The 64409-nt window shown below is 35.4% G+C and overlaps 1 protein-coding gene and 2 long non-coding RNA genes across 7 annotated transcripts in view; 1 reads left to right on the forward strand and 2 right to left on the reverse strand.

The window, feature by feature from the left end:
• The first annotated feature begins 7914 nt into the window (after positions 1 to 7914).
• On the forward strand, positions 7915 to 19518 carry hic1 (hypermethylated in cancer 1). 3 transcript variants are annotated; one of them, NM_001002314.2, is given in 2 exon segments: positions 7915 to 8099; positions 14793 to 19481. In NM_001002314.2, a coding segment is annotated over 1 exon segment (2214 nt). In that variant the 5' UTR covers positions 7915 to 8099; positions 14793 to 14809; the 3' UTR covers positions 17024 to 19481.
• A 591-nt stretch (positions 19519 to 20109) lies between these two features.
• Positions 20110 to 30019, reverse strand: LOC147840653 (uncharacterized). Its single transcript, XR_015509521.1, has 3 exons — positions 28527 to 30019; positions 23373 to 27580; positions 20110 to 23292 (listed from the first exon to the last, which is right to left on the reverse strand). It is a non-coding gene; the product is annotated as an uncharacterized LOC147840653 (long non-coding RNA).
• Positions 30020 to 36688: 6669 nt separating this feature from the next.
• The window catches only part of LOC147840654 (uncharacterized), a 52160-nt gene continuing 24439 nt past the window's right edge, over positions 36689 to 64409 (reverse strand). The window contains exons 3-6 of one of the 3 annotated variants that reach the window (XR_015509517.1): positions 51343 to 51419; positions 49649 to 49790; positions 46225 to 46317; positions 36689 to 36881 (exon numbers count right to left, since the gene is read on the reverse strand). This is a non-coding gene — a long non-coding RNA (uncharacterized LOC147840654). Of the gene's footprint in view, positions 36882 to 46224; positions 46318 to 49648; positions 49791 to 51342; positions 51420 to 57521; positions 59829 to 60179; positions 60265 to 64409 lie in introns of those variants that run through there. The other 2 variants (XR_015509515.1, XR_015509516.1) reach the window with 2 other exon arrangements.

The following is a 64409-nucleotide window of genomic DNA, read 5'->3' on the forward strand; positions in this document are numbered from 1 at the left end:
GTGAAGGAAAAAAACAACGAGAAAAACCAGGCTCAGTTGAGGAAAACCATTTCTCCTTTGACCAAACTTCTCGTGCAGAGCTGCAGTCTAGGCACTGGAGAATAATGTATTGCTTTTATAATATTTTGCATATTATGATTTAATTGTATATAATTAATGATAATTTATTGTTACAGAATATTATATTTCAACAACTGCAACAACAGGGGGCCTCCATCGACCTCCATGGAGCATCTTTAACCGCAGACCTTATGCTTGTGTTATAGTAAGTGGAATTCAATTAGTCATGCCCTGTGCATACTTAAACGTGATGCTTTGCTCCCAAGTCAGTTGTTCTTCAGACGATTCTCAGCTCTCAGCCCCTCAGACTGATATCACTCATGCACACGGCCAATAAAGTTTAACACACAGCACATAAACATCCCACTTGTTAAAACAAAATTGGTTCAGCTCTCTTGCACACTCCATCTCTTACACACACACATGCGCGCACTCACAAACAATAGGTGTGTTATTTAGGAGGTGAGGACTGATTGTGAAAGTCAATGCTTGTGTAAAAGTGCTCTGTGGTTCAGTGGCAGGTCTGGTTAATGTTAGCGCAGCTTTCATTCACTTCATCACCGTAAACACCAGCAACTTTCACCTGTTGTTGACTCATTAGAAACTCACACGATTGAGGATAAAGAGTGTCTTCAACAATTATTTATAGCATTGTATTAATTGATTATATTTGAATAATTCATATTTCACATAGGCAGCACGGTGGCTAAGTGGTTAGCACTCTTGCCTCACAGCAAAAGGTTTCTAGTTTGAGTCCCGGGCTGGAACAGGAGGCATTTCTGTGTGGAGTTTGCATGTTCTCCCTGTGTTCCCCAACAATCTATAGACATGCATTATAGGTGAATTGGGTAAACTTGGCCATAGTGTTTAAGTGTGAATGTGTATGGGTGTTTTCAGTACTGGAAGGGCATCTGTTGCGTGAAACATATGCTGGGATAGTTGGAGGTTCATTCCGCTGTGGCGACTCTGATAAATTTGGGACTAAGCTGAAAGAAAATGAATGAATGAATGAATGAATAAATAAATATTTTCACTACTAAATATTTCCTACAGCATGCCTGAGATGATTCTGATTCTTTATCAAAATATAGGGACATTCCAAACTCTTTAGCGTAACTTAATGTACCTAAACATCAACCTGAAAAACACAAATTTCTGTCAAACTTTACTTGTAATTAACAGTAACTACTTAATGTACCAAATTTCTATCAAATTTCGATCATGACAATGACAAATGGCACCAACTACTATCAAAGAACAAGCTTTGAAACAAACAATACTATGTTGAGCGGTATTATGCTTCCATTTTATTCCATTAAATTCATTAAAACACAGGGTATCTGAGGGGTCTTAAAAAGTCTTGAGAATCAAAAATTTAGTCCTTAAAAAGTCTTAAATTCACTGAAATATTGTGTTGTAGGTCTTAAATCTTTTTAAACAGGTCTTAAATGTCCTTCGTCCGTGTAAAGCTACTCAATCGGGCTAACACCCATCTTATCACTATCATTCTATCTCAATAAAAGTTAACAGAAGGTTATTTATTAACTCTTATTTATGAATTTTATTTACGAACTCTATTTATATTACTGTTTATAAATATATGGTTGAATTATCTTCCTTACAATAACATTTGATTTTAATGGCTTTTCAACGTTTAACCTTGTGTAATTCTGAAATTTCATTCATAATGGGCTAAAAAAGGTCTTAAAAAGTCTTAAATTTGACTTGATGAAACCTATAGAAACCCTGTAACAGCATAATGTGGTTTAACAACTTCGCAAAAACCAAAGGCAACCAAATGACTTTTAAAATATACTTATGATAAACACTTTTGGCTGTCAAAAGAACAAGCTCTTATTTTAGTGTATACAGTAAAGTGAACAATATCACTTTATGCATTCTCCCTATAGAAATCCAATATAAGGAAACGGCTTAACATGGCTTAACACCGACCAGGGGAAACCATTTATTTTACCAGGGGAAACTTTACTTGTGATTAACACTAACTATTATCAAAAGAACAGGCCCTATAATTCCCTAAATATTATCAAAAGATCAAGAACAGCTCATATAATTCCATCAATATCATGTTAAGCGATATTGAAAGAGCTTCATGTCACTTAACAAAAATGGGAAAAATAAATTTCCTAACAACATAGGGGAGAACGCCTACATTGTTCACTTTAGCTGTGGAATCAGGACTCATTCTTTTGATGGCAGTCAGTGCTAATTACAAGTCAATTTTTAGAGAAGTTTGGTTTTCCCCGCCTTGTTGTTAAGGTACATTAAGCCACGTTAAGCTGTTTCATTTTAATGGGAAAGAAAATGTCTAATCCGCTATTGTTCACATTATCGATGGACTTAGGGGTTGTCCTTTTTTCAGTAGTTACTGATAATAACCAGTAAAATTTGACAGAAATTTGGGTTTGGATGTTTAGTCAAGCCATGTCAAGCGTTTTTCACTTTTTTTTTTTTATCTTTTAGAATATCACGAAATATTGTTTGTTACATTTTATAGTAAGGCTTCATTTGTTATCATTAGTCAATTAACCCTCAAGCATATCATACACTGCAGTGCTTACTCTTTCTCCTGTGGACATTTTTAGGCAGGGTTAAGGTTTGGTTGCTCTTAGATTGGGTGTCTGTAGCTTAGAGATGCATTGAATAGATGTTTAACGGTCATCGCTGAGTGGGATGTGCTTTTCAGTCATTGCAAGGCAAAAAAATGCAGCGCCCAACAGTGTGACTTTTGAGCTAGCTGTAAAGTCCAGTCGTGGGACTATACAATGCAACTGTCAACACCAAAACAGCTTGTAAGGGCTACCATCTGAAATTAACAGCTTTTTAAAAAAAGCTCCAGTGGACATGTAGACTTAGCACAGCTTTCAAAACAGTCAGACCTGGTTATGAAAGCAATAGTTTAATGATTATTTTGACTATTAGAGATAAACTGATTACTTGCTAGATTGAAACTAGGCTAGCACAGCAATGTTATTATCATTTATCAAAGAGAAAAGTCCATTGGTGTCATTGGTAAAATTGACTATTGACTAAAATTGGAACTATTGACTTAACTTTATTTTTATAAATATGCACAAAATTTGTTTAATAAATAATTATAAGTTAATTTTTGTTAAAAAATAAAGTAACCTAATCGCGAAGTGTAGAATCATGCGGGTGAAAATGCATTTCAATATGATGGGGTAATTTAATGTCAAATAAAAGCCTGAACTGAAAGATTGAAATGACGTTATAGATGCACTCGGAAAATGTGTTATTTTTGAAACCCTACTTTGGGTCAAGTATAGACAAACACAACAATTGGGTTAAAGATTTAATTCAAAATATGTATTGGATATGTACATTGGATTCAAATTTAATCCAAGGGTTGGGGTTGCCTATATTACAACCCGACAGACAGACGGATACAAATTCTAGATGAAATTATAGTCCACACAATATACATGCACAAAAAAACAAATAAATAAATAAAACTTTTTAATTTTGTTTTAAACATTTTTGGTCTGTTTACTATATATGCAAATGATTACTTAATATTAAAAGAAAACAAAAAAAGAAAGAAAGCACATGTATTGTGGCCATTTCATAAATCATATATCAAATATATAATCAAAATTGATATTTAAATAGTATTTTTGACCACTGCACTATAAATCGTCACTGGTTTTCATTTCAGAATCTGGTCAAATTATAAAATATACTCATATGAAAAGTAAAATTTTGCTTGTGTAACCACTGACCTTTATTCGTGAAACTGGAGTAGAATAAATCTGCATGTAATTTGTTTGTTTAATCTTTCTTATATGAATTGAACATGACAATTTACGTAAGAATGTTTAAGCGAACAATTACAAATCAGTTCCGCTCACGTTGCATGAATGAGGCTCTCGATGTGTCCTCCAGAAAGTGAAAGAGCTGACTTTGGCAAATCTAAAGAAGCAGTAAACAAAACAATAAACATAACCGAGCCAAATGAGTCTGCTGTGACACGAGGCAAGGTCAGAGAGTCACAGGGGTCAAATGAAGCAATTATATTTAACAACCGAGCTATTTTCAGCGACTAATACCCATTGTGTTTTTCTCCGACATATGGGCAGTGAATTTTATACCAAAGCGTAACAGTGACCTGAAAAAACATCCAGGTGCTGTTTGGGCTCTGATCTGTCCTTTGTCTATCAGTGTTTTTGGAGGTTATCATTAGTTCATCAAGAGAAACTGGAAGTGAAAGACAATACGTTCTTCTCGGTAAAGTTGGACTGTTGTGACTTTGCCTATTCTAATTAAAAAGCATGTGTTAAACTGCAGTCATTTCAGGTGAAACAGATGTCAGTCAGCTGTTGGAGTAATCTGACCGTCTGGAGGGCAGGTTTAGGCATGAAAAGGCTTCTGTCAGGTAAATGTCCGGCTTAAAAAAAACAACAAAAAACACTTTGCATTTCAAAACAAAAGGGACGCCACAAAGTGATAGCAGAAATGACAAAACATGACACCTTGGGAATATCTGGAAAGCAGGATTGACAGTGTTACTTTTAAGAAAATTATGATCTATGAATGAAGGCCTTATAAAGCATGCCTTAATTAAGAGATGTCCAAACTAGGCCAAAATTGGCCCATGGTAACCTTTTACAGTTGAAGTCTGAATTATTAGCCCCCATTTGCATTTTATTTTCTTTTTTAAATATTTTCCAAATGATGTTTAACAGATTCAGGAAATTTTCACAGTATGTCTGATAATATTTTTTCTTCTAGAGAAAGTCTTACTTGTTTTATTTTGGTTAACATAAAAGCAGTTTTTAATAAAAAAAAAACAAAAACATTTTAAGGTCAAAGTTATTAGCCCCTTTAAGATACATTTTTCCAATAGTCTACAAAACAAACCATCGTTATACAATAACTTGTCTAATTACCCTAACCTGCCTAGTAAGCCTAATTAGCCTAGTTAAGCCTTTAACTGTCACTTCAAGCTGTATAGAAGTGTCTTGATAAATATCTAGTAAAATGTTATTTACTGTCATCATGGCAAAGATAAAATAAATCAGTTATTAGATATGAGTTAATAAAACTATTATGTTTAGAAATGTGTTGAAAAAAAATCTCTCTGTTAAACATGAATTAAAATAAACAGGGGGGCTAATAATTTAGGGGTTTAATCATTCTGACTTCAACTGTATTTGGCCTGCCACCTGAAAAGAAAGAGAGAGAATGATGGGGAATGCTGGGGTAAATGCCTTCAACAGAGATCGTCAATTCTAATTTAACATGAATTTAATTGTTGAGCAACAAAAAAAATGAAATTAAATGTTTCAGTTAAATGTTGTGAATGGATCAGTTTTTAAATGTTAAAACATAAATACTGTTAATAGATGGATACACGGACATTGCACAAGACATTGGCATTGAACAACATTGTGTTTTAAATGGGATTAGGTTTTCATTTTTCATTGTAAAATGTAAAAAAAAAAAAAAAATAAATAAATATATATATATATACACACACACACACACACACACACACACACACACACACACACACACACACACACACACACACACACACACACATACAGTGGAAGTCAGAATGATTAGCCCCCCTTTAAATTTTTTTTTTTTTAAATATTTCCCAAATGGTTTAACAGAGCAAGGAAATTTTTACAGTATGTCTGATAATATTTTTTCTTCTGGAGAAAGTCTTATTTGTTTCAGTCTGGCTAAAATGAAAGCAGTTTTTTTAATTTTTAAACACTGTTTTAGGGACAAATATATTAGCCCCTTTAAGCTTTTTTTTTTCAGATATTCTACAGAACAAACCATCGTTATACAATAACTTGCATCATTACACCAACTTGCCTAGTTAACCTATTTAACCTAGTTATGCCTTGTCACTTTAAGCTGAATAAAAGTGTCTTAAAGAATATCTAGTCTAATATTATTTACTGTCATCATGGCAAAGATAAAATAAATCAGTTATTAGAAATGAGTTATTAAAACTGTTATGTTTAGAAATATGTGGAAGAAATATGCTCTCCGTTAAATAGAAATTGCAGAAAAAATTAAACAGGAGGGCTAATAATTCTGACTTCAACTGTATATATATATATATATATATATATATATATATATATATATATATATATATATATATATATATATATATATATATATATTAATATATATAATTACATATTTAATTATAATAAAACTTTATATAAATAAAATAATATAACTATAAATAATTATTAATTATAACATTTAAAACCTATTAATAAATTAGGAATTTACCTTGCAACTTTAATGTAATACAGTTTTGGTTTATTTACCTTTGGCCCAACACTCTCAATCAAGTTTGGTTTTTGGCCCTTCATAAGAAAAAGTTTGGGCACTACTGCTTTAATAAGTGGAGTTTCAAAAGGTGAAGAGTAAATAGAGAGATAGAGAGAAAAAAGAAATCGATTGTAACTTTCATAAAACTATTTATTTGGTTTCAGTAATCAGAAAAATCACAAAAATTAATAAAACCGGTACTTTATACAAATTTAAAACATTATTGAAATACTAAAAGAACAAATATTTCAATCACACAATCTTATAAGAGTAAAATATGAACTTATTTACAGTAATTGAATAATTGTACCTTAGTAAAGATCTTTTTTAAAAAGTTACTTTTGCTGCTTTCAAGCTACATATTTAAAATGAATATAAACAACACAATTCTAAAGTTTTTTGGAGGACAACTTAACTGTTTTATGTTCAATCCACTCAAATTTGTAAAAACCATTAAGTTAACTTGACTGATTTGTATTGGGACAGCATAAAGGAATTTTGTTGAACCCTTTATTTTTTAGTGTACTTGATGAAAATAGTTAAAAAACACAAAAACTCACATATAATCCAAACAATTAAAATAATACATAATTGTCATTAAAAAGGATATCACAATTTTCCCTTCATAAAACAACAACTGGTCCAATTATTCATGTCTCATTAATCACAGGATGAGGAGATTCCCCAATGAGTAAATTGTGCTTTGAATGTAAAACGCTATAAATGTAAGGAATTATTATTAGTAAAAGAAAGAAAAAAAGGAAAGAAATATAAAAAGAAATAATGATTGGATTGTAAACTACAAAAAAATGTACATTACAAAAACTTCTATTTATGAATGAAGAACAGGTGATTTTTTTTGGTTTTCATCATATAATCACACCATAGCCTATACCTAAAAGTAAAGAAAACTTTACAAAAATAATTAAAATTGAAGACTAATGAAATAAGAATGGTCAATTAATACACAAATAAAGGAATAAATAAAAAGAGATAAAAGAAAAGAAAGATTAACAAAACAAAAACGAAATGATCTGTGGTTAAAAGAAAATGAAAGCAAATGAGTCCATCAAACAAACAGCTTGTATACTTAAAAACAAATCGTTGTATCTACTAAATTTCTTTTAAGGTAAATGGTTGCAAACTATTTATATGGATTGAATTTAAACAAATAAAATGTAATAATGTTACTTGATTTATTTAAATTCAGACAAAATTTGTTTACAACCATTTAAAAAAAAATAGAAATCCAATGAATCATTTTTTTCAGTCACATGCGAATTTGACCTTAGCTGTGCACTGAACTCTGCCACGATTAGTCACACCCATGAACAAATAATTTCTGCTGAACGTATGTCCTTCACCGGTGTGCCTCGCGATTATTCCCGAGCCTGTCCCCACCGTGAGCTCGTCTAATCAAAGCCGGTAGGTGTCGCTGCGCGCGCAGCCTGCAGGACTCCAGGAGCCGAACGCCAATCAGAGCCATCCAGATTCTCAAGTGTCCGATCCACTCAAACACGAGCAGAGCGGGACACAAGCGGAGAAGGCTAAAGGACAAGGGACAACGCGGAAGAAGCTGGAAACACCGGGGAAAGTTTACGTTTTAAAAAGGGATTTGGACGACTGGGGATTCTGGGACGGGGAAATCCCGTAAGGGGAAAGTCGAGATCGGCAGGAGCATCAGACATGAATCCGAGGTGAGTTTGTGTTAATGCGTGTGTGCGCGCTGTGAGATTTACCTGCGGCGCGTTCAGGTGTGCACGGCGAGCGCGTGCCAACATACTTACCTGATGGATGATGATGATGATGGTGATGATGATGACGACTAACGCTCGTGCTGCAGGCGTGTCAGGACAGCGGGAGATATAACTTTTTGTGCTTCCATGTGGTTTTTAAATAGCACTTATAATGTATTTGAAAATAAACAAACCATTTTGAAAATGTTGCATAACAGCAAACTTAAATAAAGGCATGTCAGATTGTCAGCGGCCAGAATGCATTATTTATTTAGGCTGCCTATTTCATTTGGTCTGCGTGATTAATCAAAACTGATTAATAGGCTATATGTTCCTAAATTGACAGTGCAAACTGGGATTTTTTTCTTTCGCCTTTTAAATGAGTTTAATTGTTCTTCGGAGATTAAAACAGACTAGTTTTCGATGTAAAATGATGGATTGGTGTTAATCGGTGTTTTGGTTTCTGTGTTTTGAAGTATCAGTGTAGAGACTCTAAAGAACTAGAAAGACAAACAGACGATTATAAAATCGCTAGTATCTATTTATTTGTTAAACGTGTGAAACTGCATGACACAGCGTATAAAGGGCCATGACTTTTGACAATTACTCAATATGTTCGAGTCTTCATTTTTAGAATAATCACTTAATTAAATAATATTGACACTTAGGCATTATTACTAAAGATAAATCATTATTAAAACTCTCACAAATTTCCAGTAGTAGAATTATGTCGTATGTATATCAGTTGAAGGAAAACGCATCGGTTTTCTGTCTAAATAATGCATATTTGTGTGAAAGATTGTGAGACTTATTTTTAATCGATAAAAGATAATACTGATGCTACAGATAAACAAATTAAATAATTTCTCCAGACAACTGTTACACTTAAAACTTCTCAAATAGGCTATAGTGTGGATTGCAAGTATTTGATAGAAAAAAATATATATAAATACAAACATCCTTTGAAAAGAAGTGATTTGATGTATAACATGGCATTTTTTTTTAAATAATGGCCTAACAGACCATTGTGGATTTGTAAAACTCATGTTAACACCATGATCCTTTTTTGAAGGGTCGTGCAACTAATTGTATTAATTTATTAAGATTTTAACTAAAATATGAGTTGATAAAACATTTTTTGTGCAGCTAATTATATTAAATGATTAATGTTTAAAAATAAACTATAAGTACGCAAATGCTCATCAGTGTTTGTGTGTAAACATTGACAGGTAGCCTACAATCTTGCGCAGAATCATATTTACTTTCCTGAACAATATTATTATGAACTCTACGCAAAAGTTACGTCCACCGTCAATCATGTTAACGTTCACAGCCATAACAACAACATAAAATATGCTGTGATATACAATGAAACGCCTGTCTCTTTAAGACGAAGCCTCGACGTGTTGAAAAGTTCAAGTTGGGGTCACTGTAAGTTCCTGCCCTCGATTTTACCTTTTAGTTTTACTCTAGACTGACATCACGAGAGGCGCTAAAACACACTTGCGACCCAGCAGCCCATTATCATCTCTAGTCGCATTATTACATCCATGCAAAAATAGCCAAGAAAATTGCCAAACACACAAAAAACGAGGAAAAGTGATGCAGGAGTACGCACGTATTTTTATAGGAGGAGTGAGTGAGCGAGAGAGATAGAGAGAGAGAGAGGGAGGAGGGAGAGAGAGAGCAAGAGGGAGGGCGAGCAACACGAAATTCATTGCAATTAATAATAAAAAAGAGTTGGCAGTCGTGCTCGGAAAACTGGCATGGTTTTTGGGAGGCTGGCAGTTCAAAGTTGAAACGTCAGAAATGACTCCAAAAGACTGTTGAGATGATCATTAAGGGAGACTTAGATCGGATGGCAGAAGAGATCGGGCATCCAGGTAACGTTCAATGCTCTTTATATTTTTACTAGCTACAGCTTCTTTATCAGCACTTTATTGGTGTATTTATACACAGTAAACTGTGTATTCTCTGTTTAATCTTTATTTGCGTTTAGATTTAAGTTCACAAATTGAGACGATTGTTTATCATACAGTTTTTACTCCACTTTTCTGTCTGATACCAACTGATGGATACTGTTTTCAAGGTGAACACTCTTATATTTCAGAGAGATTAAGAGTTAAAACAATATTTAGGGACGTTTTTTATGTATTTAACTTGAGAAGGCGAACAAAGGAACCCGATCAGAAATAGGCAAGTTTATAACCGCATTATGAGTAAAGTGTTGTCAGTACCCAGTGGTGTGATTTCGTATGGCGGTGTGCTAATCACTGTGCCGGGGCTTTCAGCTCATCCTTAATTGAGAATTCATGGTGCTTCACATGCGACTGATTTGACTTTAAAGAGAGTGATTTGATTCTAAACACATCCGCGTGGTGTTTTGCATGCAAATATACAGACAGAGTGTAAATTAGGAATTTAAATTCAGCATGTTTAGCCAGCCTTAGGTGGTTGGTGTCACTAATAGTATGTGGACAAAACATTTACGGTCGAGATAAGTTCACAAAAAACTAAAATGTTTAACAGACTGAGGGAATAGTTAGAATGCTTTCATTGTCAAGCTTACATTTCTAAACATCATGCACAGTTTGCTTGCAATAATATTGATAAGTTGTAATATATGTTTTCATTTCCACTCTAAATAATAAATTTTAATTTAACATGCAGTCACATAGTTGTTCTTCTAATCTCTCTATATACTCAATACAGCAGTTTCTTATAAGCTTATAAAACTGATCGATGATGTGAGATGTGGCTAGAATAATTTCATATAATCTCTGACCATGGAGGCCACATATAGGGATGGCGAACTATCCTCCCAGTTGCATTTATGAATGAATATCCAGAGCTGCGTGAGCTGATGGAGGGCGCGAGAGAGACTGATCGCAATATAAGAAGAGCTGTGGAAGAGAAAGCCATTCAGTAGCGCATGGTATGATATGCTCTTTTCCCAGCTCTTACCTTCTAAATACATGAAAAAAAATGCTCGATAAACCTCATGTGTTTTGTTTTAAACCACTTAAACAGGCACGATCCAAGACAAATGCTCGTTTCTTGGCGCCAAGGTTTTGCGCTTGCAGGTTTTACCTACCATTTACAGAAACTTGTGTTAGGAATTAGTAAAACTTTTAAATTAAGTTTTGAGAAACTCTGTTAAAGCACCTAAAACTGACACAAATGTAAAAAAATATATATGATAATTATTAAATAAATAAATGTCTCACACATGCAGCTAACTGCCCGAATTACAACTTTATTCTGCAATCGAATTAAAGGGCCGGCATTTATTAATTATAGCCTTGCCTAATTTGCTTACATTTGTTTATTGTATTACGTGGCATTCCATGCTCTCACAAACTAAATCAAACACAATATCTGAATATTTCTTGTTTACAACGCCAAAGTTATTTTAAAAGATATGCATATGACCGATTGACTGTTTATTCCTTAAAGGTACGTTAGACTCATTGTAAGGGATAAATCTTTAGGGAGGACGATTGCGGTAAAAAAAAAGGGATGACAGACCGAGGGCGGAGAGAGAGAGAGAGAGAGAGAGAGGAAGTCTTAAGAACACAAGCAGACCCTTGCCTCACCCCTAAACCAGCAAAATGACAACAGAGACAAAACACAGGGCTAATGAATACCAAAGCACTTAAAATATGACCTGCACTGTCTTTAATCCAATCTTGTATACCATACCAAATATAGCAAATAGACCAAGATGTCGCATGTATCGCACGCACAACTCAACTGATATATTTTTTATAGCTGCTCATTTAATCAAATTAATTTTCTGTGTATCTTTTGTAAAACATTTTTTGAAATAACATAATAAGCTGTCAAAGTTTTCAAAAGGTCGGAATCAAAACTCTTGATTGAGAAGTGATTAATTAAAATGAGATCTGAATATCAAATGAGATTAAATTCAGTAATATTGCATAAGTGCGTTTGTTAGACGCAATAAAGCTGACATTGTTGAGAGGATGCAAGTGTTTATGCTCAAAGTTCAAACAGTCGTTTTAAAACATGAGTTATATCTCTCGTCACTTCCTTTTTAGTTTTAATGCGTTGAACGTTTCAATCGTCTCACTCTGTTTTTGTATTTAGTTTGTTGTTAAATTAGAGCCGATTTCTTCTTAAAAACTTTCACATGAAGCTCTTACCACAGTCCTTACTTTCAGGCCTTTTTTCTTTATTGTTTACTCTTTCCTTCGATTTTGTCATCTTAATAGACGTTCCTGAAAGCAGCAGGTTTAGGACAGAACGGTGCGATAAATCATGCGCTGCTTTCTAAAACTCACACGGCTAATGGAAAGACTGTGAGCCAAAAATGGCTCATCACCTTAAAATACACCTGTCAGTGATGAGACGTGTCCGTGGGCAGCAGGGGAGGAGAAGACACAGCTTTAGAGCTTTTATTAAGACTAGGCGCTGAGGAGAGGTGCGGACTGAGAGGAAATGTTGCGGCTGATGTTTGTTTGGTTGAGCTGCTCCATTGTTAAGGTAACTTGGCCTGCAGCAGGCAATTAATAGCATGTCATATTTTTGTTTCTATGTGTTAAGATAGTGTACCTCCTTATATAATTACAAGCTAATCAATTATCGTTTAAAATATGTTAATTAAATGGCGCGCGCGCTTGGAAAGAAAACTGAACTGATGATTCATAAATTGGAATAAATTGTAAGCAAATGTTCAGACTTAATGACATAGGCCTAATAAAGGTACAGGTGCACTGCACACCACAAATGGCATGTCGGCATTTTCACACAAAAAAGTAAATGTTCAGGAATCATTTAAAACATTTGCTTCGCTTCTGAATTTAGTCGTCTGGATCTGTGTTGAAAAAAAAATATTTTCCCCACACAGATATGTAAATGTTTTAGCACTTGTCTAATTGGAACGTTAAGACACAAATATGTATACAGATAATTGTTTTATAAATCTATGTATACAGTCAATTGTTTATGTACTTAAAATCTGGCCATGTATGGTTTCTCTGCCTCACCATCTAACGGAGAAGCGCGCCTTCAAGTTTGTTCAGTGCGGCTATTCCTCTTCATTCAAGAGAGACAAATAGGCTGCAGTTTTTTATGTGCATCACTTTTTTTTACTGAATCAGGAATAGAAACCCGAACGTCATGTTTAAAGTGTTTAACCAAGGTGCAGACTATTAGCAGTATTGGTAGATCCGACCTGTCAAAATAAATTACAAGCAACATTTGTTTGTTTTTGTGCATTTAGGCCTACGTTTTAATAGTTTATTTACGGTTAGTCTGATAAAGTTACCATAGCAACAGGTCTCGTGCATTCTGTTATGATCATTTTCGGACGGTTCATCCAACAAAACAATAGTAGGTTAACACACACACAAAGACAGCCAGCCTTAACTGCTTTGTGCAGCAAAAAGTTACAGGTTTACTGCATTTTGTTAGCCTATTCATCTGTTCATCATATAAATCCGGAGGGAAGCAAGTTTGTGTTATAGGCTGCAGGATTAATTATAAACTAGAAAAATAGCTGACAGACTTTTTTCTTTCCAAACCTCTGAACGATATAAAATATTTCACATACTGTATATAATGTTTTATGGCAAATGTTTTTTTTTTTTTTTAATTTATGTTAGTAGCCGTGGTTGGTTTATGGGGTTGACTTGAATTGCTGGACTTAAGCGCTAATTAAATGGGAGCTTGTAACTACAAACTACAGTATTCATCTTAGAGGTTTATTTTATACAATGAAATAAACAATGAGAGGAGGAACTGATGTTGGGATGACTGTATTTATTTAGCTTCTTGTTTCCCATCAGTGAAACCAGCCCCTGAGGGACCCCAACTATCTGTTTTATCTCATATACAGAGTATTCTCATGTAGCAGCGTTTAAACAATATTTTCTGGTAAATTTGTAATGTTTATTTTGTTTGCATGAAAGGAATTGTTCTACTCAGCTTAGACTTTAAACTTGGCATTGTTGGTTTAATGTTTATATGTAGTAATTTGTAGGAAACCTCTGACAAGTGATCTTTTAAAAATGATTTGATTTGTAAGTCACACTTCTAGTATACCACAGCAGTGTGTCCTGTCATGAATTTGCTGCATTTTTTGTCCCTGCTGGTTTATGCCTGCTGTTCATCACACTTGCAAAACCTTCAGTCTGACTTTGTTTAAAACTCCACACACCACCTCTGGAATTCTTTATCAGGAAGACAGCAATATGAAAACATGTTTATACTGGCATTTTTCCTGTCTTTTTTTTTTGTTAACGGCACTTCACTAAGTTTAAAACATGTGGCTTTGTATCTTGATAATGACAAAACCATTGCAGTCTCACTTGGTCAACTATAGCTCACTTTTATGGAGTCGTTCTGATGCTTGTTATATTAAAGGGAAAGCTGAATTATTTGCCCTCAGTACCCTATACCTAAACATCTACAAAGATGTCAAAGAGTAAATGAAGAAGCATTTTAATGGGTATAAATATGCTGTCAATGGGTCTTATATTTTATAAACACCGAGACAGACATGTCCTCTTTTATCAGAGTACTCAAAATAAATAAGCAAAATTCAGCCGATTTATGCTTGTAAAAGTGGTAGTTATTGTCTGCAATACATTCTGGCTTCTGCTGAACTGCTTCATTTCTCTTCTGTTTCAGGTATTGGTCTGAACTCGATGCTGGATGCCATGGAAGTTCCAAGTCATGCTAGGCACCTCCTCTTGCAATTGAACACACAACGAACCAAAGGTTTCTTGTGTGATGTTATTATCGTGGTGCAGAATGCACTGTTCCGTGCTCACAAGAACATCCTGGCAGCCAGTAGCCTCTACCTTAAGTCTCTTGTTGTTCATGACAACCTTATCAATCTGGACCATGAGATGGTCAGTCCAGGTGTGTTTCGAGTCATTCTTGACTATATCTACACAGGACGTTTAAGTGAATGTGACCCCACCTCTCCAAATGAGCCAAATATAGGGGCAGTGTTGGCAGCTGCAAGTTACCTGCAACTTCTGGATCTGGTCACCCTATGCAAAAAGAAGCTGAAAAAGAATAGGAAGTACCATTTAAGTCATAACCCTACATTTTTATCGTACAAATTAAGCCTCAGTGGTGTGGGGGGAGGACCGTTTCCAATATCTACCCCTGTCATCCACCCTTGCCACACTGTAGTGACCACCCCACGACCTACAACATTAGAGGACCTGCCCTCCATCCCACTGCCCCCCCATGCGGGAGAAATTTATGCACCAGCTCCCATCAAGGGTCCACCACCTTACCCCCCAACAAAGGCATCCCTGTCACCACAGTCCAGTCTTTGCTTGCCTCCCAATGAAAGGAATTGTTCATCGGTTTATGGCCTTGACCTGTCTAAGAAAAGCCCAAATTCCCAGTCTCAGCTTTCTTCTGGCAATCCCCACTTGATCTCTTCACTCCACCCAGATGAGGAGCCTGAAGGCGAGCTTGACCAAAGTACCAGTCCCATGCTCAGTCCCAACGATGGTTCTAGAAAAATGGACACAGGCCATCATATGGGGTCTCTCACCCCACACCCCTTCCCACTACCCAACCATCCACTTGCACCCAATCTTCCCCATCTGCATCGTTCTCAGGGACAGGAACAGTACCCCTGCCCTCCAAGCCCAGAACCCATAGAGGACACCAGAGATCAGCGGCGCGATGCTTCCAACATCTATCGGTGGGTGAAGAATGAGCCTTCCAACCCAGAGGATGAAGATGAGGACGATGAAGAGGATGACAGTGGGGGAATGGGTGAGCAGGATAAAGAGAGACATCACCAGCACATGAACCACCATAAAAGCAATGAGGAAAAACTGAACACAAATGAGCGGGGCTATGACAGAGGGACCTGCGATGATGGCGAGGATGAGAATGGAACTGGCAGCGAGGAAACCGGAAGCAGTGAGGGTCGTCCATCTCCTCCTGTACCAGGTGGAAGGTATCACATGCCATATGAGCCAGAGAGTTTCGGAGATAACTTGTATGTGTGCATCCCCTGTGACAAAGGCTTTCCCAGCTCAGAGCAACTCAATGCACATGTAGAAACCCATACAGAGGAAGAGTTAAACAATGGAAGTGAGATGGACAGCAGCAATAACAGCAACAGTAAACCTACTACTGTCCGTGCACCTACAAGCTTGAACAGCTCTAGTGGCCTCCACAGCCCTTACCACGATGGCAAGTTGGCACAAAACCTCCATTCCATTGGTCTCGGGGAGATCATTCGACCATATCGATGTTCTTCCTGCGACAAGTCTTATAAAGATCCTGCCACCCTGCGGCAACATGAGAAAACCCACTGGCTGACACGTCCATACCCCTGTAGCATCTGTGGGAAGAAGTTCACCCAACGTGGTACCATGACACGTCACATGCGCAGTCACTTGGGCCTTAAACCCTTCGCCTGTGATGCCTGTGGCATGCGCTTTACTCGGCAGTATCGTCTGACGGAACATATGCGCATCCACTCCGGAGAGAAGCCCTATGAGTGCCAGGTGTGTGGAGGCAAGTTTGCTCAGCAGCGCAACCTCATCAGTCACATGAAGATGCACAGCAGTGGAGCTGCTGGCGGAGGACTAACTCCTGACGGGAAGCTGAAGATAGACTTCTCTGAGGGGATTTATCCTCTGAGCAAGTACACAGCTGAGCATCTGGGTCTGAAGCAGGAGAAAACCTCAGACCTTCTTGCAGCTTCTCAACACCTCCTTGCTGATGCCAAGGCCATGGAGAGCCTCTACCCGCTGTCAAAACTGGCTGTAGATCAACTCGGCCTTGCCCACAAAATGGACATCCTGAACTCGTCACTTCCACCCACTTCCCAGCAGCTCTCAGCAGAGTCCCGCACCATTGATCGCTACTCTCCCAGCTAGAGGGGGGGAACCACTAACTTTAATTTCCAAAGAGACATCACTGTATACCAATCACAGTATTCAACTCTCACCTCATCGTCATATGGACCTGCACCTCAATGGAGGCCAAAAAGACTTGGCCGTACAAATGCACACAAACTGTGTTTATTTCTGAACGTGCCTTTCTTTGCAGATTTTGCAGTATTTGCATTTCTTAAAATGACTTACCTAAAAGGAGTAAAAATGCTTTATTTATAATCTGTTTTGACCGTTGGACACTCAGTTGGACACTCAACAATGCAGTATTTATATAAAAAATTACTTTTTTGTTCAATTACCGAGCCAAATAACCAATTGAAAACCAAAAAGAGATTGTTTTTATTTATTTTTCCTGTCATTTTTCTTTTTTTTTATATGTTGGAAAAGCCAAAGAAAAAATGTCAAATGTTACAAAAGAGAGTTGCAATCGTACCCTAAACCTGTGTACTAAGTATTATTGGTGTATATAGAATGAAAAGCACATATGAACAATATTCAGGGCTTCTGTCCAGATCGGAGATGGAAATCTGGACCAAAAGAAAAAGCCAAATCTTTGGGATTTTATAGTAATTGGAGGACTTTTTATAGACTATTTCTCGGAGTACTGGATCACCTGTATCTGATTTTCCAGCTTTGTGAATATGGCCCAGTTTTTTTCTGTACTAAAGGGAGCAACTAACTGAAGAGTGTTTGTTCCAGGATTTAGGTAAAGTGATCTTAACTTTTCTCTGCATTGATGTAGTTATCCCCTTCAGCGTGGAATAAGAGTTCACAGAGAGTGCCGTTTAAATTTTTTCTGGCGGTCAGGTGTATGGTCTCAAGCTATTTAGTGTCTTTGTTCCCTTTCCTTTCCTCCAACGCCAAGTGCCTTTAGCCTATTGAAAAAATAGCAAGTACTGCCCTGTGATCTCACAACTGGAATATCTCTGTGCATATTCCGATCATGATACAACAATTCATGTCCACGTGTTTCAGTCCATCTGGTGAGACAGACTAAGCATGGGTGGTGCCTTTGAAAGTGCAGTAATATTTACAGCAGAGTCCATATGCCTCGGTTGTATTGCAGCCGAGCCCTTTGAAAGATTCTCTGCATGACTAGATGTATAACAATCACAACAAAGGCACTTTGTGTATATAAACCAAACAGTAACATTTTGTAGGTCAGTGGTCTCAAACTTAATTGTTAGAGGGCCACAGCTCTGCATAGTTTAGCTCCAACCACCTCCACCTCACACCTGTTTAATAGTCTCTTGAACACCTTGATTAGCTGTATCAGCTGTGTTTGATTAGCGTTGGAGCAAAACTGTGCAGAGTTGCGGCCCTCCAGGAACCCAGTTTGATACCTATGTTGTAAGTGATTGATTCGGCAACACATTTAAGACCTTTCCTTATGTGAAGTGTTTGAAATGGTCTGCTCAGCTCTATTTTGGCACAGTTAAATTCAGGCTAACAAGACAGCTTTAATCCTGTGGTGCACACACGTAGAGCTGCTAATGTGACAACCATCAGAACATGAGGAGCATGACTCTCGATCTCTGATACTGTGGGTGCAGATAGCAGCAGCTGCTCCACTCAGGGTAAGCCCTGTGAAATTTCTGATTTTCGAAGACTATCCGCGCTTGTCTGTCTCACTGATGTTAGATTTTCTGCCAGTTGACCAGGCCCTGTGATCTGAACATACAGCCTAATCCCCAGGCTACCGCACTAATATACCATAAGCTACACTTCAAACAATCAATCCTTCATTTCTTTCAACACACATAAAACATAGTAGTCTGTTACGGTTGCTTCCTTGTTTTTTTTGTAGTCTTCCTTAAATAGTTTTACAGGGGATGTCAATGTTCTGATAATGAGAAACGACACCCACTGTTTTTAATTCCAAAGATTACTCCATGATGACATTTTCATCTTTTCCTCTGCCAAACCTTAAGTGAAAAAAAATTGTTAACCACTGGTTAACAATTACAACCTCAGCTGGTGAATGTGAAAACTTAAACCACAAATGCACTGTGAAATAACTAACTTTAGAACTTAGTGAATATTGAACATGTAATTTGGGACAAATTACCTGGGCTTTACTCTATTCTGTTTGTTTTTTGGTCATACCAAACTCTCTTAATCAAATCAAAATGACATTGGTGCTTACCTCAGGACTGAGCCTATCATAGTGTGGGTGACACAATGCTTTAGCAATAGTTTAATACGAAAACTCACATAACTGCTCTCTGTCTTATACAGTAAAACTCAAGCACACTTTCTGAAGGGATTCTTAATGTTTTTTTTTTGAACCTGTGGTGATTTTTCAATGCTAAAATGTATTTTTGAAATGATTATTTGATTGTTTTTTTTTCTGATTAGCCTATGCAACTGTCTGTTTTTACATTACAGAAAATACTGTAGTTACACAATGAAATGGTAAATAATTGAATTACCATAAAAGGCAAATTTGTAAATTAAAAATGATTTCTTGATAAGAATCAGTATGTTTTTCTGTGCACTTGAAGGTACTTAAGACTTATTCGGCGCAGTTTCAAACTCTAAAAGAAATGCCAGACAGCAAGTCCGATTGCTGTTAACGTTATGCTGTATAAGAAATGTTGTGTGTTTATCAATAATTCGCTCGCAATGATAAACACTTGGCCGAGTTGGTAAGGAGGGAAGCATAGTTTCTGAAGTTGATTGACCCATTTGTTCTGGGCGGGCCTGCAGAAACTTCAGCTGACCTTTTTGCCGAGAGGCAGGATTAGACTCCCAGTGAGGTTTTGTATACATGTACTATTAAACCACACGCATGAAAACCAGCTTGTTTGGGGCGAGACAGATGCTGAAATTTCCCAACACTCTTAAGTGGACAGCCGAGATCCAGAAATTCCTCTCGACTTAATTTTGCACAACACATGAAAACAGTCTGGGCACAGTGGTTTGTTTGTATCCAAACGAAACCCAGAGCGTAAACGGAATACAAATCTTCTGACTCCAGGCACAGAACAATATTGCAGCTATCATAACAGTTAAAAGTTTGACCGCAGACATATTAATACGCGCTGAGGAGATGTGACAGGCCGTTTGAAGTGGATTTCGGTGGTGGGAAAATAAATCTTACACTCCCCTTCTCCACCATTCATTAGCTCGCTCTCATCGAAAATCTATCGCTCTCTCTTTTCCTGCTCTCTGACTGACAAAACAAGAGGAGACGTTTTCCATTTGGCTTCTAAAAGCAAAAAAGAAAACGAAATATTAAGATTTCAGAGGTGTGTGAGTCCAGGTCATGGGATGGGTGATGTGTTTGCTAGTATTTTTGTATGCTCCAGCTATCTGAAACGTATGAAAAGTGCTTCTGTTAATGGAGCGGTTACAAAGGACTAAAGTGGAGCTGGGGAAATGAACTTTTGACTCTGTAGTAGCAGCGAGCAGGATGTTTAGTATGGTTCTGCTCAAAAGCAGATAGGCAGATGATGATAGAGAGAGACAGAGAACGCAATGCAGGGTGAGAGAGAACAGAGCAGGTTCGTCTGGTGGCCTGCAGCCATTGTCTATCTATGGAAAAGTAGACTGTAGACCTCCAGCCCTGATTTGTGGTCCTCAAAGAAATATTTTGGGTTCAGAACAAATTAAGCTCAATAATGCAATGATGCTGGTTACCACAATTATTATTATTAATTTGTCCTCCCTTTTCTTAAAACAATAATTTACTTTGCAAAAAGCAAAAATAGGATCAATCTGTAAATGTTAAGATTAATCACATTAATAGTGAAGCCACAAATAAAGTTTGAATATATACAACTAGTTTTGGAGGTTTAAGGTGTGACATTGTAACATGGTTGCACAATGGTTATTTAGACAGCTTACTAATTATTTTAACAGCTTTACAGGGTCAAACAATACATAAAAAGATTTATTAGGGGCATATAAATCCTTTATGAAGAACCAAAAAAAAAAAAACCATTTTCATACAGCTACAGGGCTCGAAGTTAACCTTTTTTCTTGGTATAGCGACGGTGCTCCTAACTTCAAAAATTTAGGCACACAAGCCAAAATTTAGGCGCACACACCAAACATTATGGCAACGTCACTACAAGTTTTACAATAACAGATTTATTGCATTTGAAATCAACACTAATCAAAACAAACAAAAAAATCTGCATGCGCTCATACATGAAATGACATGTCTGTTAAACCATTCCTGAGCGATGCGTTTGAGTTGTTTGGTGCAAAGATGCATTCTACGTGAATTTCCTAAATACGTGAACATTTTGCAGTTTCCCCGAGCTATGAAAAAATTAAGAAACCATTTTAAAACTGTTATTTTTCATCTCGGTCATCTCAGAAAATTAGGGTTATTTAAATATTGATTTCTAAAGTTAAAACACTGGTTTTTATGTTGTCTAAAAATTAATGTAAACATGTCTAAAACTTAATACTTTTTAGTTATTTTATTAAAAAAATTCTCAAAAATAACAAGATTTATTTTACATTTTGAAACCTCATAAAATTGTTTTACTTTTTAAGTAAGATTTTATTTTCACTTTGTACACACTGAAATTCAACACTTTACAGACATTTCTTTTTTTTTTAGAACAATATTCTTGCTGCATTTACAAATGATACATAATAAAAAGATATGGATATAAAGTTGAAGTCAGAATTATTAGCCCCCCTTTGATTTTTTTTCCTTTCTTAAATATTTCCTGAATTATGTTTAACAGAGAAAGTCTTATTTGTTTCATTTCAGCTAGAATAAAAGCAGTGTTTAATTTTTAAATTATAATTGTTGGGTAAAAATTATTAGCCCCTTTAAGCTATATTTTTTTTCCGATTGTCTGCAGAACAAATCATCGTTATACAATGATTTGCCTAATTACTCTAATTTGCCTATTTAACCTAATTAACCCAGTTTACCCTTTAAATGTCACCAAGCTGTATAGAAGTGTCTTGAAAAATTATCTAATAAAATAATTACTGTCATCATGGCAAACATAAAAGAAATCAGGTATTAGAAATACCTATTAAAACTATAATGTTTAGAAATATGTTGAGAAAATCTTCTCTCAGTTAAACAGAAATTGGGGAAAACAATAAACGGGGCTAATAATTCTGTGTATTATATTCTAATAATTCTGTATATTAAAAACTAAACAAAAGCAAACAACCAAAGAAAAAATTAAAATGCTCCTTTTTTGGTTAATGGTAATTATTCAAAAGTGATCATTTTAATCATACTGAGTAAAAATAGCTTTACCTAAACACAGAACAAAAAATAAATTAACTAACAATTTTCAGGTACATTTATACAATTCTGCATAAAACAAGTGCATTAAATATATTAAATATTTAAGTTTAGTGCATGTATTAAAATAACACACGCACACATACAGTTGAAGTCAGATTTACTAGCCCTCTGAATTATTAGCCCCCCTGTTTATTTTTTTCCAGAGAGTTTTTTTGTTTAACAGAGAGATTTCTTCAACACATTTCTAAACATAATAGTTTTAATAAATCATTTCTAATAACCGACTCATTTTTCCAGACACTTCTATACAGCTTAAAGTGACATTTTAATGCCTAACTAGGTTAATTTAGGTTAACTAGTTAATAGTTATTGTTATTAGGCAAGATATTGTATAACAGTGGTTTGTTCTGTAGACCAGGGGTTCTCAACTGGTTTGGCCATGAGACCCATATTTTCACATGGTCATCAAGCCGTGACCCAAATTTTTAGGAACTATAATATAATTTTAGGAATTATAATTCATTTGTGTTTATTTGTTAACAAACACAACTAGTGGCAGATAAATCATAAGAAAATCACCAAGACTTACAAATAAACAATATCCTACTGCTGTCATTTAACAAAATCTATCAAATTATAGAAATATTACAGAGTTAAAACGTCAAGTAAACAGTGGTTAGGGTGAGGAAAAGTTCAGTTACCATTAACTAAACTGAACTGTTAATAAAACACTAACACTGATCTGGTTGAACTGAACAGAAACCATGCAAATTAAAGTTAGATTATTAAAATAATCATAACCATTTTTATAATAATCACCAGTTATTGGCTCTTCTGCTTTTGTGTGGGCTTTCTTGGCCTTCGCTACACTGAGCCAGTAAGATGTACTTGTACTAGTTTTGAACATGAAGATGTTCGGCACTTTTGTGATGCCCTCAGCTATTGGAGTCGTCTTAGAAAATAGTCCAAAGGTTTTCCTTGCAACTGGTATGTTTGGTTTCTTAATTTAGAAGGTTTCATGCTGTCTTGTGAGAGCACCTCACTACATACGACACACTGAGGTTTCAAGCCTTTTTTTGTCGTCAATTTATGTAAATCCACACTTTACATATTTGGGGTCGTACTTGCGCTGCAATTTCACATGTCAAACGGTATGGTTGTCGCACGTGCATTTCAAAATAAAAGTCCGATATAAGCAAAATAAGTTAAATATTAAACTTTTGTTGTTTTTTTGATCCCACACCGGACCCACCAGTTGAGAAACACTGCTGTAGACTATCCAAAATAAAGCAAATAAGACTTTCTCCAAAAGAAAAAATATGATCAGACATACTGTGAAAATTTCCTTGCTCTGTTAAAAATAATTTGGGAAATATTTAAAAAAGAAAAAAAATATTCAAAAACTCACAATTTACTCCCCAAGTGGTTCCAAACCTTTGAGTTTATTTATTTTGTTAAACGCTAAAGAAAATATTTTGAAGAAAGACCAAAGCCAGTAACCATTGACCTTCATAGTAGGAAAAAATATTTATTTACCTCCATAGTAAATAAATAGAGAAGTCAGTGGTTAGAGGTTTCCAGATTTCTTCAATATATCTTGCTTTGTGTTCTATATTCAAACAGGTTTGTGACAAGAGAAGGGAAAGTAAATGATCAGTAATCATCAGTTTCCGGTAAACTATCCCTTTACTGCAGTTGATTTCTTGATTGAGCCTAACTTGTACTGACTTTAATATTCTCTTTTTTTTCTTTAAAATATGATGGAGGTGATTAGATTTTTTTTATTGGCATCTTTTAACGATTAACCCTCTGGTCACCTTGCATGTTCTCATCACAAGCCCTAAGAAGAGAAATAAAACTTGAGATACGGCGTAAAAAATGTGGAACAATATACTCCGAGTCTGACCATGCTTTATAAACGTGTCCAAAGGAAATATTCCTCTCAGTTTCAGGAAACCCCACTCAGCCAGAGCCGAAAAACCAAAGCTGCCCATAGAGTACAGAAGGAACCAACCGACACTTGAAATGTTTAAATAGCAAAATTAGAGCTTTTCCTAAGAGTTTTTCTTCTTCAAAATCTCAAATTAATGGGATAGTTTACCCAAAACTGAAAAAGTACTCTCCCTCTAGCCTTTATGAGCTCTGCTGAACACAAAAGAAGATATTTTGAAGAATGATGGTAACTAGGAGCCATTAAAATCCATTGTAGGAAAACAAAATTACAATAGATGTTAATGGTTGCTGGTTCTTCATCATATATTCATTTGTTTTCAAGTGAACGGAGCAAGAATAAATAATGACAGAATTTTCATTTCTAGGTGAACTATCTTTTTAAATTCGAGAAGGATGTTGGTGGCATGATTTAGTGCACATCCTCTTCAAAAGATAATCTTAACAGGTTCAAAGAGGTTCTAAGAAAAGCTTATCGACAAACTAAGCATGCTCACTTCCTTCATATAGCTGGTGCTCCATTTCTGTATTTTTTAGCCAAATTTCGATTAAACATAAATCAATCATCAATATTGACTCATTCAGTGAGTCACCATGTGGAATCTTCCATTACTGTGGGATGTCAATGGCCCACAATGCACCTGTCCATCTGTCTGTCTCATTGTCTCAAGGAAAGAAAAAAAAAGGTTTTCCAGGGATCGAGGGTGCTTTTGACGTTCATCTGTTTCACATCGCCATTCTTGTGGCTTTGCGTTTGAATCAGTTCTTCTTCCCACTCGATCTCCTCCCTACATTTCCCAATCCCACTGCTGTCCCTCTCTGAAAGCCTGACCCACAATGCCCTGCTCCTGCCCACAGCTCTGATGAAGAGGCGTCCAGCTGTTTTTCATGCTGAAGAAGACACTTGTCTAAATGTTTATGCGAAGAACTACTTTCTGTTTCTTCACGCCCTGATCGAGTTCCAGAGTGAAGCGAAAGGCATGAGTTAATATCCTCTATGGGGCATCGTGAGCTTTGTACACGGTGAACGGCACTATTGTCTCTGACTAAATAACTATAAATATATAACACAGGCGCAGATAAAAGAGGAACTCGTTGCTTAAGGAAACTTGACCATTTAAAAAGGAAATCATGCCCCACTTGCCAGTAAGGCCAGCATGTTTAGGATTGCACAAATTCAGCTTTGTCATTCAAATGGGGTTTTTTGCCTCCCACTGCATCCTTGAGAGTGGAAATATCTAAATGTCATGATTAAAATAAGAAATGTTCTGTAATTATATTATTAGGATCTTATATGGGTAAATGACGAGATAATATTTTTGGTGTTATTCCTATGATAAGTGTTTTGAATATCTATAGTGGCCTATGAATAATTTTGAGATCAATTCAAACAATAAAAACTATTTTATGGCCCAAAACTATCTGGAGATTGCAATAAAGAAAGAAATTTACAAAGGCTAAAAAGAAAAATGTCATCTATATTTTTCATTGTATAAAAAATGGGGATTTATATTATTATTATCATTATTGTTATTTTTAACAACAACAATAATTCTAATAATAATAATCTAAAACTCAACCAGAACTAAAAACTACTTAAAAAATGCAATGAATAATAAAAATTTAGTACACTAACATTTTCCAGTAAGGTTTAGTAGTACAGGTTGTTCATGTTATAAAAACATCAATACATTTGTTCTAGCATTCAAAGATGATTGTTAATATTAGCCAATAGACATACAACTGTTCATTGTTTGTTGATGTTAAAGGCGCAGTAGGTGATGTGCCTAAATGCTATCCGTTAGCATAATGTCTTTGAAACACAGTCTCTCACCTGCCGCCCAAAGCTAAGCCAACTTAAATCACAAACGGGCACCTTAAAGATGACAACCCTCTTGACCAGAGATGGCCAAAGTAGAGCCTGTGGGAAAAAGTTGGCCCATGGTAACAGTTGGTTTGGCCTGCCATCCTATCCGAAAAGAGAGGGAGAATGATGGGGAGTTAATTGGGATGAATTGGGGCTTTTGACAGAAATCATAATTTCAAATTTAATATAAACTTAAGTTTCTCTGATTTATTGAGGAGCATCAAAAAAGCCAACTAAAATGAAAGCTTTCAGTTAAATGTTGTAATTGAATCAGACTTTAAAACATAAATACTGTCAGATAGAGGACAATGCACAAGACATTGGTGAGCAAATCAAGGCAAAGGCAGGAGCAGCTCGACTAGTGTAATCAGCATTGAACTCTATTGTGTTATAAATGTGATTGTTTTTACTTGAATATGTTCACTAAAAACGCTAAAACTAATACTGCATCATTAATTAATGTTTTAAAGCAACATTTTTAGTTGTTTTTAAAAATTAGCAAATAAATTAGGAAATTACCCATGGCAAATTTATTGTCATACAATTTACTTCAGTCCAGAGACCCAAGTCAAGTTTTGTTTTTGGCCTTTCTTAAGAAAACGTTTGGGCACCCCTGCACTAGACCATGTCATTCACCAGTTAGAAAACTTTAAAGTACTTTATAATACTACAATTCTGAACAAAAAATTGTATTTTATCTAGCACATTTTAAATTTTGTAGCAAGCAAAACTTGTCATAATGTGCTATATTTATTGCAAGGATCGCTGGTCTCACTCTCTCACGCGCTTTGTCCTAAAGCCACTACTGTATACTTAGTGTTTGGCCGGTGGGGTGCAGGAATTACACTTATTACTGAGCCATACTTACATGCTATTTCAGACCGAATATTCAGAGTAGCATGGTCACGTTAAACAATATAGGGAGCGCGTCACAGGCTGTCATTGTTCAAAAATGAATCAACGTTAATATAAAAACAACATCATCTCAGTAAGCAGGCTAGGCCGAATAGCGCTATTTACAGATGTTTTTTGTTAAACGAAAGAAAAATGTACATTATCGATGCTGTAAAAGGTCCCTTATGAAACTGAAAATAGTCTCATCAATCGTTCGCTGGAAGATTTCAGTGGCTGAACAACACTTCTGTGCATATAACCTATTCGTAAAACAACAAAATCTATAGAAACTTTGCATGACTAAATTAGATTTAAAACATAACATTACTCGTCTAAAAGAAATGCTTCAGCCATGGTGTCATCCTTCCTCCAGCTTGAAAATGTAAAATTTTTGATTCAGCATTTGTTTACTGCTTTCACTCTCTCTGCCTTGTGCACATGAATGTGGTGCACGCACAAACAGTGGATCCGTGTGAACGGCTGCAGATGTACACTGTGAAAAAAATTCGGAACTTAAGATTTATTTACGGCAACTGGGGTGCAAAATAACTATAGAGAAATTAAGAAATTTAACCATAAGAAATTTACTGTAAAATAACTGAGGTTGAATTACAGAAATTAAAATTTGAGTAAATTCCTGTCATTTAATGTCTGTTATTTTACAGTAAATTTTGAAATTTAACAGCCGTTATTTGAGTTTTTTTCCGATACTCCAGCAGCCAGAAATAAACAAGAAAATTATTATTATTATTTTTTTTTACAGCTGACAGTTTGTACTACTTATCAGAATTATAGGAATTGTTCATTCATTCATTCATTCATTTTCTTTTTGACTTAATCCCTTTATTAATACGGGGTCGCCACAGCGGAATGAACCGCCAACTGATCCAGCACATGTTTTATGCAGCAGATGCACTTCCAGCTGTAACCCATCTCTGGGAAACATCCATACACACTCATACACTTTGGACAATTTAGCCTACCCAATTCATCTGTACCGTATGTCTTCGACTGTGAGGGAAACCAGAGAACCCGGAGGGAACCCACGCAGAGAGTACATGCAAACACCACACAGAAATGCCAACTGACCCAGCCGAGGCTCGAACCAGTCACCTTCTTGCTGTGAGACGACAGCACAACCTTTTGCGCCACCACGTCCCCTATGGGAATTGTCTGCCTGACAAAGTTTAATTGGATGAAGATTTTTTTTAAGCCTTATGCCCAGAATATAAAAATACATATGTATACATTTAGAATTTACCTTAATCATTACAATTGGAATGTGAAGAGACTATCAACCAGAACAACAAAATATGTTTCTAAAGACAACCACCTACTGCACCTTTAACTTAGTTCCATTAAATAATATAATAAATAATAAAACAGACTTTTGGTAATGATGAAACTAAAGATTAACAAATGATCAAAATCTTTAGTATTTTCCATGTTAATTTAGTAGGACCTTTTGTATAACATTCCTCAGACATCCTCATCATCTATCATTGATCTATGTATATTTTGGCTAAGATAATCAGTCTTTATACTGGTTCATACAGACATTTTTCACAAGAGTGATACATTTTCTGTCAGCTTGTCATCCTTTGGGACAACTCTGTTTTCTTGTGTTCTTGACCTTGCAATGGGTCACTAAACACAGCAAGCAGAGAAACATTTTTTGAGCGAGTCAAGTTATGTTTGAGTTGTTTTCTCAGAGTGGCACTGAGGCGTAATCGTGACGCTGGATCACATTTCTATTGCAAAGCTTAAGCCCTGACTATCCGGATTCTTTCAGCAGGCCCTAAAATTATCACCTCATCTCAGTGTGACAGGAACAGGCTGTTTTCGTACCGCAGCTACCAGTGTCTCCTTCTGCGTGTTTAGATTGGAGTTCAGCTGAAACTGAATCAGTGAAAGTCCAGGCCACATAGTCCAGAACACTATTGGTATTTATCAGCCTCAAGAGGGTGTGCTTAAAAGTTACAGCCTACAGCACAAAGTATACTTTTTTTTTTTTTTTTTTTTAGGTGTATGTTAGTGTCCATATACAATCAGCCACTCCAACTAATATATATATATATACATGTCATATACTTGACATGTAAATAAAAAAAAAAAATCTCAGCTTTTTACTCCAAATAATATGAGTTAAAAAACAATGTAGTTTGTACACTCATATAAGAGATTGAAAACACTGTTGTTGTTGTTTTTTTTGCCATTTTTGAAAGTTGACTATTTCACTTCGGTGTTGCTTCTTGTTTCTGTCTCGACTGTGAAACAAAAAACAGTTTCATGATTGAAGTTGAAGATTAAAGCTAAAACCAATTCAAAATGCATGTGTGAGTTTAGTTTTATGAACAACTGAGTGCAATGAAAAGCTGAAAGTTTAATTCGGGTTTCTGCATCTCACAATGGTCCTCACACTGTCCCATGTAATTTTCATCAGCATGATTGTCTACAATGCAAAAGTTCAACATAATAGAAAGTGGTTAGGATTCATCGCTCAAGATTTTATTTTTTACATTTTATTTTCTTAATACATCGGTACATATTAGGTGACACATTGGCTCAGTGGTTAGCACTGTTGCCTCACAGCAAGAAGGTCGCTGGTTCGGCTGGGTCAGTTAGTGTTTCTGTGTGGAGTTTGCATGTTCTCTCTCTGTTGGCGTGGGTTTCTTCCAGGTGCTCCTGTTTCCCCCACAGCCCAAATATATGCATTACAGCTGAATTGAACAACCTAATTTGTCTGTAGTGTATGTGTGTGAATGAGTGTGTATGAATGTTTCCCAAAACTGGGTTGCAGCTAAAAGGGCATCTGCTGTGTAAAACATATGCTGGACAAGTTGGTGGTTCATTCCGCTGTGGCAAACCCTGATGAATAAAGGGATTTAAGCCAAAGGAAAATGAATGAATGGTAGATTTTAATGTCAATTAGTTAATATTAGTTGAACCAACAGTAACATTGAGCAATCATTTTGTTACAATCAAACTGTTAATAAAATAAAAAAAAAACTACAAGCTGTTCATTGTTAGATCACTTTTATATAATAATATTTACTAGTACAGTCAAAAAAGGTTTATTTTAAAGAATTAGTTCATCCTAACATAAAAATTCTGCCATCATGTACTCATCCTCCATTTGTTCCAGTTTATTTCTTCTGCTTAACACAAGTGATGTATCAAATAATGTTGAGGGGAATAAATGGCATTTTTTTGTTCCTTCCATTGATGTCAATGGCTGCTGGTTTCCAACATTCTACAGAATATCTAGTTTCATGTTCAACATAAGACAGAAACTCAAGCGGGTTTAGAACCATTTGAGTTTGAGTAAATGGTGAAAAAAAATTTCATTCTTGGGTGAAGTATCCCTTAACCCTTATGTCTTCTATGGGATGTTTTCATCCAGTCAAGGATGATTTTGAGTCTTCATTTGGTCACAAATTTTGACACATATTTTAGGAAAATGCTTTTAAAAAAATCAACAATACACTTTGGGCAAATTTACCACTCTTTCATTATGTTTGTGGCTTTTTTTGCCCCATTGACACATTATAATGACGGTTTTTTTATTGCAAAATCATGACATCATATAATCAAGCATTCTTTATAGTTTAGGGTTTTTCCTGTTGGGAAGAGATTACATTTTTTAAATTTTACTGTTGATCATAAGTTGCAGTGCAAAAAGTTATAAAAAATATTTGAAAAATTAAAAATAAGCAGCTCAGCTCTCAGAGCATAGTAAACATATAATAACATAAAAACATGTATAACTCCAACTTTGTTTTGAATAGGCTTATTTAAAGTGTTAATGGTGCCAACTGATGATCGACAGTAAAAATTAAAAGTTTGACCTCTTCCAACAGGGAAAAACACCAACATTCAAGAATGCGTGGCTTTATAATCAATTAATTATCATAATGGAAGTAAATGGAAGCAAAAACAAAAACAGTTACATAATGAAAGGGTTGTCAGTTTAAACAGAACACAAGGGTTAAATGTAACAGACTAAGTGAAGCAACAGGACTTCCACATGTTAAATGCAGAACCAGAACAGGTCTATCAGGTGTTGATCTGTGCCTAACCACAGTTAAAAATACTCGAAAGTGTGAAGACTAGACTGTCATAAAGTGTGGATGACCGAAGAATACTCTGGTCTTTAAAAAGCAAGATGTGAACATGCAATATTTAAATATTGTGATGATGTAATTTAAGTCAAGTGGTTTTCAATATGCAGTCAATCTTAAAAGGGAAGTTTACTGTACAACAATGTTTGCTTCAAGCATTAAATGGATTGTAAATAAAAATCTGTAAAAACAAAACAAAAACAAACAAACAAACAACAACAACGGTCAAAAGCCTTGCAGCAGAGCTTCCAGACATATTCTGTTAAAATACAGAAAATAACCATTTAACAAAATTACATGCAAAAACTGTAAAAATGCAGAACACACTTTACGGTCAATTCATTAACTTACAGTTTATTACTATTGATCATTTGCATTTAAACTGTGAAAAAAGGTAATTACTGCCATTTTACTAATTGTTACTGCAATTCAGATTATTGCTGTTATTTTACAAATTATTACTGTAAATATATATGTACTTATGCAGGTTGTTACTGTAATTATACACATTAATTAATGTGATTTTACAGATTAATTCATGTAATTATGCATAATTAATCTCTAAATATTTCATAGCTTTTTTTCCACTTTTAACATACATTTAAATCAGAAAAAATATTTTAAAGAAAGATAAAAAAAAGCTTAGGGGCAAATAATTGCTGTTGTCATAAAACATTGTAAATATAACTATAAACTATAATATAGTTTAACAAAATTTTTTTTTTATTATGTAGGGTAAACTCCAAAACAATGTTTAAACAATATAAAATTGTTATATATCTATTTTTTTCTTCCTTTCTTTTTCTTTACAAATAACACATTTGGTCATTGTTTAACAACGAAAACAAGGTTAGTGTCAAGTGAGAATGCCTGGGGCCAAAGAGAATCGTCTTACAATTAAAGGTTGAAACGGGAACAAACAGGTGCATACAGATAATCAAAAACTTAAAGGCGGCAAAGAAAATAAAGTAAAGGGGTCAAACACAGCAAGGCAAGGGGAAACACGTCGTAATGCTCACTAAACAGTTTAAGACTCAGCAACAAAGTGTTTGTGTGTGCTGAGTTTATAGTCCTTGAAATCAGTCCATAACGATCTTCTGACTGTGTGTAATCAGTCAGAATTAGGATGTGTGAGGTGCATGTAAGTTGTAGTTCATTAAAGTGGCGTGTGTGTAGTTTTCCAGCGATCCGCAGCCACTAGATCACTGGTAATAGTAACAATTAGCATAGCAACATTGTTAGAGTAGTAAAATAAGCATTTTGGAGTTTATAGTGCATGCCTACACAAACAATAGACTATTATTTGACACTATTAACCTCACGTTAATGTTAATATGATTACTATCTACACAAAAATAAACAAAAAAAAATCATTCATTTCTTTTCAGCTTAGTCCCTTTATTAATCTGGGGTCGCCACAGCGAAATGAACTGCCAACTTATCCAGCACATGTTTTATGCAATGGATGACCTTCCAGCGGCAACCCATCACTGGAAAATATCCATACACACTCATACACTACAGACAATTTAGCTTACCCAATTCACCTGTACTGCATGTTTTTAGACTTGTGATGGAAACCGGAGCACCCGGAGAAAACCCATGCCAAAATGGGGAGAACATGCAAACTCCACACATAAACGCCAACTGACCCAGACCCAGCCACTGAATTTTTGTTTCCCTATTTTTACAGGAATAATCTGTAAATATTAATGTAAAATTACTTGTTACTCTCTGAAAATACAGAATATTTAGTTTTAAAAAAACAGAAAAAGAACATCACTAAAATACAAGCAAAAACTGTAAATTTTATGTTAGAATTTTTTATTACAGATCATATCTGTAAAACAACAGGTATTTCACTGTATAATGAAAAAAAATGGAAAATTCTGTAAAAAATACAGACAATTATCAGTAAAATAACATTATTTTTTACAGTATGTGTATGCTAGCATCTTTCAAAGTATTTTCGTTTTTGATAATGTGCATGAACACAGATGAATAACACAATCAAACTAGATAGGTTGATCCTAACAGTGTCTGCACCTTTTCTCTCTAAAAGTTATGATTGATAAAAATGTATATCTGTCCACACACTCGATACAGTGAAACAACAGCCCAGTTCAGTGTACAAAGAGCATGTACAAACAAAACCCAGGTGGCGCACATACAGAACATGCATATTGTTCTGATTATATGTGCATTGCATAAAAATGTGAGTATACTATGGGTTTAATGCGCACTGTACAAATACACTTGCATATGCGTAACAAACATGTAAACAAAAGGGAAAAGTCAGCAAAAGGCCTGGCTGATAGGAGTGTGTGGCTGTAATCATGCATGACCACACACACTTGCAGCTGGATGGCAGAAAGCCCTGTCACTGTGTGCTGTTCCAGATTAGGTCAGATTTAATTAGGCTGCCCCGCTCCTTTTGGAGTGTCGCTCTGAGTTTAAAAAGCCATTACTAAAAACAACCAGTGTTACTGACGAGACGAAGCAAGAAGGAGACCATCCTCGCAGGATTTATAGACATATTTAGAAAAAAAAGTAGTTTGTTTCTGTATGATGAGCACAACAACAACAAAACCCTGAGATCTGGTTGTGAAAATAGCAGAAAAAGAGAATAGCTACTGTAGTACTTTAACTATACACCAACCAAAAGAGCTAAAACAAGTGTAGGCATTTAACTGTACAAAAATACAGTGTGCGAACAGTGAAAAAGAGGAAAAGGCAGAAAGCAACTCAAGCGCCCAGCTCGCTGCGAATGTTCCCATTACTCTCCAGCCAAGCCATACAGCAGCATGTCTGTTTGGATATCACTGATCACCATTACTTCTTGTTCTGAACTGGTTTCAAATATAACACAATTTAATATGCCACTTTCAAGTGCTTTCACGCAAGATTTACGTGACCAAAAAAAGGGGCAATAAAAATACATTTGAGCAGTATTTTTTATTGCGCTGTCGATAGTTTTTTTTCCCCCTTTTTATTTTGTTTTTAACAAAATGCTTTTACTGAAATGAATGTATTTATGGCATGTCAAATGTTTGATAAGAGTTTTGTCTAAAATTCCTTTGTGGGGTAATAAAATGAATGATTTTCATTAGGCTTTTAATTGTTTCAAAAGCCATTGTGAATGCAGTTTATTCATTTATTCTCTGAATCAACATGCCAATAAAATATATTTCACTAAAAGTCTTTGAGATGATCCATCCACCTACAACACACAAAATCAAATTTAACTATCCAGCTATTTTTAACTTTATTTGTAATCCATAACAGTGTTATGATATGATACAATAACCCATACAACAGAAATCTAATTGTCCACTGTTTACGGTCACTGTTTTAAAGATACAGTTCCTAATATAACATTTTATTTCCGTGTGGAGTTTGCATGTTCTCCCCGTGTTCGTGTGGGTTTCCCCCACAGTCCAAAGACATGTCATGCGCTATAGGTGAATTAAATAAACTAAATTGTCCATAGTGTATCTCTCTCTCACACACACGCACGCACGCACGCACGCACGCACACACACACACACACACACACACACACACACACACACACACACACACACACACACACACACACACACACACACACACACACACACACACACACACACACACACACACACACAGCACGCACATTTACCTTTTTACAGTTTTTGCATGCCAATTGTGACAGGACACATTAATATCCACTGCTGTATGGATATCCGTTATGCTAATGTACAAAATAAACCTGATTTAATGTCCACAAATGTAATTCATAACAAACATGCAATGTTTTAAAAACATTTTGAACTTGTAAAACTCATTCTTGTTCACATTTGATAATGATTGATGATCACAGCGAGCTCAACAAATCACTTTGCACATGTCCTCACTTGTCGATATGATTATACGTGTTAGGGAGACATGTTAATACGTGGCTGTCAATCAATTCAGTTTTCAGGGAAACCACACTCCTACCTCACGTTGAGGTTGGCCTCAAAATTTAGATCCTATTTTAATGTCAGGAAATTCAATAAAGGAGACTTGTTATGTTTACACACAGTTTTGTCTAAACAGTTAGAAAAAGATGATTTTTATCATAGGTGCCTTAAATTATTTTAGTTAGTTTTTCTCATACATTTCTCAAATCAGAATTGAAATGATCCAAACAGCATGTTCAATATTCAAATGTCACTTGTGCACATGAAAAATAGCAGTTTCTTAATAATTTGAGCAAGTTGCAACAAGTCGACAAATTACAGTAAAAGCGTAAATGTGAATGTCATCCAGTCTCTTGTAATCAAGCTACCACATAAACTAAGGTGTAACCTACAAATTACAAAAATTGTCATCAAAACTGTAGCCATAGATTAAATCAGAACATGCCTCCAGAGTAGAGCTATACTGACAACATGACTAAGCAATTGAACTGTCTTATCTGAACACAATAACTTGTCATTCTGGCACTGACATGATCATTGACACAGATATACTAATTTCTGAGAGAAAATAAGGATTTTAAATATAAAACTGTTTTTTGCACATGGTGTTTTGCTATTTGTATGAGTTTTTCTGAGAAATGCACTTATTCACAAATATTAAGGATGATTCGAGAAATGTACCAAAGCGACTGAGAAAAACTATAAATCAATATGAGATATGCTTCCTTGGCAAAAACTTTAAAAAAAAGTTTTTTTTTTAAATATTTATTTATTTGACATGCATTTGTTTTATCAGTAGAAATAATATTCATGATGGCAAGGTGGGTAGCTCGATCACCTAACAGCAAGGTTTCGCTGGTTTGAGCCCCAGCTGGGTCAGTTGGCTTTTCTGTGTGGAGTTTGCATGTTCTCTCCGTGTTTGTGTGGGTTTCCTCCGGGTGCTCTGGTTTCCCACACAGTCCAAAGACATGCAGTACATGTGAATTGGGTAAGCTAAATTGTTTATCATGTATGTGTGTGCATGAGTGTTTATGGATGTTTCTCAGTGATGGGTTGCAGCTGGAAGGGCATCCGCTGCATAAACATATGCAGGATAAGTTGGCGGTTCACTCTGCTGTGTCGACCCCAAACTAATAAAGGGACTAAGTTGAAAAGAAAATGAATGAATGAAATATGATTCCGGATTTTGGAACTATTCTCTGTAAATACATTATTTGTTTTCATTAGAATAATAATTCAGGGCGGCACCGTGATTAGCACTGTTGCCTCACCGCAAAAAGGTCTCTGGTTTGAGTCCTAGCTGGGCCAGGAGGCATTTCGGTATTTGGTTTGCATGTTTTCCCTGTGTTCATGTGGGTTTCCTCCGGGTGCTCCAGTTTCCCCCACAGTGCAAAGGCATACACTACAGGTGAATTGGATAGTGTATGAGTGTGTGTGTGAATAAGAGGATATGGGATATTACTATCACTGGGAGTTCACAAGTTAGTGTGCTTGCAGTGCTTTAAGGGCATTCGCCGCATAGAACATATGCCAGAGTAATTGGCAGTTCATTCCGCTGTGGTGACCCCTGATAAATAAGGGACAAAGCCAAAAGAAAGTGAGTGAGTAGAATAATAAATAACCTGACCACGCACACATGTATGCATGCATCTAACTACAGAGCGTATCTAGCTTGATATGCTGTTTATTGTAATAATAATTAGCCAAACTGCATTTCAGAAAAATGTTGATTTGGGTCACGAGGCTTTGCTTGTATTGTGATGAATGATTTGATTCGAGCCGTTTCACAAACTCCCATCTGGACCGAAGAGCAGCAAAGCAGCTGAGTTCAGTTCTGAAGAAAGAAAGACAGGAGAAATTCTGAATGAATCTCATAACTTACAAAAGCCCCGCATTCCTGCAGTCAGCTGGAGTTCACACAAAACACATCTGAAAACACCTTGAACGCAACAGACAAACACTTGATCATCTCTCCATTAACATTTCGACAGCACTTGAGAAAATATTTCCTGGAAATATCAGCAACATAATCACATCCAGGACTCTGCCACGTGTGGCTTATTGAGATGCGGGGGGAAAAAAATAACACCGTCCAATTTCGAGATCTGTAATGAAGTCACAAAAAGTTTATGAAAACAAGTAGGGGCAGACGGAACGAGGAGTTTTAGCAGAATAAATGTAAGTCTAAAGAACTGCGAACCAAGAGTCCATCTGTTACACGTCTGCAGCCAAAAGCGTGAACTTTCAGGCTTCAACGTGTTCAGGCAAATTACAGATTTTGTCTTAGTAAACTGATGAATACAATCTGCATATTTAAGAGACCTCATCAAACTTTGAAACAGGCCGATAGCATTTATGAAGCAGGACAAATAGTGTCATTTATATATTTACATTAAATGCAGATGTGTTTCTGAATTTAAAGCCAGAATATTTTTACAGTATGTCTGGTAATATTTTTTCTTCTGGAGAAAGTCTTATTTGTTTAATTTCGAGCTAGAATAAAAAGTTTTTAATTGTTAATAAAAAATTTAAATTCAAAATATTAGCCCCTTTAAGCTATATTTGTGATAGTGTACAGAACAAACCATCGTTATGCAATAACTTGCCTAATTACTCTAACCTGCTCAATTAACCTAGTTAAGCCTTTAAATGTCACTTAAACCTAAACACTAGTATCTTGAAAAAAATCTAGTAAAATATTATGTACTGTCATCATGGCAAAGATGAAATAAATCAGTTATTAAAACTATTATGTTTAGAAATGTGGAGAAAAAATCTGCTCGCCGTTAAACAGAAATTGGGGAAAAAAATAAACAATTCTGACTTCAACTGTATATACCTTCAACTCCTATAAGTGCAAAACCCTTAACTGCCAACAAATATTATTTTGTGTTGAACAGAAGAAACTCATGATGGTTTAAAAAGAATATTAAATAAAGAATAAATTATGAGGTAATTTTTAGTTTAGAACTATCCCTTTTTATATTGATTTATAATCTTTTGTCTTCATCAAAGGCATTTATTATCATTTTGAAGCCTTGTGATTTATTGCTTTTGAATAATTAACCTTATAGATCGAGGATATTAATTTAATAAAATAGAAAGATTTCATATGAGCATTATAATTTAAAGCTTTGAGACGTAGTGTGTTTGAATAAATTATTTCTGGACTATGCATATATAATTTTTATTTCAATTAAATGAATAAAAATATATTATACTTAAATGATGCAATTATCTCATAAGACCAATTAAAACACAATATACTGACTTAAGGTCATTTTTAAAATTTATTGTTTTAAAAATAACAATAAAAGTTGTTTATAAAAGAAAATTTTCATTAGCTTGAAACTGTGATTTAATCCATTTAAATTATTAATTTCCAGGGCTTGAGAATATATATATATATATATATATATATATATATATATATATATATTTGACGTCTAAAGGCTTTTTAAATTTGTTTTCATGAAAAGAAAATTGTGTAGTTTTTCCGCAGTCAATATGTGAAAAGGGGCAAACAGTTTCAACATTTTTTCTAATTAAATATATATTTTTATTTGATGTTTTAAAATAGTTTAAATACATCTTGACATTGTGTCTTCCTGCATTCTTTACTCTTTCTTTTAAAGCCTGATGGATTTCTCTGAACATGTTGATTGTGTGTGTGTTTGTGTGCGGGCAGTAGATCTGAGTTCCCATGCAGGCTGGATTGTCTGGCATTGAGCCCTTGCCTCCTGCCGCTGGGTGTCATCGTGACTCAAATGCCAGAGGTCTGAAGTATCTGGTGTCGTGCAGTAAGTGGTGCCCTGTGCCCATGCATGTCAGATAATGTCATAGGGCACAGTGTTCTGCCACGCATCCACATCAACACAAACTGCCTGAACTCAACACACAGTAAACAAACCATAACAGCATGTTTACTTGTCCATAATAATCAAAGATAACTCTATATATTTATCATGCATGTTTAGCGGCTTCAATCATCTCTATTTTAGAGCTTACAATTGTTCAGCAAGAACTATCTGTGATGTTTTGAACTATTATCTGCAGTCTGGTTGAGGAAAATGGCGTTCTGAGGGTAAATGGGATCATTGTGCTGATGGATTCACATCTCACACAGCAAGAACCTGGGCTGAATAAACTCTGGCAGCACAGCAGGCTTTATAAAACAGCTGAAGATGCTGGCAGACAAGAGAGAGAGAGAGAGAGAGAGAGAGAGGGTGTGGAGAGGCACTTTAACAAACACACATACTCAAACTCTCCTGCACAAAACACACTTATTATGACTTCATCTCTTTCCCTTTTATTATATTATATCACTGATATTTGCTTTTCTATAATAAGAAGTAAATATTAGTTAATTCTAAAAAATGCTGGTTTATTTCAGAGCAAATTCGAAACAAATATGGACAAATCCAACATTTTCAAATTATTTTAAAGTATATTTTTAACCCAATAATTTGTTTTGTCCCTGTTTGTCCCCACATTTGAGTTCAAACAGTCCACACAGTGTGTGATACTTTAGAGCAGGTATGCCCAAAGTTTTTTGTATAAAAGGTTAAAAATCAAATATCATTAAGAGCCGTGGGCCAAAGGTAAATATACCAAACTATATACATTAAAGTTACCATGGGTAATTTCCTAATTTATTTAATAATATTTCAAAATAAATAGAAAACATTACTTTAAATAGTGATAACTATTGAAGTATAACTTTGCAATAAGACATGAACAATCACATTTACAACACAGGGAAGTTCAATGCTGAATACACTAGTCCAGCAGAATCTGTCTTTGACAATTTTCTTACCAAAGTCTTTGCATTGTCAGGTGACAGTATGTACAATTAAACAAAATCAGATTAATTTACACCATTTAATTAAAAAATCACAAGCTTTAGAGTCACTGCACTGTAGTTTTCATTAAAAAGATTGTTCATCATTCATTCATTTTCTTGTCGGCTTAGTCCCTTTATTAATACGGGGTTGCCACAGCAGAATGAACCGGCAACTTATCTAGCACGTTTTTACGCAGTGGATGCCCTTCCAGCGGCAACCCATCTCTAAGAAACATCCGCACACACTCATTCACACTCATACACTATGGACGATTTAGCCTACCCAATTCACCTGTGCCGCATGTCTTTGGACTGTGGGGGAAACCGGAGCACTCGGAGGAATCCCACGCGAACGCAGGAAGAACGTGCAAACTCCACACAGAAACGCCAACTGAGCCGAGGCTCGAACCAGCACCCAGCGACCTTCTTGCTGTGAGGCACCAGCACTACTTTTTGTTCCCCATAAGATACATATACTGTAAATGGCTTCTGCACTTTAAGAGTAAAACAACTTCACAGGCAAAACAAAACAAACAACATTTCTCCAGCATATGTTTTACGCAGCGGATGCCCTTCCAGCTGCAACCTTCCAAATGGAAACATCCATACAGACTCATTACTAATATTAATTCCTTACATTTATATAGCATGTTTTTAGTCACTCAAAGTGCTTTACACAATGGGGGTAATCTCATCCACCACCAGTGTGCAGCATCCACCTGGATGACGCAACAGCAGCCATATTGCACCAGACCGCACACCACACACCAGCTGATTGGTGGAGATGAGACAGAGTGATGAAGCCAATTATAAAATGCTGATGGGCAGAGGCCAGTGGGCAAATTTGGCCTACTCTTTCGAAGCACCTCAGGATAATGTCTCACCTGAAAGACTGCACATACTGAGGCATCAATATACTGGGGCGTTAGGACCCACAGAGATCAAAGGTTGAGTGCACCCTGCTAGCCTCACTAACACCACTTCCAGCAGCAACCTAGCTTTCCCATGTAGTCTCCCATTCAGGTACTGACCGGGCGCAGCCCTGCTTAGATTCAGTGGGCGACCATGTCAAAGTTGCAGAGAGCTAGCTGCCTGTTCTTTTACACACATACACTACGCACAATTTAGCTTACCCAATTCACCTATACCACATAACTTTGGACTTGTGGGGGAAACCGGAGCACCCAGAGGAAACCCACACCAACACGGTGAGAACATGCAAACTCCACACAGAAATGCCAACTGACCCAGCCGAGGCTCAAACCAGCAACCTTTTTTATCTGAGGCGATTGCGTCACCGTGATGCCCTTTAAAACATTATTAACTTTTTTAATGTTCCCTTCAGAACTAAATTTAAAGAAAGACAGGATTTCCATCCAACAAATTTATTTTGTGGCAATTTTAAAAATGCAATTGACACAATAAAATACAACTGAGTTGATCCAAAGCAATATTATCAACTACAGTTTAAATGATAAATATATAGATCTGGCTATCATTCTGTCTTGCTATATTTATCGTTCAGTTGAAATATTTTTATTTATGGAATATAATGCTTATTTTTAATTGAACTCAAAATCAAACATTTAATCTGATAATAAATTATTAGGTAGAAATGTTTCTAGAATAGTCATCTTTATCTTGGATGCGCTCAAGGTGACTACATTTTTTTATTTATGGGTAAAGTATTCTTTTATTATTCATTTAAAGGAATTAGTTATTAATGAAAATAAGCTGATAAAAGTCAAAGCAACAAAAAATGTATTAAATGTTTTTATTTTCCTCTTATTACATATTTTGAAATTTACTTTTAGTTATTTTACAGTTAAATTAATAAAAAAAAAAGGCGGAAACAAAAAAGTTATAAGCCAAAATAAGCTTAAGTGATTTGCTAACATTTCAAGAGTTCACACTTATGCCTAGTTCAGACTGCGTGATTTTAGCCCCGATTTTGGCTCGTCGACAGGTTTTGAAAAATCGACGACAAATGCTTGAAATCACAGGCAAATCGCTGCTCGTGCACGTGAGTGACAATCACACAGTATGAACGATCAAAGACGCAATCTGAGAGAATCGCCGATGAGTCGCCGATGCCTGCGAGATATTTGGCATGCTAAATATCTGGAGCTGTCGGCGATTCAAATCATGCCGTGTGAATTGAGTTTTGACTGAAAATAACATCAGCGATCGCCTACAGCCAATGAGAGAGCAGCTTTCACTTGTGTGTGTGTGTGTGTGTGTGTGTGTATAGCTGCTGCAGGCCAGCGGGAGGCTGGGGGAGAAGTTAAAAGCGCTCTTTTTCGGTTTATTTGGACTCACGAAATGGAGGAAAAACTAGTGGAGGTTTGACAGGACTCAGGAGCAACCGTGTCTGTTTGACGGTTCATACAGAAAAAAATTAGTTTATTATCAACATTGAGGAGAAATGGCTAATTCCCTTTAAACCCAGGTGAGCAAACATGTACATGTTCTACCCCATTAAAGGCTTCTTTCTCATTATGTAGGTATGAGAACGTAGTTTGGACGAAGTTGTCGGCGATTCTTCCTATAGTAAAGTCATGCAATTTGAAAGCCCCTGTCCCCGATCCATCTTGCAGTGTAAACAAAGCAGCGACGAAACGCTAGCCCAGATAATCATGCAGTGTGAAAACATCTGTGACACGACTACTTTGAAAATCATGCAGTCTGAACTCGGCATTAGCTGATGATTGATTATAAAGCATTTGGCATGCTGTCCTGGGAGAGAGCCCTGAGTTCATGAGATCCTCGAGCCCGGAGCCCCCTCTTGTTTGCAGGGCGAGAGGGGAGTTTGAGCTCAGGTAGGTCTCGAGAACTCCCCTGCTTTTTAATAGTAAATGCAAATTATAAATAACTACAGAGAGAAATATTGCTGATTAATCGCTCATCAATGGTGTCGATTTGGTTTGTGCAAAACATGGGGAGAACATGTAAACTCCACAAAGAAATGTCAACTTGACCAGGTAAAGGCTTGAACCAGTGACGTTCTTGCTTTGAGGCAACAGTGCCAACTACTAGGCCTCTGTGCTGCCCTGTCAACGAAAGGGGAGGAGTAGGGGTGGAAAGGGTATTCTTCAAGATGAAGATGGCTAAGGTAAGACACTGGTTATTTATAGCGGTTTAGAAATCATCTGATTGGTGGATCATGCTTAAGCTAATGTGGGACCAGCTGCAATCATAAGCACTTGATCCTCTCGAAATTAGTTTATGAATAAACTTCCCTTATTTTAATTATAATAAAAAGGAGGATAAATTTTTTTCTTTAAACTGGTTATTGTAAACTCTAAAAATAAAAATCTAGATAAATAAAAGTTATTGATAATGTATTGATCAGCCTAAATGTGCCATAAACAAAACAATTGTTTGTTTAAAACCATTTATTATCATTTGCATTTGAAAGGATTAGCTTAACAAGCACGCAGTCAATGCTACAGTAAATAAACACTGATAAAACAGAAAGAGCATCTCACCATGGTGTCAGTTATAGTGGGAGAAAAAACTAAAATGAGTCTTTTTTTTTTTTTTTGCTTGGTTTGATCCTCCATTGCTTATTAGGATTTTCAAAGCAGACTTAAAGTGTTACTTGTCCTCCATTATACATATGTATGTGCTCTGTCTGAACTTGCTCTGCATAATGACGTAAAACGTGCAACAAGACAGTAAAGGTGAAATATAGCATTAAACCTGACTCTCATTGGTCAATCCAGCAAAACGCTAACACTTATATAGCGAACATTAATACACAAATGCAGAACAAGAAAACTGTACTGGCATCAGCTCAACTCCACAAATTCTCTCTCTGCCGATCCTCTTTTTCTCTCTCTTAATGCATTCACAGTGTGCCTTTCCTCCCCATGAGCTGGGAAACTCAGCTCTCCCTGTTTTCATTTGAAAAAAAAAAACTCACATTCTCTGATTGTAATGTATTACCGGTGCTTCTTGGCCAAGCTGTCATGCATACAGAGCAGCCTATGCCATGATGAGGAGGAAAAGACTGAGTATTGAGTCAAGCGGAGGTTAGCACGCCATAGAAAAGTCGTATTATAGTTGCAGGAATGGTTTACTGATGTATGCATTACCATAATGTGCATCATGTCACTACAGTAACTTTGGCAGTGGTTTCGTATATATCAGCGGTAAAGGTATATTGTATATAGTTTTAGTGTTATAGAACACAACGTTATTGGACATCAAAATAACTTTGTTCTTAGACGCTGCCTAGACATTGAATTTTGGCCACCTGACATCCTGACCTAAATCTAACCCAATATTAATGTATAAATGTCTTAATGCACTTAGTATTCAATAATAGATGACAATTTTTCATGTACAACTGTTGCTATATTGTGGTACAACCATTCTAGATTTGGTTAACTCCATCTACTGGTGAGGAATGGGGAAAAGAAAAGTGCTTTTAAATTAATGAAAAATAGCATTCCTATTAAATAACGAGATTAAGGTATTACATTCTGATTAAGTTCATTAATTTTATTACTGAATGTGCAGTTAAAGTCATAATCATTAGCCCTCCTGTTTATTTTTGCACCCAATTTCTGTTTAATGGAGAGAAGTTTTTTTTAACACATATCTAATCATACAAGTTTTAATAGCTTAACTCTAATAACTGATTTATTTTATCTTTGCCATGATTATGGTAAATACTATTTTACTAGATATTTTTCAAGACACTTCTATACAGCTTAAAGTGACATTAAAAGGCTTAACTACGTTAATTAGGTTAACTGGGCAGGTTAGGGTAATAAGGCAAGTTATTGTATGATGATGGTTTGTTCTGTAGACAATTAAAAAAAATATAGCTTAAAGGGGCTAATCATTTTGACCTTAAAATGTAAAAAAAACAAACAAAAACAAATAAAACTTTCTTCAGAAGAAAAAATATTATCTGACATGCTGTGAAAATGTTGTGTCCTTGGTCTGTTAAACATCATTTGGGAGAATTTAAAAAAGAAAAACAATTCAATGGGGGGCTAATAATTCTGACTTTAACTGTATGTATGAACATTTTTAAATGTTTAAAAACATGTATAAGCTTAAATTAAACGTTTCATTTGCAACCATTATGAGAAACTCACCTGTAAGACAAATTATTTTAAACATAATTAGCACATTGCTCACATAAATTAACATGAACTAACTAGTATGTTTCTAACATGGTCGCCTACACTGTTGTTGTCTATTGCGTTAATAGAGCCGCCATTTTAGTACAGGGAAGCGCTCCATTGAAATGAATGCGAGACCAAGGTGTAGTGGAGGAAAAGCCATCCAAAACCAGATATATATACACATACTGTATTTACATATATCTATGATTGAGAGTTTTCACGGTGGTCAGTATGCAAATATTCTTTTAAATTACAAAAAGTATAATTGGTGACGCAGTGGCACAGTAAGTAGTGCTGTCGCCTCAGAGCAAGAAGGTTGCTGGTTCGAGCCTCGGCTGGGTCAGTTGGCGTTTCTGTGTGGAGTTTGCATGTTATCCCTGGTACATTTCTTCCAGTTATATCTAAACTTTTTCTAATGAAGGTGCATGTCAAAGGAGATTGTCCTATGTTCAAATTTCTACTTTTGTTTTGTTTTTTTCTTTGTGTTATGCAGTGCTGTATTTTCCTTTCTATATCACAATGACATGATCAGTCAGCAAATTACAGTAGAAACAGCATAGTTTACATCAAAACACCCCTCCAGAGTACACTGTTATATTGACAGCATGAGATTCGAACATCAAGATTCGAAACACAAGAGCGACAGTGAAACATTGCAACTGCTTGCCTAATAAAATCAAAAGTAAAAGCAGCGGATGAAAGCATGCAAAAAAGTGTTATGTGTGTGAATGGACACTTCTATATTTTTGTTTCTACATAAAAACCATTGGCAGGGTTGTTATGTAATCTCTAAGATCCACAGCAATGGTGCACAACATAGCGGCAGAATCCGTTTAGATCTGCGTATATAATTAAACACTGGAAATTTCGATTTTCATATAAAACTCAAAGTTAATGGGAATAAACAGTTAAAAAAAACCCATCTATGATCTAAACAAGTAAAACAGGATTGCAGCTGCAGAGTAAAAACCTACACATGACATATTTGCAATGTATGTCTTTTAAAAGAGTACAATGTGGGTGTGTGAATGTGTGAGGGTGTAAACGTTCAGTGCCACTTCCTGTCTTATGATTGACACACATCTGTGGGTACCTACCCAAACAGAACCACCCATCCTGTGACATTACCAGAGGATCTGTGTCAAAACAAACCAGAGAGATCGGCACTTTTGAACGCGTTCTCAAACACTTACCTCACCATCATGCGAAAACACCTTCACGCTGATATGCAAACACTTGTACCTTGCTTTTGTTTTGACACAGTTTGTCTTTCTAGCATGAAAAGCCTGAGGAAGAGAGAGAGACAGAATATTGAATAAATATTTTAAACTAATGCTTTTGCGTTGAGATGCTGCAAAAGAGAATTATGATGAAGCACTTCACAGGTCTATGATTAAGTTCAGACTGTTGTGTACTGAGGGGCCTGAGTCCAGTAAACACAGTGGAACCCCTCCTTCTGATGCATGCACACACACACACTTCTACAGAGCCACCTTCAGATCACTACTGCTATACTGCCAAACAAATGAGGCTACCATTGCACTACTGAACTGAGTGAAAGTTTATGTAATCATATCAACTATATAAAATGAATATAAAAAGCAGTCAATCAGTAGCACCACACTGAGAAGTGTGCACTGAGTAATACCACAGGGCTCTGTTCTTGGGCCACTTCTTTTCTCCATCTACACGACATCTTTAGGATCAGTCATCCAGAAACATGGATTTTCGTAGCACTGCTATGCTAATGATACACAGCTATACCTCTCTTTTCACCCTGATGATCCCTCGGTTCCAGCTCGCATCTCAGCCTGCCTGTCAGACATTTCACACTGGATGAAAGATCATCATCCTAAGCTTAACCTCGCAAAAACGGAAATGTTTGAAGTTTCTGCCAACCCAACTCTACATCATAACTTTTCAATCCAGATGGATGGGGCAACCATTACTGCATCAAAAATGGTGAAAAGCCTTGGAGTAACGATTGATGACCAACTAAACTTCTCTGACCACATTTCTAGAACTGCTCGATCTTGCAGATTTGCACTCTATAACATCAGAAAGGTCCGACCCTTCCTATCTGAACATGCAGCTCAACTCTTTGTTCAAGCTCTTGTTTTCTCCAGACTGGACTATTGCAACTCTCTACTAGCTGGGCTTCCAGCTAACTCTATCAAACCTCTTCAGCTGCTTCAGAATGCAGCAGCACGAGTGGTCTTTAATGAACCTAAAAGAGCACATGTCACTCCGCTACTCTTCCGTTTGCACTGGCTGCCAGTTGCTGCTCGCATCAAATTCAAAGGTTTAATGTTTGCTTACAAAGCGACTTCTGGCTTCGCTCCTTCTTATCTGCTCTCACTTCTGCAGATCTATGTGCCATCCAGAAACTTGTGTTCTGTGAATGAACATCGCCTCATGGTTCCATCCCTAAGAGGGAAGAAATCACTTTCCAGAACTCTCGCATTCAATCTGCCTAGTTGGTGCAATGAACTCCCTAACTGCATCAGAAGTCAGAGTCACTCGCTGTCTTCAAGAAACGACTAAAAACTCAACTATTTAGTCTCCACTTTCCTTCCTAATCTGCAATTGCCTCTCTGGCTCCGCTAACTGTACTATAAAAAAACTAAACAAAAACGAATGTTTTGCTTCTTACACTTTACATACCTGAAATTTGCCTACAGCACTTATTCATTGTTGCTCTTAAAGTTGTAAAAATTGCTTTGTACAAAAGCGTCTGCTAAATGACTAAATGTAAATGTAAATGTAAAGATTTCTGGCTGCAGATCATTTGCTGACTTTACTCTGATCACAGTCCGGCCATTCTCGTTAAAGGGATACTTCCCTCAAAACTCAAAATTAACTTATTTTTTCTATTGAACACACAATAAGTTATTTAGAAACATGTTGAAAAAACCTGTAACCTTTGACTTTCATAGTATTTGTTGGAAGTCAATGGTTATGGGTTTCTAATATTTTTTAATATATATTTTGTGTTAAATAGTGTTACGTTCACCTGCAGAACTACTGTGGGGATGTGTGTGTGTGTGTGTGTTTTTTTTGTGTGTGTTGTTTTTAAATTTTTTAAATTGTAAAGAAATCTGTGTTTTTGAAAAACAATGAAGACTGCAAAAGTCAATGATTCATTTGAATTATTTAGCCTGACATGTTTACTGCTCCAAAATATTATAAATCTTAAAAAAAAAATAAATAAATAAATATATATATATATATATATATATATATATATATATATATATATATATATATATATATATATATATGTAAAATTATTATTATTTTTATTCAGACATTTAAAAAGAATATATATTAGAGCAGTAATCAAAATACTGAGAAACCATGATATTTTTATCCAAGGTTATTATATAGTCAGAATCATATACCGGCCCATGCCTTCCTGTGATATAATATTCTCGTCTAAAGTCTTTTGAGACTACAAATTGCAATGTGTTTGTTTTGAACTTGTCAAGTTAACTTATACCTGTTTAAGCAATTCCTTGGAGAGGGTATAGAAGTGATATAAGGAACTGTGCGACACCTAACGCCCCAGTATAGTGAAGGGGACTCTATACTGCTCAGTGAGTGCCGTCTTTTGGATTAGACGTTAATCCGAGGTTCCGACTCTATGTGGTCATTTAAAATCCTAGGTTATCCTTTGAAAAATAGTAGGGGTTTAACCCCGGCATCCTGGCCAAATTTGCCCACTGGCAACTGTCCATCATGGCCTCCTAAACATCCCCATATAATAATTGGCTTCATCATTCTGTCTCCTCTCCACCAATCAGCTGGTGTGTGTGGTGTGCGGTCTGGCACAATATGGCTGCTGTTACGTCATCCAGGTGGATGCAGCACACTGGTGGTGGATGAGGAGATTCCCCCCAATATGTAAAGTGCTTTGAGTGTCTGGAAAAGTGCTATATAAATGTAAGGAACCATTATTATTTATTTATTGTAAAAAAAAAATCACCGCACAATACATTTTCACTGGAAGTATGGGCAATAAATAATCAATTGCAGTGTTTTAGTCTTTAGTTGTTTCTTTCTCCATCCATTTCTCTCTCTCTCTCTCTTTTCCACACACACACACACACACACACACACACACACACACACACACACACACACACACACACACACACACACACACACACACACACACACACACACACACACACACACACACACACACACATTATATGAATACAACTATTATATGTTGTCAAATACCCTTAGTTTAATATTTTCATCTGAAAGGACTTAATAAATAAGATAAAAATAAACAAAGTTTAGAACCATTTGAGGGAGAATAAATGGTAAGTTTTAATTTTTTAGGTGAATTAACCCTTTATCTTGCAAATCAGGCTGATATTGGGCCTAATATTAAATAACCTATTTAAAAATATATATTTTTTGCAAATGTGGATGTTACTACAAGTATCTAATTTTTTTTTAGACTTAATTGGTTAGAGTGTAGATATCAATCCCCTAAATTATGGATTTTTTTGTATGTGTCCAGAACAGGTTTACACAGTAAGGGATGAACTGATATCTAAAATTATATGCAGCATGTAGAAGATTAATGTCTAGGGTAACACCAACCCTTTTCAAAGTAGAACTTTGGCATAGATCAGCTGGCTCTGGACAGGTTGTCAGCTGGTCAGTGAAGAGCAGTGATCTTCGAGCATATGAAGTCTGGTCCACTATCACTTTCACTGCCTGTATTTGTGCTGAAAGGGTGTATCTGCAAAGAAATGTGCGAAAATTGGGTGTTACTTCTTTAGGCAACATAGTCACACATGCTTAACAAAAACACACACATCCGCTCACCACATTACAAGGGTACAGAAAAAGGTAGAATATGCACTTTTTTGAAAACACATGTGGGGCCCTTCTAAAAAAAAGAAGTTTCTTTTTTTCAACTTTTATCTGTGGGATATTGTGATGACCTTGATGAACTTTGGGTATACTCTGTCATGTGCTTATTTTTTAAAATTGTTTGGATTTGAAAAGTACTAAGCCAACAAATTAGCTAGAAGACAATACTGTATGAACATATAAAAACAACATTATTTTCAATAAACCATTTACTGATTATAACAATAATATAAAAATCTTAAAAAACACAATTTTCTTAATATATATATATATATATATATATATATATATATATATATATATATATATATATATATATATGTATAAATAAATAAATAAATATATATATATATATATATATATATATATATATATATATATATATATAAATAAATTTATATATATATATATATATATATATAAATAAATATATATATATATATATATATATATATATATATATATATATATATATATATATATATATATATATATATATATACATTTTAAACCTTTTTACAGAAAAAAAGTGCAACAATCCAAATTTAACATTTCCAAACTACTCAATGTTAGAAAAAAGTATTAACATGTCTAATATAAAGTTCAAATCTATGCTCATTCATCTGTTAAGCATTCCAGAGAGCTGAAAAGAGGACACGTTTGATCATTCTTAACTTTATTTGTGGGATTTATGTTATCTCACCAAGATCTGACAAAGTCGGGTGCGGTACTGAAATATTTCATAGAGGAGTGTGATGGTCGATGACAGGTTATTTGTGCTGTACATTTTTATTATATTAGTAATTTGGGACATGTTGACTTCAGGACATATGTTTTGAGGGTGATGTGGTGTACTGTCACTAAAGTGGTGGGTAAAATGAATTTAAGGATATGAGTATGTGTTATATCAAAAAGAAATACAGGGAGTGAAGGAGTGAGTGAGTGTGTGTGTGTGTGTGTGTGTGATGGAAATAGAGATTAAAGCACCCATTAGTAATACTAACTGTACTGTATTTGGGTGAATGGTAAACACCCTGAGAGCAGATGACCCAAAGCCACTATGGGTTCATCCCGAGCAGATAACAAATAATAAATTCCAGTAAAACAAAAAATCCCAGTTAGAACAGCATGAAATTCATGTCAGTCAATGTGTATATGCTTGTTAGAGATGGAATATTCTTCGTCTAGTCATTTAACTTGCAATTTATTTTAGGGGTGAGCAATGCTAGATTTTTAGCATGGACAAAGGAGTTTTTCTTAATTTCTAAAGGTTTCAAAATGCATCTTCTATGTGCATAAACACATTATGAAGATTCATTTTCATGAAAAAGTAACAATATCAGATTTTAAAACTCATTAAAACAACAAAATCAAATCAAATAGTTACAATGCATGTACTTAGGAGTTATCTTACTCACAGCTACATTGAATGATGTTGTTGAAGGAGAGGCTGCCAAGGTTGAGCTAAATGTGGCTTTCATTCAGGCCAAGATTTCTGAAAAGAAAGCAGAAATAAAGATGAGATAACTGTGCTTTTCAGTCAGGTTTTGTTTATCAAGAAAACAGAATAAAAAGACAAAAATGGGTTTTCTGGACATTAGGATATTACCAGAATCAATGTCTATCTATCTATATTTTTACCATAAAGAATGTCGTTTAGTAAACCAACACAGTTTATATAAAAAAATCATGTCAGACATATTTACAGCTACAATTATTGGATAAAAAAAAATTATCCTTATTTTAAGGATCTCAGAACAGCCTCAATTAACTTAACTCATCAATAATAATTTCTAAATATATTTTTAAAAGTACAGGGCAGAACGTTGCTACAATAGTTTATTAAAGTTTGACATTTTACTTCCACAAACACAAAAGTTAATGAAAACAGTAAAATAGACAGCACATATTTAATAGGCTTTCAATGTATATACAATCACTGTAGTACAATAAAATATGACATCCCAATTTACACTATTAACTAATTATATTTTTATTACATGCAGTCAAAATTACATGCAGTCAGAATTATTTGCCCCCATTTGAATTTTTTTCCCTTTTTGAAATATTTCCCAAATGATGTTAAACAGAGCAAGGAAATTTTCCCAGTATTTCCTAGAATATTATTTTATTCTGTAAAACATCTGGCTAAAGTAAAAGCAGTTTTTAAGTTTTTAAAAACCATTTTAAGGTCAAAATTATTAGCCCCTTTAAGCTATTTTTCCCATAGTCTACTGAACAAACCATCGTTATGCCTTAAACTAGATTAATTACCCTAACCTGCCTAATTAAACTAGTTAAGCCTTTAAATTTCACTTTAAGCTGTATAGAAGAGTCTTGAGAAGTTATTAAAAATTAGTTATTAAAACTATTATGTTTAGAAATGTGTTGAAGAAATCTTCTCTCCGTTAAACAGAAATTTGGGAAAAAAATAAACGGGGGGCTAATATTTCTGACTTTAACTGTATATTTAGGTATTTAACTTATTCACACAACAGCATATCCCTTTAGGACAAATTATGTCAATCTATAATTTTTTTTGGGTTAACAGACTTTATATTACAGAGCTGTTGAAAGCCTGACACGGATTGGCTGCTGAACATTAAATTATTTTCAAAGAACCCCACTGCTAAAGTAGTTCCAGACACCTTAAAACTGTCAAAAATGAAATCAGAAGATGTTTAAGCATAAAAAAAACAAGTAGACAAATGTCTTGAAAATACATTATCTGACATTGTCTTTAGTAGTGGGGACCATAGTAAAAGTAATTAATTAACTGTAGTCCACGGAATTTTTAAAAATAATGCACACCTGAAATATAGTGACCACTCAGCTTTACATCACAGTCACATCACCACCTCGGTTGTGCATTATTTTTAGAATAACTCAAAGGCCCATCATCAGTTATTCCTTACATGGTAAAATATACAACTAAAGTTATAAACAGTTATTAATTAATATATAGGCACATTATGATAACCTGAGATTGAATCAAGAGTTTATAACTAAGCCATTTCTGCCATTTTTCCTCCAACCAAAACAATACACAATTAATCCTATATACATAATCTATAATTATCTACTTGTTTTCCAGTTGAGATTATTAGCCAAAGTGAAAGGCATTTTAACTTGTGTGGAATACGAGAGATTAATTCATATATTTATATCGTCACGGTTAAACTATTGCAACTTTATTTATATAGGTATTGGAGAATCCTACATTGTAAAACCCAAAAAGTTAAGGTAACTCAAACCGTTTGAGGAAACCGATTGCAACAAACCATTTAATTTAAAAAATAAGTCCTAATGAGTACTGTGAACTTAATCCATTTGAGTAAACGAAGCAATATGAGCACAGCAAAACCTGGCTTGAACATAAAACAATTAGGTTGTCTCCCTAAAACTTCCAAAAATTGTGTCGTTTCTGACCATTTTAAATAAGTACACAAAGAAATGAATTTTGCTTCTTGTTCAAACTACATATTTAAAATGAGTTAAAAAAACACAATTTTTGTGACAAATTAAACCTTTTGACAAATTTAAGTGAATTGAAAACAATTAAGCTTAATTGATATATTTTGGGACAACATGAAACAAGATAATTTATTTAGAGTGTTCACATGTGATGAAATTTAGAGCTGATTTAATCTGATCTCCAATCATTTGAACAAACAGAAAGAGATATTCAATTTCTGTATTTTTCTCTGAACCTAAAAAGAGACGCTGTAATCTTATGTCTTTATTTATCCTCCACATAGAGTATATGTGACTGACTGTGCCAGTTATGGCTTGATCCTTTCTTTCTCTTTCATTCTCACAAACGTTCTCTCTCACTTCTCTGTTCCCAGGATCACATGTCCTGCTTTTGATCCATGCAACTCAGGAAAAACAACACAACAACGTAATTCTAGAGTCATTGCTTCAGAAGCCTGTTATGTGACATGATTTAATGTCCCTCTCTCACTCTCTCATTAATTCTGGGCGCATGGCTCATTAACAGTCTGTTTGTGATAAAGAATGACTGAAAGATGGACAGAAAGCAGTAAAGTGATAAGCAGAGATATGGAGATGGAAGAGTGTGACAGGCAAAGAAATATTATTCATTCAATAAGTAGCTACATTATTAAAGAGGTCATGAACTGCCCTTTTTATTGTGAGCTGTTCTTTGAGGTCGATATAATGTTATTAAGATTTGAAAAAGAAAAAAATTGTAGTAGTTGGCTATTTTTTAATGCTGTTTCCCCCGCCCCTTCATTAAAATACACAGTTTGAATGTGTGTGGTTGACTGTAGACTCAGAAATAAACACACATCCGTATGATTGGCAGATTTGCATATTTCAAAAGTTCGAAAGGTCAGCTGTGTGCCCACTGATGTAATGTGTTTGAAAGCCTACATCCTTCTTTTAGGGACCTACTGTGACTCAAAAATGCTTAAGTATATATCAAACAATCTATCAAGCACATCATTGTACATAATAACACATAACACCATAACATTACACCAGATTCAATATAATCAGCACAGCATTTTAATCTTTCTGAAAATCCTGCATTGAATTGTGTCATGTCAAATCTGCAGTAAAATGAAAAGTTCCAAGTACTATAACCTGTTTTTTATTGTACAATGACAACCAAACTAGTGGTTGCGTAATAGTACAATTGCAACCAAATGGTGAGGTTTAAGGGATAAAAGAAAGTTTTTCTGTAATGAAAAAGTATGGCACTAGGAACACCAAGATGCTCTGTGTAACTCAATGCATTTAGGTATGTAGAAGTTTTCAAGGCAATTTGCTGAAAATCAAACCCAGCATGGCAATGAAGAAGAAAAGTGATTAAAGTGACTCAACATGGCATGGCTCTTGAAGCCAGATGAGCTGGTTTGAGATTTTCACAAACAGCTGATGTACTGGGAGTTTCCCACAATGAAAACAGTAATAACTTTTCATCATGTGAATGAGCACAATATTACACTAAAGGCAGAAATGAGAATAACAACATGGAACAATAGGAGAGAAAGTTGAATGCTTGAAATCAATATTTTATGTTGAACCTGTAATCACTAGATTTTAAAAGCGTTTTTTATTTCGTCAATATTTATTTTATATATCTACATTCTTAATAAAACATTTGCCCTAAAAATAGAAAAATAATCACATATAAATGAGTATATTTTTTATATACTTTTAAAATTCGTTAAATAAATAGTTCTTTCCATGTGGTCAATATACATATAAACTATTAATTGATTGAATTAATAGAAAAAGTGCTATAGCGTGATGCATATTATATATATATATGCATGAGATTACTTGTATTGTGATATGAGATATTTGCAACAAGGGCTCATTCTGAAAACCCTATACACATTTCTGGAGATCACGAATGTGCTACAGAGCTACGTATGGCTGCATTTCATCTTTAAAATGAACTATGGGGGTGGTATGATGCCATTACTTTTTTCGTGAACTAGCTGACTGCTTACCTCGATGTGGACGACTTTTCCGCTGTTACCAGTTGGTTCGGTAGCTCAACATGTTTGTCGGTGGACACTGAGCAGAGTTGACCTCGACAACGTGGTTCTAGTGTAGAATGGTTCCAAAAAGCACGTAAAACAAAAACAAAAGCTAAAAAATAAAATAAACATGTAAATAACAGGGTGAGAATGTGGTGAAATAGGAAAATTTGTTTTTTTATGGTCTTTACGAGGGCTTTTCTTTTTCTGGATTTTTTTTAAAACACTATTGGTTGGGTTTAAGGAAGGGGAGGGTGGGGGTATTGGTTGGTTGGTTGGTCAGTCAGTCGACAGCGGTCTCTGGTGTATATACATGAGAACAGCAGGCATGAACGTCACTCGCGAGAGATATTTAAGGTATCAAAAAGCATACACTGCAGGGTCTGGTGGATTCTAAGAACAAAACCTGCAAAAAATGTAGCTCATGGGACGTATTTTCTCTCCAGAAATGTATATGGGGGAACGTAATCAGAATGATCCTGGGCTGAATATTTGCCATAAGTCCTACTCTACAGAAAATGACCTGTAAAAGAGAAAATATACAATAATATAGAAGTTCAGTGGGTGAAAATGCCTTGTTGGTGGCAGAGGACATTCACTAGACTGGTTTGAGCTCATAAAAAGTCAAAAGTAACTAAAATAATCACTCATTAGGTTAATAGAGGAGCATCTCTTTTTGTCAAACCTTGAAGCAGATGAGCAGCAGCAGCAGCAGCAAAACAACAGTTCAGTCAGCTAAGAACAGGAAGCCAAGGCACAGGAAAAAAGTTTGCTTGGCCTGATGAGTCTCAGTTTCTGTTGTAACATTAGATGGTAGGGTCATATTTGTAGTCAGCTACTACATGACAAAAAGCTTATATATTAGTTTATATAAATGTCCAAAATAATATTTTTAACAGTCATGATTGTTTCAAATGCATAATGCTTGTTTCATTATGGTTCAACGGTTATTCGATGGCCACAGACATTGGTAGTGGAGCTGAATGTGCAATATTACTATAAATACTAGAATCTTGTTAGTTTGTTTAGGGAAGTGGCATTACAGTAGAATGTGCCTTATTATATTTGCATTTGTCTATGTGTGTGTGTCTACAGTGTGTTTGTGTGCGTGTGCATGCTCATCTCTGGTCTCTGCCCCAGATTATTGGCAACAGACCCAATGTCTGTGCTAAAAGTCACGTCGCGAAGAGAGAAAGATGTGGAGAGACAGAGGGGGAGGTTGAAAGAGGGGGCGTGAGAGGGCACGGGGTGCAAGACACAGGAAGTTGAGAAAGATGAAGAGACCAGAGACAATGAGATGTACAAGGGTGCTGAGGCAGAGGAAAGGAGAGAAGGAAACGCAAGCAGAGAAGAGAGAGAAGAACAGGGGAGCGTAGAGGGAGAGGAGGAACGTGGGAAGAGCAGGAGGGTCCAGGGCGTGTGTGTATGTGTGTGTGTGCGTCTGGCACTCGCAGGCGGAGAGATAGCTCGGGTCAGGCTGGCCGGACGTGTGTGTTTGTGTTTGGCTGAAGAGGGATGTGAAACCAAGAAAGCCCACACTGGCTAAGCTGAGATCTGGAACGCAGCCATCGGCGAGATGGACATTAAAACAGTCAAGAGCGTCTGCCTCAGAGACAAACAGATGCGGTGTAAAGTATCAGAGTGACCGGCTAGCAACGTGGAGTGGGGTACAAACACAACGTTGGAATGATAACAGCTGACTGTTTTCGAGCAAGATGCAGGAAAAGTCAAAACGCTCAAGGTTACAGCAGATTCGCAAAACAGGATGGGCCCTGCTTAAGTATAGCCCGCTATCTAGGGGACTCTTGAGTAGAGATGCCCTCTGTGTGGCACCAGGAAGTAAGCAGACGTCTATCCTGAAACACTGACGGGGCTGAAGCGAGTGACGCATCCATGACCTATTTATAAAAATTCAACATACCTAATAGCATTCATAAATATATGCATAAATATAAAATAGTTAACATGCATACATCAACATGCAAACATATACATTATGTCTATTTTTTATAATTTTAGAGAACTAATGTAATTTACCAGTCACATGTAAAGGTTTAAAAATAAAGGATGCAGAGGCGTTAAACTTCCGAAATTCTGCTTATAGCACAGGTTTTATTTATAATTTTTTGAGTCATAACATAAGATAATTATAATAATAAACATGTTAATAAATTGAAGTATATACAGTGCTCAGCATAATTGAGCATACCCCATTTTGAAAATGAATATTTGTATCCATTTCTCAGTGGCTTTAGGCAATGTGTTTTTTTTTGTATCTAAACAAAACAGATTTATTAAAAATAAATATTTATTAAAATTATATTTTAGTCACCAAACATATTTAGAAATTGAAACATAATTAAATTCATGCAAAATATTGCAAAAATATTCAAAAAAAAATTCAACATATGTAATATAATTTATATAGTGCTCAGCATTATTGAGTACACCCTATGTTTATAATGAATATTTTTATCCATTTCTCAGTGATTATAGGTAATATATATGGGTGCATTTGAACAAAACAGATTTATTAAACAGATATATTTATTAAACTAATATTTTAGTTTCAGAACATTCATTGTTACATTTAAATTTATGTGAAATCCTAAAAAAATACACACCATATTTCAACAAAATAGTTTTTTTTTTTTGTTTCTCTTGATTTTTGCTATTTTTGAAAATGTTTTAATATTTTTCTCTAACATATAAATTTGGGTGTACTAATTTTTGAACTATTTTTTAAGTTATTTTGTTGGATAAGCTCCAGATTTGGCTTCAGTGCTGACTAAACTAATGTATATGCACAAATATAATATTGTAAAGCTTCCTATAGAAAATATTAATTTAAATGAGAGATTTGTAGGAGGTGTATATATGCTGAGCACTGTGTATAAAGTGGAAGTCAGAATTTTTAGCCCCCCTTTGAATTTTTTTTTCTTTTTGAAATATTTCTCAAATGATGTTAAATAGAGCAAGAAAGTGTTCAAAGTATGTCTGATAATATTTTTTTCTTCTGGAAAAAATTCTTATTTGTTTTATTTCAGCTAAAATAAACGCAGTTTTTGATTTTTTAAATACCATTTTAAGGTCAAAATTATAAGCCCCTTTAAGCTATATATTTTTTGATAGTCTACAGAACAAACCATCATTACATAATAACTTGATAATAACCCTAACCTGCCTAGTTAACCTAATTAACGTAGTTAGCCTTTGGATGTCACTTTAAGCTGTATAGAAGTGTCTACAAAAATATTTAGTCAAATATTATTTACTGTCATTATGGCAAAGATAAAACAAATCAGTTATTAGAAATGAGTTATTAAAAATCATTAAAAAAATTTGTTCGTTAAAAAGATATTGGGGAAAAAATAAACAGGGGGCTAATAATTCTCACTTTAACTTTTCATGCATAATAATAATTTAGTTAACATGCTTATAACTTTTCTATTTTAGAAAACTGATGTATTTCCCAGTCACATATACAGTAAAGATCTAAAAATAAAGAATGCAGAGGTATTAAACTTCAGAAGTTCTGTTTTATATCAGGGGTTTTGATCATACATTATGTAATTAACTTATAATATAAGATAAATGTACGAAAAATGTATAAATTGAAGTATACATAACTTACATATTACATTTAATTTCTAGGATGACAAAATTATATGAACAAAAACATCTCGGTCTTAATTAAATTTGAATGCAACAAAAATAAAAATGAAATAAAATAGTGAATTTAGATTTTCAGCATTGTTGGAAGTACTATGCTGGATACTAGAAAAAAAGAATTTATGTTTTATATTTATTTGTATTTTAGTTTATCACTGTAAAAACATATTAAAAATATTTGAAAAAATATTACAAATATTAAACAGAAAAAGTTAATAAATGCATGTGTCATTTTGAGAACAAAATGAAAATCTCTAAAAAAAAAAAAAGGAATATTGTAGGGTGCGCAGTCAATGTCCTGAGGTATTGAGGGCCTCATCTTTGACCTATGTATAAAACTCTAATAGGCAGAACAACCTAAACGTGCTCTGTTACAGACCACCACTTCCTGCATGCTGTCCATGGCACATCATAACATCTTTGGCTTTCCAAAAACGTCAACTTTTCCTAGCAGACCCCCGCCGTCTGAGAATTCCTACACCGTGAAAGCCACTTCCTGTCCCCATATTCCAGCGCATAGTGTCCTCTCAGGCAGAGGCGCACTGTATCCCCCCCTTCCTTACTGCACTCTAGAGAGGCTGGCGGTCGAGCAGAAGAAGCCATTATGGCAGGGGACACAGAGGTGCTGCTTTACATGACGAAGGTGCTGCTTCACATTGTTTCCAGTCTGAAAGGCAGGACTGTCACACCCAGCATAAGGAGGAGCACCAGCTCTATTTCTAAAATTAGAAAGAAAATACCAAACATTCTTATGAGGACTGTTTCTTCCTGTGATTATGAATACATGAATGGTATAATATGCTATTGCATAATGCGCTACTGTTCAAAAGTTTGGGGTCAGTAGGATTTTTTCAATTTCAAATAAAACTTTGTACAAAAGATCCTAATTAAAATATGTCAGTTTACTCAATAAAATAAACCGCAAAAAACTTTTGAACATTAATAAAGAGGAGAATCATTATTCATATTATAAAATACTTTCAAGCCAATTCAGTATTTAAGTATGACTTCTGATCATGTGACACTGAGAACTACTGTAAATTCATTCATTCATTTATTTTCCTTAGTACCTGTGGTTATCAGGCGGCATCACAGTGGAAAGAACTGCCGACTTATCCAGCATATGTTTTACACGTTCATTCCTCTTTCAGGCACCTAGAAACACATACGCTTTCACATTCACACACATACATTATGGGCAATTCAGTTTATTCGATTGACCTATACCATATCTTTGGACTGTGCGGGAAACTGGAGCACCTGGAGGCAACCCACGCAAACACAGGGAAAATATCCACACAAAAACGCCAACTGACCCAGCCGGGGCTCGAACCAGTGACCTTCTTGCTGTGAGGTGACAGTGCTAACCACTAAGCCACCGTGCTGCCCCTACCAAAAATTCAGCTTTACAAATGTAATACATGCTCACTTAAAATGCATTCCAATAGAAAACTGTTATACATTGTAAACAGGGTTACATACTTTTAACCAAAAATGAAAACTAAAACCAACAACAAATATGAACCTAAACTACTAGTTTATTATATCTAGTTATTAGATTTAATGTAATTTAATTTGAAGTACAAAAATGGCTAAAAACATTTCCTAAAAAAATCTAATGAACGAAAAACATACTATGGATGATATAGAAATATTTACAAACCCAAACCTTAATAAATTACCAACAATAGTAAGTACAACAGTAAGTACAATAGCTACAACTTTTGTAAGCATAATATTAGAGCAATTACAGCGATATGGATGTGACCATTGCAGTAAAAATTAAAAACATTAACTCACAAAGAAAGTCTGTGTTAACATTATATTGAAACATCCATTTTCATTTTTCCAAAACAACTAACCACAGAGTTATGGGATCTGAAAAATATCAATATGTGCACATTTTTACATATTAATTGAGGGAAATAAACATGCGTTATAGACGTGACCAAAAACATTGGAGTTTACAGTATACAACATACTTTGTGGAAATTCTGTGGATTAAACTGCACAACTTAAAAGAAACGATGCTAATCAAAAAGATAAGAGTCTGCTCACTATAGAACAAAAACTATTTAATTTTATTTGACATTTTTGCATTTATGAGGAAAAAGCTTCGTTACGGATGTCATATGCGACACCTCTTCGTTATGGATGTGACAGATGTGAAATTGGCACTTGTCTGACTTGTCTGACTATCATTGCTTGTAAACATTAACAGAGACATGTTATTTTTATTTGAGTTATTTATATTGAGTTATTTGTGTTATTTATTTTCAGTTATTTATGAGATTATTTTTAAAGTACTGTAAAATGCTTGCGTACATTAAAAAAAAAAAAGTAGAAACGGTTTCGCTATGTCTGTGAAAACTTGTTTTTTTCATGGCAAAGTTGCTTATATATATATATATATATATATATATATATATATATATATGAGCAACTTTGCCATGAAAAAAAACAAGTTTTCACCGACACAGCGAAACCGTTTCTACTTTTTTTTTTTTTATGTACGCAAGCATTTTACAGTACTTTAAAAATATTTATATATATATATATATATATATATATATATATATATATATATATATATATATATATATATATATATATAAATATATATATATATATATATATATATATATATATATATATATATATATATATATATATATATATATATATATATATATATTTATTTTTTTTTTTTAAATAAATGCTACTGAGCCAAACACTTTGAACAAATTTAAGGCCTGGCCAGACATGAGGGTGAGTAAATGATGACAAACTTTCAAATCTGTGTGAAGTACCCCCTTTAACAGTGCATTTATCATATAAAAATTTGAATTAACTATGCACCATAGCTGATTTGGAAAGAATTGAAGTCCCATTTCCGGCAACAGCCAGAGCTCAGCCAGGCTGGCAGTGCAAGGGTTAAGTCCCCCTGCGCTAGGCCAGAATGTCTTGGACGTTTCCTGTGGGCTGCCCAGCCCTGACCTGCTGGCCCAGGCCCGGCTGCACTCACACGTAGACAGTTGACCCGTGCATCCTGTCAGACAGTGACACCCCCGCAACTCCTCACAAACTTACATGAAAACATACGCATTAAGTGTCTCTATGAGCTTCCCTGATATAGAACGCTCACTGCATGGGATAAGATAGGATTCATCCTATTTAAGGCAGTACATTAACAGTGTCAACAACCCGCACACACATGCACGAGGTCAAGAAGATGTCCTTTACCTCTCCTTGGCTACATACGAGCGTCTATGCCTCTCTATTTAGGTCTGGACAGGCAGAGTGGGCGCACTTGTTCCTGTACATCCATGGCCATCTGTGTGCGAGCTCAAACGGAAGGTGTCAGGAAGCAAGGCCAGAGACCAGAGGCCAGAACAATGAAGGTGCACCCTTCTATTTTACAGCACAGGACTGGCTGTTACCATTTTCCTCTTGCAAGAATGTACATGTGTGAGCAGCGGTCTGGTTTGTCCATCAAGCCCAATGCCGCTGTGTCCCTGGGTTTCCCGGCGGCACGGTGTGCGTCGTACGTGTTGAGGGTTGCATCGCACATGTTGCGTGTGGCGGGACGTGCCGTATTTCCGGCTTAAGATTGTACACTGATGTCATGCTCTGTGGGGGTGGGGGGCTCAGCAAAATACCACAGGGGATAGACACTAGATATAGCAAAACTCATCTCATTACAGCAGGATTAGACTGTAAGAGGGGGATATGGGTGAAAATCAAGTGACTCAACTCTTCCGCTCTCTACAATTAAATATGTTTAGTATATATACAAATCAATGCTTCAATAAACTATGTATTGTTTCATTATGTATACATCCATCCATGCTTCTGTCCACTGTTCCTTCTATGGTTCTGTCTACCTTTACATTGTTCCATTAGTTCCACTATACTATTTCATCTATCTGTACATTTCCATATGATCATCTATAGTTCTACAGTTCTGTCTATTCATCATCATTCCATTTGTCTATGCATCCATCATCCATGTTAAGGGTTGCATCCATCTCTTAGGCCCAATCCCAATTCTTTTTTTGTACCCCTATCCCTACCCCTTGGCCCTTAAAACAGAGTCGGAAGGGGAAGGGCTTCAAAATTTAACCCTAAGAAATGGGACAGCACTACAACACCTCCACACATCATCGCAATCTCTTGCGTATTTTTTAGTATTTATCTTCAGAAAATCACTGAAAACAATGATATTATGTTATCATGGCGATATAATGTGGCCATAAGATCGAAACCGCACTTTGTATTTACACCATGGCCATATTCATCTATGTAAACACACATAAAACAACATTGACATTATAGCAGACACTGTAAATGCTCAATCCCAGCCACTAGACTTTTCTGACAGGGTATTTGAGTGTCATCGAGTGACAGTATGTTGTGGGACTACTTACAGATAGCGAAATTTAGCGGTTTTTATTTTAGTGGTTTTCTTTTAAAGCATGGCGATAAAACACGAACGCAGTTATGAGTTTACATGTGCAAAACATGTGCTTGTTTGTTGTAAAAATTTGTAATATTGACAAAAAAATACTAACTTGTGGATCTTCTTACTTCCGGGTGCATCTATGCTGCCAGAGTGGCTGGTGTATTCTGGGAAATTTTCTTACCCCTTGGTTGCGAGTGTGGTTCTGAAAAATATCCATTCAAAGAGGTATCTACTCCATCACCTTAGCCCTATGCCTCCAAGCTTCAAGAGGTAAGGGGAAGGGCTAAGGGGTAAAATTGGGATTGGGCCTTAGTCTATTCAACCACAAATCTACCAAATATTTATCTGTTTACATATTATTTTCCAGTTTTTCAGCCATCGATCAATGATTCATTTATCTATTCACTGATACATATGTTAATTTATCCATCCGTCCATATATTTTTCATCCATCCGTCTATCAATCCTTCCATCCATCCCTCCACCATTCCATGAATCAATCAATCCATCCATTCTCTGAATCAGTTTACACTTTACTGTCCAGTTTTTCAGCCATTAATCAATGATTCATTTATCTATCCACTGACACATCTGTCCATTTATCCATCGTCCAGATATTTTCAATCAATCAATCAATCAATCAATCAATCAATCAATCAATCAATCAATCAATCAATCAATCAATCAATCAATCAATCAATCAATCAATCAATCAATCAATCAATCAATCCATTCTCTAAATCAGTAGTTTTCAATCCCTGTCCCAAAGACTGTGTTATCGGACACAATTAGTTCAGTTCATGAAGCTTTTTCCTTTTGTAAAAGGGTTATATGCTAA

This window comes from Danio rerio, chromosome 15 (genome assembly GCF_052040795.2).
Source record: "Danio rerio strain M-AB ecotype USA chromosome 15, GRCz13ab, whole genome shotgun sequence".
In the NCBI taxonomy this organism is placed as follows: domain Eukaryota; kingdom Metazoa; phylum Chordata; class Actinopteri; order Cypriniformes; family Danionidae; genus Danio; species Danio rerio.

Coding starts and splice junctions, on each gene's coding strand:
- hic1 (XM_087282684.1), top strand. CDS start 14,810: ATGCTGGATGCCATGGAAGTTCCAAGTCATGCTAGGCACCTCCTCTTG.